This window comes from Theobroma cacao, chromosome 2, assembly GCF_053813885.1.
Source record: "Theobroma cacao isolate CCN51 chromosome 2, ASM5381388v1, whole genome shotgun sequence".
NCBI lineage: Eukaryota > Viridiplantae > Streptophyta > Magnoliopsida > Malvales > Malvaceae > Theobroma > Theobroma cacao.
Genome location: NC_142640.1, coordinates 38,797,824 through 38,869,912, shown reverse-complemented (window position 1 = coordinate 38,869,912; position 72,089 = coordinate 38,797,824). Strand labels below are relative to the sequence as shown.

The window sequence follows — 72,089 nt, the reverse complement described above, 5'->3', positions numbered from 1 at the left end:
AGTCGACTAAGAGCTCTTTGTCTGCAATTTGAACCAGAGCATTAGAAGATAGATTAACGGTTAGAACTAACTCTCAACTATTTTTAACGACCATAAGCTGCCAAATTGCCATCAAAGCTGTTTCTCCAAGCATAAAAGGGTCTTCCAACGATTAGAAATAAGTTCTTTGGAAGTTTTGGAAGAGATTTGAGTCATATAGAGTTGAAAAACCATAAAATCTCCTATACACCTTTCTACACTTAAACGTCAATATTTTGTATTTGTATTTTGCACTTAACCTCGTACTGTTTATATAAACCTTATGATCGTAGGTACTTTATTATACTTTTCTTCTTGCATTCTTAGAGTGAATGAGTCACTCTAAGTGGTTGTTTCAAGCTAGGTTTACTTGAATATGTTAAGGTTCTAACTTAGCCTCGAAAAGTTAAGTGTTGGGTTTTAGTTTAGCCCGTACAAAACTATTGTGAAAGGTTTTGGCTAAGCCTAGTAAAAGCGATTGTAAAGCTTGGTGAAAGCTTGTGAATTTCACCGATTCTTAGTGGGATTGTTTAGAAAATCCTTGGTTGGATAATCAAGGTAGTGGACGTAGGTCTTGGACCTAACCACTCTAAATCCCTACGCATTTTCTACTCTATTTTTATTTTCTTTGTTCTGTAAATTAGTTCCTCATCTTGTCAAGAGTCGAATTGTGTTATTCACCCCCTCTTTAACACATATAATTGGGACCAACAAGTGGTATTAGAGCTAGTTCCCCATTCTTAAGGTCTAACACTTTTTGGGAGGATCCAAATGGCTCTACAAAAATCTATAGTTGCTGAAGGACAATCAACAAACAGACCACCTCTATTTGATGGCTCTAACTATCCTTATTGGAGCACTAGGATGTCAATTTACATTAGAGTTATAGATTATGAAATGTGGCACATCATAACTAATGGACCCTTTATTCCCTCAACTTTGAATGTAGTAACCAATGAGTTGATGCCTAAGCCAAGGTCTGAATGGACTGAGGCTGAAACTAAGAGAGTCCAAACAAAATTTAAGGCCATCAATACATTGCATTGTGCCTTGACCCCCACTGAATTCAACAAAGTCTCAAGCTGTACAACAGCTAAACAAGTGTGGGATAAACTTAGAATAATCCATGAAGGGACTTCTCAAGTCAAGGAGTCCAAAATAGCCCTTTTGACACATAATTATGAAATGTTCAAAATGGATCCTGGTGAAGACATCACTAGCATACTAGATAGATTCACAAACATCATAAATAAATTAAGTCAGCTAGGCAAACCAATACCCGAGCATGAAATAGTTAAAAGACTTCTTAAAAGCCTACCAAAAAATTAAAAGCCTAAAGTGACTGCAATTCGAGAGGCCAAGGACCTAAATGTTATTACCTTAAATGAGATTTGTGGTTCTCTCCTTACTCATGAGCTAGAGCTTAAAGAGGAAGAAGAAGAAGATAGGAGGGAAGCAAAGGAAAAGAAAAAAAGCATTGCACTTAGAGCCAACATTCTTGAAGAAAAACTTAAAGAGTTGTCATGTGATGATGATGAAAAGTTAGCTCTGGTTGCAAGAAAATTCAGAAAGCGTATGGGCAGAAAAAATTGGAGACTAGCTAGAAGAGGGTTTAGAAAAGATCAAGGTGCTTCATGGAAAATTAGAAACAAAAATGACTCCAACAAAAAGGAGGAGCTGCTTAGCTACGAGTGCAAGAAACCTGGCCATTTCAAGCTCGAATGTCCATTGCTGAAAGATGAGACTCTAAAGAAAAACAAGAAATCCAAGTAATGGTGGCAGCTGCATGGTCGAAGAGTGACACATCAAGCTCTGAAGCTGAAGATGAAAAATTTGAGAAAAGAGCAAACCTCTGTCTGATGGCACAAGATGATGAAATCGAGGTATCCTCATCCCCTTGTGATATTTGCATTTATGATTTACAAGATAAGTATGATAGCCTTTATGATAAATTTGAAAAACTTTTTTCAAAATACAAAACATTAAAGGAAAAGGTTGTGTCTCTTGAAAATGATTTTGAAAAAGATGAGACAAGAGTTCAAATCTATTTTTTAGCAAAGAAATTTTCTGCAAAATGAGTTAGAACACTCAAAAACAGATTTTGATGTTTTAAAATTAAAGCTGGATAATAAATTTGAAGCTTTAGAAAAAACACTTGATGAAAACATAGCTCTCAAATGTTCAAAAAGGGAAACATCAAGTAGGAACTCATATTTTAGGAAAAATTCCTGTAATGCCTCATCTAGATGTTATAGTTGTGAAAAACATGGACATTTGTCATATGACTGTTTTAAGAAAAATAACCTATAGAAAGTTAGAAAAATTTGGGTTCCAAAAGGATCTTATATTGCAACTAACACTCAAGGACCCATCAAAGTATGGGTACCTATAAAGAAAAACTGAAATTCTATTTTATAGGTTAAGCTGCATTTAAAAAAGACATGCTCAAGAGCTCAACTCAAGAAAAATCAGCCTTGGTATATGGACAATGGCTGCTCACAACACATGACATGAGATGAAATGTTATTTGCTCAACTAGACAAAAGGAAGGGAGGTACCGTATCCTTTGGTGATCACTCAAAAGGTAGAATTCATGGGATAGGTACGGTTGGTAAAAACTCCCAAACTCAAATCAGTCTTGTGTTATTAGTTAAGGGTTTGAAGCATAATTTATTGAGCATTAATCAATTATGTGACAAAGGATTTAAAGTATGCTTTGATTCAAATAAGTGTGAAGTAATAGACATAGGTACAAACAAAGTCTCATTTACAAGAAAGAGATTGAAGAATATGTATGTTGTTTTTCTTGAGGATCTTGAAATAAATAGGGAAATATGTCTTGTTGCAAATGCTGAAAATGATAGTTGGTTATGGCATAGGAGATTAGGACATGTAAGTATGCATACTATGTCAAAATTAATCAAGAAAAATCTAGTTGTTGGACTGCTGGACATAAAATTTGAAAGTGACAAAATATGTGATGCTTGCCAACTAGGAAAACAAGTTAGAACATCCTTTAAGACTCAGAAGATTGTGTCAACATCTAAACCTCTTGAATTGTTACATATTGATCTATTTGGTCCAATAAGCATAACTAGCTTAGGAGGAAAATCTTATGGCTTTGTAATAGTTGATGACTACTTTAGGTATACTTAGGTTTATTTTCTTACTCATAAGAATGATGCTTTACCAGTATTTATAAGTCATTGTAGGAGAGTTGAAAATAAAAAAGGACTAGGCATACTTAATATTAGGAGTGATCATGAAGGAGAGTTTGAAAGTGATGAATTTGAGAAATTTTGCAATGAAAAAGGGTTGAATCATAATTTTTCTGCACCTAGAACACCCCAGCAAAATGGAGTTGTAGAGAAGAAAAATGGAACCTTCAAAGAAATGGGTAGAACTATGCTGTGTAAGAATAACCTACCAAAATATTTTTGGGCTAAGGTAGCAAACACAGCTGCATATATACTTAATAGAGTATCAATTAGAGCCATGATTTCAAAAACTCCATATGAACTTTACAATGGTAGGAAACCAAATATTTCTCACCTTAGGAGTTTTGGTTGTAAATGTTTTGTATTAAATAATGGAAAATAGCTCTTAGGAAAGTTTGATGCAAAAAGTGATGAGGCAATAGTTTTAGGATACGCATTAAACTCAAAGGCTTATAGGATTTTTAATAAAAGGACTTTAACCATTGAAGAATCAATCCATGTAGTTTTTGATTAGTCAAATGCTTTACAAAAGGAAATTCATGTTGATGATGATGATGTAGAAATCCTAGAAAAACAAATGGAAGAAATGAGCTTAGAGAACAATAAGAATAATGAAGAAAGCTCACCTAGAAAAGAAAATGAAACTCCACCTCTAGATAATTTACAAAAAATAGAAAATCAGCACAATGACCTTCCAAGGAGTTGAAGACTTGTAAGAGACCAGCCACAAAATCAAATCATAGGTGCCATTTCTCAAGGAGTTAGAACTAGGAGAGCAACAAGAGAGACTTGTGAGTTTTCAGCTTTCATATCTCAAATTGAGCCAAAGAAGCTTTGAATAAACTAAAAAAGAGGAAAGTTGGATAATGGCCATGTAAAAGGAACTTGACCAATTCAAAAGAAATCGTGTATGGTCATTAGTACCTAGACCTTCAAATCACCCTATTGTTGGCACAAAATGGGTGTTTAGAAATAAGGTAGATGAGCAAGGAAATGTAGTTAGAAATAAAGGTAGGTTAGTAGCGCAAGGATACAATCAAGAGGAAGGAATAGACTATGATGAAACCTTTGCACCAGTTGCTAGGATAAAAGCCATAAGGTTGTTACTTGTTTTTGCATGCTTTATGAATTTTAAATTGTATCAAATGGATATAAATAGTGCATTTTTAAATGGTTTCATTCAAGAGGAAATGTATGTTGAACAACCACCAGGATTTGAAGACTTTGAAAAACCAGATCATGTTTTCAAACTTCATAAAGCCTTGTATGGATTGAAACAAGCTCCTAGAGGTTGGTATGAAAGGCTTTCAAAATTTTCGGTTGAAAAAAGATATATTAGGGGTAGTATTGATACTACATTATTTATCGAAAGATATTTAAATGATTTAATTATTGTTCAAATTTTTATGGATGACATTATATTTGGTGCAACTAATGAGGCTCTATGCAAGAATTTTGCCAAAGAAATGTAGGGTGAATTTGAGATGAGCATGATAAGTGAGTTGAAATACTTTCTTGGCCTCCAAATCAAACAAAGTGAGAAAGGAATCTTCATCAACCAAGAAAGATGCACTCAAGATATGCTCAAAAAGTTTGATATGCTGAAGCTAAAGCTAATCTACACACCAATGAGTCCATCCACCAAACTTGATGCTGATGAGAAAGGAAAAAGTATTGATCAAAAGCTCTATAGAGGTATGATCGGATCACTTCTCTACTTAACAACAAGCATATCAGATATCCAGTTTAGTGTGTGTTTGTGTGCTAGATTTTAGTCACAGCCTAAAGAATCACACCTAACTGCTGTTAAGAGAATTTTTAGATACCTCTTAGAAACACAAACCTTAGGATTATGGCATTCTAGAGAATCATCATTTGATCTTGTAGGCTATTCGGATGCAGACTTTGCAGGAAGCAAAACTGATAGAAAAAGTACTAGTGGAACATGCCAATTTCTAGGAAGTATGCTAGTATCCTGGTCAAGTAAGAAACAAAACTCTGTAAGACTTTCTACAGCTGAAGTAGAGTATATTTCTCTAGGTAGTTGTTGTGCTCAGATTTTGTGGATCAAACAACAACTAAGAGATTTTGGAATTGCAGTCCATAATGTACCAATCTTCTGTGATAACACAAGTGTAATCAATATATCTAAAAATCCTATGCAGCATTCTAGGACTAAACACATTGAGATTAGGCACCATTTTGTTGGAGACCATGTAATGAAAGGAGATGTCAAAATTGAATTTGTGAATACTTTACATCAATTAGCTGACATTTTTACCAAACCTCTAAATGAAGATAGATTCTATGAAATTAGAAGGAATTAAGGAATGATTAGTTTGCAGGAGTTGTGAGAAAATTTTTGGCATATGCACATAAAATGGAATGCATTTAGTAGATTAAGCTGAATCTTAGTCAACTAAGAGTGTTCTATTAGATTAAATAGTAAGACTCAGTCAATAAAATGAAGAAGGAATAAAATAATGAAAAAAAATGTGTTTACCGAGTAATAAAAAAAGGAGAAAAATTGCCTAAGTGAATAACCAAAATTTAGAGAGAATTTTTGAAATTTTAAGAAAATGATATGAGGCAATATTTAAGGGGAAGGTGGACAATTTTCTAAAAGGAAATAAAATTGCTAACAATTTCTCTCTCCCTTGAAAATCGATCATTTGAAAATTGAAACCCATTTCCTCTACATTTTCCCCTCTGAAATTGACTCTCATATAACTGAAACCCTTGCCACTTAGAACCTCAAAACCCCTATCAGAAATATCTCAAATCGAAATGGCAAAAACCTCTTAGAGGAAAGAAATTATTGAAAAGAAAAAAGGAAAAAAGCCACTGGAAGAAGGGTTAGAAGCAGAAATGTAGAAGAAGAAACAGAAAATTGGGTCTGCTTCAATGACTGAGAAATCTGGGAAATCACAGAAAGAAAAGAAGCAAAAATCAGAGAAAAAGAAGGATAAGGATACAACGCCCAAGAAAGGTACTACCTCTTCTTCTAAATTCAACAATAAAATACATGAAGAGAGGTTTAGGAAAATAAAGAATGCTTCTATCACTTACGGGAAATACATTGACTAGGAAAGTTTTAGTGAAAATCCAGAAATTTAGACCAGTCTATCAAATTATTTTGATGAATTGAAACTGAAAGAGTATAGCACATTTAAAAATAGATCCTACATTGCCAACTTAGTGAAAGAATTTTATGCTAGTATAGCATTAGGAGAGGAAGAACTAGATGATTCTAATGACTACATTAACAATGGACTAAATGTATTTTTGAATGGTAAAGAATTTGTGGTTACTGCTGATGATCTTGGTAATTTGCTAAAAGTTGAATGTGAGGAGGGAGAGTTTGAATTCCCAGAGAAATAATACCCATCTTCTTTGTGGGAAATCATTACTAGGAGAAAGGAGAAGCACTCATCAAAGAGCAATGCTGGTTTGATAGCCAGTCCCTAGATAAGAATTCAGCACTACTTTGTTGCAGCAAATATCCATGGCAGAAGTGGGAGTTTAAGCTACATCAGCCTTCAGGATCTTTGGCTGATGGAACATGCTTTTAATGGGGTTGCTCTAAACCTAGGCAGATTCATGATTGAAAGGATGAAAGGTGCATGCAAGCTTGAGAAAATTAATTTGCCTTATGGAAATGTTATCACATCCTTAGAGTAGAAAAAAAGAGTCTGGGCCAAAAGATATGAACTGGACATGGTAAATACCAAAGCCCAAGCCATTTACTTTGTTAGTTTGTCCAAAATGGGGTACAAACTTGATGGAGAAAGATTCATTAAAACCCTCAAGGCTAGTCCAGGAAAAGAATCCACCCTATCTGCTCAACCAGATGGAGTACCATCCTAATTCTGGAATAAGGTAATCTTCAATCTCCTTATGATAATTAATGGAAAGCTCACAGACCAAGGAGCTAGAATGCAAAAAATTAAAGAGAAAATTACTAAACTGGAAAATGAACTGAAGGGAAAAAGAAAAATGTCGTTAAAACCTACTGCTGCAGATAAATCTGTTACACCAAGTATTGCACCAGCACAGCAAGGTGCTGAGGATTTAGTTTTGCAAGCAAAAGGGTCTGCTCCTCATGAAGCAAGTTATGGTGTTCAAGCTGAAGGCTTCACTTAAAAAATTACTAGCCCTGTCTTTCAAACAGAGGACTTTCACCCTAGTGTTGATCAACTAGCTAAGGTCCCCTCACCTGAACACCAAAGCAAAGACAAATCAGAATAAGGAACAAAAGTGCTAAGTTCACCAGATGAAAATGCTCCTTCAGAACTTGAGAAACAGCAGCCCTTCCCTCCAAATTCAGAAGAGGTATCCATTATGGATGTCTTCCACCAAATGGTTAAGGATGAACAGGCTGGAAAAGAAGCTGCCAAGGCAGAAGCTCAGCAAGATACATCTGCACCAACCCCTAAAGTGAAAGAAAAATCTAGAAAAGGGAAAGAAAAAGTCACTGTAGCACCACAAACAAAGACAAAACCACCTGCCAAAGGGAAGAAAACAATGGTAACAAAAATAGCATTCCTCAAAAGAAGAAAGTCCTCCAGATTGGCAGAAAAGTTCAAGCCAGCAACAGCTTCTTCCCCTCAAAATCCAATTGAAGTCTCTAACAAATCCTTACCTGAACTCTTTCCTCCAAAATCACCACCTCAACCATTTCCTCAATCTCTCAATGTCAAGTACTACACTGATGATGATTCCTCTCCTTCATCCTCCTCAGAAGCTGATTAGGAATTGATGATGACAAAAAGGGGGAAAAGTATGGCAGAACCTTAAGGGGAGAAGGAAGGGGAAGGAACTAGAAAATTAATTAAAAAAAATGTTAGGGTGAAGGTACCAGGAATTTAGGAAAGAAAGGAAGCAGAAATAAACCAGGGACAATTTAGGAATATCAGTTGTTACTTTTTGTTTTCCTACTATGTTTGCCCTGTTGACAATTGAACATTTTAGTTAATCTTGTGTTTATGTTTTGTGTGAAAAATGAAATGCTGATATGTTTATATTCTAGATATTGACATATTAATGTTTGAATGCTTAAATTTGTCGATAAATTTCTGTCATTTAAGTTTCTGCTGTTATCTCAATTCACTCGATTATACTAATTTTGGGCTGATGGCATAGCATTGAGAATGAAATATGTCTGTGAATATGTATGGATAATAAGTATGATATATATGATAAACATTGATTGGTATAAGGAAAATCTGATAACAATATGCTGTTGACAGACTCTGCTAAATTTTTTATGATAATCTGTCAACATTCACCTGTTGTAAATCACTTTAAAGTTTTGCATATATATATACTCTGAATGTACAGTGTCATTTTCTATAAGACATGAATAAAATTTGCTGAAATAAATAAGCAAAATATGCACACACTAAGGGAGAGCACATACTTAGGGGGAGCAATCCTCATTTTCTGTAAAAACTAAAAAGAATATAAAGACATTGTGCTGTTAATCAAGGAATGTTTTGTCATCATCAACAAGGGGGAGATTATTGGCTCCATTAGTTTTTGATGATAATAAAACATTCCCATTCATTTGTGTCTAATTTTTCTACTTGAGTGTGCAGGACAAATAATGTATGAAATTAATAAATCAATTTTTCAAAGTGTATATCAAAAGAAAAAAGGGAGATAAAAATAAGGAGACATGATCAATTAACGAGAAGGAAGCTTCTTAGTTGAATAAAGAAGAATGTTGGTTGGCTCAGATTCAAATTGGAGAAATGGCAGGCTGAAGAATATTGAGAAACAAAATCAACTTAGTCGACCAAGAAATAAGTTAGTCGACTAAATGCTCTCTACCAGAATCTGCGACCAAAAGACAGAAGAAAGTTAGTCGACTAAGAAGAAAGTTAGTCGACTAAGAGCTCTCTATCTGCAATTTGAACCAAAGCACTAAAAGACATATTAATGGCTAAAACCAACTCTCAACTATTTTCAATGGCCATAGACTGCCAAACTGCAATCAGAGCTATTTTTCCAAGCATAAAAGGGTCTTTCAATGATAAGAAATCAGTTCTTTGGAAGTTTTGGAAAAGACTTAAGTCATATAGAGCTGAAAAACCAGAAAATCTCCTCTGCACCTTTCTGCACTTAAACGTCAATCTTTTGTATTTGTATTCTACACTCAACCTTGTACCATTTAGATCAACCTTGTGATCACAGGTACTTTCTTTTACTTCTCTTCTTGTATTCTTAGAGTGAGGGAGTCACTCTAAGTGGTTGTTTCAAGCTAGGTTTGCTTGAATGTGTTAAGGTTCTAACTTAGACTCGAAAAGCTAGGTGTTGGGTTTTAGTTTAGCCCGTGAAAAACTATTATGAAAGGTTTTGGCTGAGCCTGGTAAAAGCCATTGTAAAGCTTGGTGAAAGCTTGTGAATTTCATTGGTTCTTAGTAGAATTGTTTAGAAAATCATTGGTTGGATAATCAAGGTAGTGGACGTAGGTCTTGGACCAAACCACTCTAAATCCCTTCCCATTTTCTACTATGTTTTTATTTTCTTTGTTCTGTAAATTAGTTCTTCATCTTATCAAGAGCCAAATTACGCTATTCACCCCCCCTCTAGCACATATAATTGGGACCAATACAATCACAATGCAATATCATTATCATAAGCTCATGTGCATTCCCACACCGCACATAGTTGGGTTATCATCATCTCATGTGCACTCAAAATATTTTAAAATGCAAGTTCACTCACCGTTATTTGTTAAATCTTTACCCAACTCCAACTTCCTCTAATGGTCCGAATGGGGTGGTGGGGCTTCGTTGGAACCTATCATCACAATAGCATCACAATTAACTTAATTCACATAACTATAAATTCTAAACGCTTTGTTCTAACTAGCTTCCAATTGCCATTAAGTGGCTATCTATTTTCACTATCCTAATCACTCTAAAATGAATAAACAACCTCAACTACAAAACACTCACAAGTCTAATCACTAGCCATTCTCAATACTTAAAAATCAACTCACTTCACTACTCACCTTGGTAGCTTTGTAATTGAATTCCTTTCTAAAAATTTTCAAGCTATTATAGAAGCTCCCTCTTTCTCTCTCTAAAACACCTAACTAGTGAGAAGAAGTATGGAAGTAAGACTTTTTTAAGGGTTTTAAAGTGAGAGAGTGAAGGAGCACAAAAGGTTTTATGAAAAAGTGCACAAAAGCATGAAAATTGGAGTTAACTTGAGAGAAGTTATGGAGGTTTCAAAACAAGATTCCATGGAAGATGAAAGAAACGTGAGATGGGAGGAAGAAGAAGAAGAAGCTGCTGGAAAATGATATTTATAGCTAAAGCTTATCTAAACTCCACTAAAATTATGAAAATGCCCTTAACAAGTTGGCTTTGTCTTCCTCAATCCTTTGTGCAATCCTTTTACTCTTTTGACACTGAGACAAAGTCCATAATAGTCTAGAAATACTCAAGTGATGAAAACTTAAAAATTTTAGCTCGAGATGAAAAATGACCATTTTGCCCCTACCTCAAAAATCACCATTATTTCTATTTCCTTCATCATTTTATCCTTATTTTCATCATTCATTTATTCCTTAGGCTTACTTAGGCCTTCATAATGTTTGAAAGCATACTTCTAAAGGCTCACTAAGGAAATAACGAAATTACCCTTAGTCCGTGACATCGTGTCTACTTCTAGCTGCGAGTCTATAAAGATCAAGGTCTCACAATTCTAGCATCCATAGACCTCCCATCTAAGCCAATAACTTTGAGATTAAGCTAACAATCATTCAGATGATTCAGACTTTAGTTCAGTTTGGGGGATTGCAGAATGATGATCCTAATGCAAAAAATTATAAATTTCTTAAAGATTTACGATACATTTAAGACCAATGGCATTTTTGATAATGCCATTAGATTGAGGCTATTCTTGTTTTCACTAAAAGACAAGGCAAAAAGTTGGTTAAATTGGCATCCAGCTTGTTCCATTAGTACTTGGGATGATTTGGTTGAAAAATTCTCGACTAAGTTCTTTCCACTAGCTAAGACAGCAAAAATGTGGAATAATATCACCTCTTTTATGCAATTTGATTCGAAATCAATGTATGAGGCTTGGGAGAGGTATAAGAATTTATTTAGAAGATATCCTCACCATGAGTTACCTAAATGGTTGCAAGTAGAAACTTTCTATAATGGTTTCCTAGGACTAATTAAAACCACCATTGATGCTGCAATAGGAAGAGCACTGATGGCAAAATCTATTGATAAGGCTTATGATTTATTGAAGGAGATGGCTTTCAACAATTAACAATGGCCATCTGAGAGATTGGATCCAAGAAAAGTTGCCAGTATTCATTAGCTTAATGCAATTAAAGCCTTGACTGCACAAATGGTTACTTTCTCTAAGAAAATTGATACATTGGGTGTCCATGCTATTTTGAGTCATTTTGTTATGTGTGAGTTAAGTGGAGATAGGCAGTTTAGTGAATAGTGTTTTAATAATGATGAATCTATACAATTTGTTGGAAACTTTAATAGACAGTAGAATAATCTATACTCCAACAACTATAATCCTAGTTGGAAAAATCATCTTAGTTTCTCGTGGAGTAACAAACAAGAATTTTCATCAACATTTAAGGAACTTCACCATGCAATACATGGTAAAGACTAGTTCTCTCATTTAGAGTAAAACAACATCACTCTAAAATCTAAAGACACAAGTGGGTCAACTTGCCAATGCCATTAATAATAGGCTTCAAGGAACTTCACCAAGTGACATTGAAACAAATCCCAAAATAGATAGAAATGAGAAATGTAATGCAATTACTTTGAAGAGTGGTAAGGAGACTGATGGTGAAGATAGAGTTTATCAAGACGATACTTCTAGCAAACAAGTTCAAGTTGATAAAGTTAAGCAAGAGGAGGAAGTATCCAGACCACCACAAGTCAAGCCAGATGTGCCTCTCATTCCTTTTCCTCAAGCATTGAAGCAAAAGAAAATAGATAAGCAATTTGACAAGTTTTTGAATGTTTTCAAGCAACTTCACATTAACATTCCTTTTGCAGATGCCTTGGCACAAATACTATCTTATGTGAAGTTACTTAAAAAGATCATGTCCAAAAAGAGGGAATTGGAAGATTTTGAGATGGTTCCACTTACTAAGGAGTGTAGTGCTTAATCCAAAACAAGCTTCCACCAAAGCTTAAGGATCCAAGAAGTTTTTCTATTCCTTGTATTATTTGTAAAGTTGAATTTTCTAAAGCTTTGTGTGATTTGGGTGCTAGTATTTCACTTATGCCTTTGTCTATTTCTAGGAAACATGGACTTAAAGAGATATAACCTATTATAGTTACCTTGCAATTAGTAAATATTTTTATCCCTAATATCATCTTTTCTTTGTCAAACACATATTTGTTTACCCTAGCTTATAAATAAATTTTCAATTTTGCATCCTTCACTCTTAATTATGTTAATCATTTTAGGAAGTCCATTAAGCTAGTCGTTGAATAAGGTAGAAAGGGTGGAGTTGATGAAAAAACTTCAATTGTGCTAGTATTCACCCCACTATTTATATTAAAAAGAAATAAGTTTTTAAGGTTAAAATTGTGATAAAAAAAAGAAAAAAGAGAAAAGAAAAATAATAAAGTGTTGGACAAAAGAAAAGTTTGAAGTAAAAAAAAAAAAGGGTGTTACTTTGAATATGATTAGGGCTTTATATAGGTCCTAAAATAATTGATGTGCTTAGGATGATTTGAGCCTTATAATAATATCCTTTATCCTACCTTTACCCTATAATACTGCAACAACTCAGAGTGTCACAACAAGATGTCAACGACATTTTTGGAGCACGATGTGTCACCCTATACTGCTGTAACGATGTGGCAGCATGTCATGACAAGATGTCAACGACATATAACAATTGGAGCTTGGCATGCCACCCTATAATACTACAATGACCCAATGTGTCACGACAAGATGTCAACGACATCTTTGGAGCATGGCGTGTCACCCTATAATACTGCAACGACAAGGCGGTATGTCACGACCAAATGTTAATGACATCTAACAATTGGAGTGTGGCGTGTCACCTTATAATTACTATAATGACTCAAGTGTGTCACAACAAGATGTCTACGACATCTAACAATTGGAGAGTGGCGTGTCACCTTACAATACTGTAATGACTCATGCATGCCACAACAAGATGTCAACAACATCTAACAATTGGAGCATGGCATGTCACCTTATAATACTACAATGACTCATGTGTGTCATGAAAAGATGTCAACTACATCTTTGGAGAGTGACGCGTCACCTTATAATACTACAATGACATGGCAGAGTGTCATAACAAGATGTCAACGACATCTAACAATTGGAGCATGGCATGTCATCCTAAAATACTATAACGACTTATGTGTGTCATGACAAGATGTCAACGACATCTTTGGAGAGTGACGTGTCACCTTATAATACTGCAATTCATGCATGTCACGACAAGATGTCAACGGCATCTAACAATTGGAGAGTGGTGTGTCACCTTATAATACTACAATAACATGGCGATGTGTCATGACAAGATGTCAATGACATCTAACATTTTTAGTGTGGTGTGTCACCCGATAATACTGCAACGACATCTTTGGAGTGTGGCATGTCACCTTATAACGCTACAACGACTCAGCCTGTCTCGATAAGATGTTAACCGACGTAGGTGAAATTGTAGCATGGCATGTCACCCTATAATATTGCAACAACTCAATGTGTCACGACAAGATGCCAACGACATCTAACAATTGAAACATGTAACAATATAATATGACAATTAGTAGAATGTTATTATTGCCCAAAATCTGAGCCTTGTGAGATCATTTTTTTGTAAGGTATATTTCCATGACTTATTTATCTAAAATTATAAAACTTGTTAAAAATTCTACTCATCAACATAAATTAAAATATTAGAAAGACTCATAACATATCTACACCATTCATTCCAAAGTGGTTTGCCCATGGATACAATGACGACATTTTCTCAGTCCATTATTAAACCCTAAACACAAAATATGAATGTACGAAACTTTAAGGTATTGGACATGGCTCGCACATTTAGTTAGGTTGACAAGCTGTCTTCATCTACAAGACACCTTATGTTCTAAGACATTGTCCTTCGTATTGGACAAGCATTGCGTGTGTGACCGGTTTCTCTGCAAGTTGAACATGCTTTCAGTCGTTGTCCTCGTGGAGGCACCGATTGACTTGGATATGGTACTAGATTTGTGGATGGAATTACAAACAGGGATAAATAGTTCTACCTATTATGCCTGTACCTTTTGCATTGTGAACATCTCTGTGGTCGATTGCCTTCACCAGCCGACGAAATCCCTTTCCTCCTAGGTCTTCTCATTTGGCCTCTCCAAGGTGGTGGCAAAACAACGTTTTTTTTTTTAGATGAGAGGGAATGTCTTAGTCACTAGGATGCCCTACCGAGCAAATGGACCCCGCATAACCATCCACTAAAAAGGTTGTCTTGTAGTAGTCAACGTAGAATTCAATGGCTTCACATTTGCATTTATTGAAAAATCTAACGATCTCAATGTTGAAGCACAATGTAAAAGCTACACTAATTAGGGTTCAAATAAGAAATACAAATATTCGTACCTTATTGTCACAATGGCATGGCTGCATGTCAATAGATCTATCTGGAACTCACAACATGAACATGTCTTCCTTGATAGGTTTACAAGTCCGTCCATCTTCCTATCTTTACCTTCAATCCACTCGATTGATAAGCTTAACTACAAAGTAATGTGCATCATTAAACCGTTTGCTTAATTGCCTAGCAGCCCAAGGGCTGAGGGGCATGGTCATTGTTGTTCAATTTTTTACCCAAGCAAGTATACGTATCAGAAGATAATATAATGATGAGTAAAGTATCGCTCCCACGAAGAATTGCTTTAATTTCTATTGTGAAGTATTAAAATTCACACACCTTAATCTTATTCAAACAATTAAAAATATAACTAAAACTAATCAACTAATGAACTAAAAATAAAACTAATCTAAAATCTATTAGCAAATTTACTTTAATAAATTCGAGTGACTACCAGACCTAAGATTATGATGTCCCTCAATACTTCATCTGAATATTGTTTCTCTCTTTTAACTCAGTTTAATGGATTAAGTTGCTAACCTAGAGTCCTAAATTATTTACAAGTCTCTGTCGAGTCTCTGTCTATGCAAATTATATTGAAGAAAGATTCATTAAGTTTGTGCTCTAATTCTGGCTACGTATGGCTTATAGGTGTATGTCTATCCTATATGCAAATCAAACCACCTAATCAACTAAGTGTATTTGATCATACATTATTCTATTCAAAGTCTACCTAAATCTCCCTCGTCAAGGTTTAACCTAGGTTTTCAATTCAATTTAATTGGTGGTCAGTCAACTAGAAGCATTAAGAACAAAATAAAATAAACAATTTAAATCTATCAAACATAACTAAAAGAGATAAATAATTCAAACTACATATTGAGTTCAATCATAATCTTAGATTAAAAAATTAGTTCCCCCATCAAATCATACATCATCATTGAATAAAGTTTAAACATTAAAAATAAAAGTGAGAGAATAAGAGAATAACAAAAAGATAAAAAAAAAAAACAAAGATTATATTCTTGATCTCCAAATCTCCTTGGATCCTTTAAATTCTTCTTAACTTCAATGATTCTGTGGTTTAACCTTCAGCTGCCAATCTAGTGTTTCTTTTCTCTCCCTTAAAAGTCCTCTGAAAGGTTATTTTTATAAGGCTTTGAAGCTAGGCCAAGTTGGGTGGAGAAATAAGTCAATTTCAGCTAGGATTTCCTCATCAGACTATGTGGGTTGCAGACTTGCCCAATTAATTAACAGAAATTATAATTGCTATAGGATTGCTATAGTGCATCAAATTCGACAAGATTTTTGACTATTTTTCAAGCCGAACTGGGCAAAGTGGTAAACATGAAAGTTATATCTTTTTCTCTTAGCTTTCCACTAGTCCAAGAATCACTTCATTTGGAGCTTTATAGAGATAGATATGGCTGAAATACCAAAATATGTGCGATGAAAGTCTGTGCCTTAAAATTGCTCTCCTTCTTTCACTAAAATTCTTCTTTCATCAAATACCTACAAAAACATAAATAAATCAATAACAGCCTATCTTAATCACATTAACACCAATTTAAGCATAAATTTAACTAAGATTAGATTGACTCACCTAAATTAACTAATTTAAAATAATTAAATAAAATCTACTTATTTCTATACATTACTACATGAACTAAGCAAAATTATTATCAAAATTAAGCCTAAATAACTCTATATCATAGAGTTATCAGTCACCTTAATGGCCTCCTCGTACCAATGATGGAACCAACATTGGAACATGTCTTTGATGAACTCGATCAAAATAGTGATTGGCATTGTCTTACATGCTTCAAGCATGAGTGAACACAATCCACAATGTTGGATGTCATGAATTGGTATCGCCTTACCGATGATCATGCACATGCCCATCTCTCAAGGCCTATTCTCATAAGGTCAGAGTGGGCTCCCGCGTTAATTTGCTTGAGCTAGAACATATGTCTGTTGAAATTAGAAACCTTATAGCAATCTAGAGCAAGAGTGAAAATCATTGAAACATCATCGCGCTTGAACTTGTTTTTAAAGTTTTTCTTCAAGTGGTAACCGCATAAACCGTGGTACGCTTCTGGGTATGCATTTTGGATTGCTTTCATAATGCCAAGATCCTAATCAGAAATGAACATAGTGTTTTCAAGACAACCAACTGCATCACGCAGCTTGTTAAGAAACCACGTCCACGAGTCTTCATCCTCAACATGGCCTATGCCAAATGCAACTAGATATACGCACTAGTTTGCATCTTTGCATACAGCGACAAGCAGAAGACCCTTGAACCTACCTTTCAAATGTGTCGCATCAATTGCAACTACAGGACGCATTACATCCCTAAACCCCCAAATACAAGCCCTATATGACCAGAAACAATATTTGAATCATTGTGCCTCATTAGTAGCCACTATAGTGACTATGTCGAGATTTTCTTATTCCAACATATAAAAATACGAGGGTAGTAGTTGAAATGACTCCTCAAGGGGACCAAAAACAAGTTTCTTTGCATACTCCTTCGCTTGCCAGGCCTTACCATACAAGCAATCTAATCTCCACTAAACCCTCATCTTACCAATTATGTCCTTAGGTCTCAATGCTACTCCATTAGCTTGAAGCTTGTGTGACATAAGTTCACTAATTATCTTCGCACTTGTGGTTCGAAATCTCCTTTGCAAACCATCGACAATACATGTGTGTATTTTGCAAAAAATTCAAACTTGCCAATATTCTTCTTCAAGTAACTTCATTGCACGCACACCGATCTTGCATGCCTTACCTTTACAAGCAACCTCAAAATGACTTTTACATGACCTTTTTACTCTTATCTCGAATTATTCTTTTAGAGCCAACATGTTCAAAGCTCGTTTCAACTAGGCCTTTGAGGAAAACATTTTTCCTTTGTATAAACGATCATCGGCACATGTCGACTAATCAATGGTAATTGTTTGGAGGGAGAACTTTTCTGCACTTGGAATTAGCCACGTACGAGATATCCTTGTATTTTTCCTTTCTCGAGAACTGTCATTGAGTAATGTCTTCAACGAACGAATGCAATTATCACCAACGATAGCGTTATTGTATATGAGGTTATCACACAAAACATCTCCTACATCAACACCTCCACATGTTCCATTTCACCTTCCACATTATTGCAATTTGAAATGTTACTGCCATAAAGCCAGTCATCATCTAAACTATCATCATGCCATCAACAAGCCTGTCATCTGAATTGTCATCAAATATATCTTCATCGACAAGGAACAAATCCTCATTTCTCTCATCAAATGTAGCATTATCCTCGAGTATCGTAGTGTCATACTCTAGTGTCATAGTGTTGTCTTCAAGTGTTGCAGTTTTATCTGAAAATGGCATTACAACCTCTACAGTTTCACCTGATCATTGCATTTATTAGACAAAAGTAAGTAATTGGTTCGATGCACATGCTGATCAAAATTGTGCAGCCAACTGTTCTGTGAATGTCGTGTGTCTACCGGGCTGCACAAACTCTTGTGCATACATCTATTACCATTGTTGTGGGTTAGGGACTGAATGCTTTGGTATATGTGAAGCATTGTAAATCTCATTTTGATTGAGGTGATTACCATGTTGTACAGCTTTGTTATGTGACATAACATTTGTATGGCTTTCTTTAATGGTGATGTACACTACCGGAACATTCCTCTAAACTAGTAGAATTAATGCAACATCGTCATTGTCCTTGATAATTGGCATGATAGCTCTCTGGATGTACTGATCAATGCATGTAACTCAATCTTGTAAATTTTTTAATTTACCCTAATAACATCTTCAACCAGCTTCGTCAAGCCTGCAAACGACAAATCACTCTTAACCACCCGCATTCGTGACTAACCACCCTTGTAAATGCCATCCACCCACTAACCATCGTGTCTTATCGTAAGTCACACAATTAGTACGCCACTGAAATTTTGAAAAAAAAAATTTGTCAGTCATGTTACACATTACATGCCATGTTCTAAAATTTTGCTACACGCCCTATTGAAACATGTTGTTACATGTCATGTTGAAAAAATTTTCTTACACATCATGTTCAAAAAATGTTACCCACCATGTTGATAACGTGTTACACACCATTTTCAATAAAAATGTTCATGTACTAAAATGTGTTATTTTAATATATTTTTTACACGCCATGTGCATTAGAGATGTTACATGTATGGCCTATAACAACTTTAGGCAATGTTCTGATGATTTTGCTACATGCCATGTTTACTACACCTCATGTATAGACAAATTTTACTACAAGCCATGTATTAAAACATGTAATTTTTTTGTTTTAATAAATTATTTTTTACAAGCATGCCATGTAACAACTTTAGGCAATGTTCTAATTTACACACAAAGTTTCAAGAATTAATAGGTTGCAGCAATAAACCCAATAACATACCTTGATGTCATCTCTGCTCTAGGGTCTTTATATCGACTACGATATAGCTAAATGTCGAGAGATAGACCACAACACAATGACGATAGTGCTCAACAGAGAGCTAACAGAGCTAAGAGAGTTAAGAAAGTTGATATAGTTCAGAAATGTTGAGGAAGAGTTAATACAATTCAACTAACAGAGTTGAGAGAGCTAAAATAGCTAAGCATTTAATTCCTCTAAGGCGAGAAAGACATATCGAGAGATTAATTTGCTAGAAATGTTTTCAAAGGAATTTTAGTATACTCATGCCAAATTTGGATAAAAACAGATAACTTTTTATAGGTGGCTATTTCTGAAATCACCTTGTGAGAAGGGTTATTTCTCATAATTTCCTCATAAAAAAATTAAGAATAAGATGAAGGTTTCCAGTGTGCAGCATGAACGTAATGACGATACAGTTTTTTCAAGTGATGAAAGTGTTGAAACATTTTATAGTATTATGGCAGAAAACATTAAAGAAGCCATGCTATAGTGGGCTATAGATAAATCAATGAATATTAAAAAGTGTAGAAAACAAAAACAACTTGGGAAAGGAGTGGGTTCTAAGGTGCAGGAAGAGCTTGGAGATCATTCTTCCAAATTTCAGGAGAAGAAAACTAACTCAAGGATTGCAGTTCACATGCAAGTAGTAAATGGGATCACTACCTTCTTACCAAGTGAAAAAACAATGCTAGGAGAGTAAAAAAATAAGTTGGAATCATCTCGAGTTGAAACAGAAAGTCCTTTAATGTCAAGGAGAACTACTGAAAAGGTTGAAGCTAGACAAAAAAATGAAAAGGAAGTTAAGCTGGCAGATTGTGGTACTAACATTCAAAACTTTTCTTTCTCTTCTTCTGTAGATATTTCAAGTCAAAAATTGGAAATTCATCCCTTCAAGGAAAAGTGTAGGAAATCCACCAGTGATATCCCATCAATTCCTCAAGATGTTAAGTCTAATTCTGATGATGATTATAGTGAGCGTAAACAAAGAAGCATAAGGCAAAATGGTAGGTATGCTTCCAAAGAATTTATTTCTTCCTCATATCCATGATTAATAGCCTAATATGGAATGCTCAAGGAATAGCAGGACAAGTTGAGATTAGGCGAATTAAAAAGTTGAAATTAATGCACAACCTGAAATTCACTACAATATTAGAGCTTATGGTAGATTCTTCAAAAATAATTTCTTCAGACATCATTTAGGATTCAAGAAGACGGTTTATAATCTGTCTTCAAAAATATGGGTCTTTTGGGACCATGATATTTCTTGTGAAGTGATGTTATAGATCATGTGCAATGCTTACATATTCGACTATCTTCAACTTGGCTAGCAAAACCTTTCTTTGTTTCATTTGTCTAAGCCAAATGTCTACGAATGAAGAAAATAATGTTATGAGAGTGCCTAAGGTCCATCTTTGATCAATTGCGAACTCTGTGGATTATTGGAGGGAATTTTAATACTTTGTTGAGTTGTAATGAAAGGTTGTATGGTGCTTTACCAAACAATGGTGCAATTGAGGAGTTTGCTTCAATTATTTTAAATTATGGTTTGATGGATGCAGGATATGAAGGAATCCAGTATACTTGGGCTAACTCATGTATGTTTCAAAGCCTTAACCAAGTCTTTTATAATATGTAATGGTCTGAACTATTTTCGATTACAAGGGTATAGCATTTAGCAAGAGATAGGTTAAATCATGCTCCTTTGCTTGTTTCTTGTCTTAATTTGATGTCTTAAAGGCCATCTTTATTCCATTTTTTACATGCTTAGACTAAACATCATAATTTTTTGAGCTATGTGGAAGGGAATTGGAATACTCCTATACATGGTTTTTGCATTAAGGCATTTTGGTTGAAACAACAAAAGCTTAAGTAAGGCCTTCGATATTGGAAGAAAACGATATTTGGAGATATTTTCTCAAATCTTTAGCAAGCATAAAATAGGGCAACAAAATGTGAGATTACATTTCAGCATAATCAGACCACATAGAGAAGTAATGCATCAGGCAAATGCAGACCTAAATGGTACCTTGAGCATAGAGGAATATTTTTTTCAACAAAAATTTAGGGTTAAATGGACTGTTGAAGGAGAACGTAACACTAAATTTTTTCTTATGATGTTGACAAAGAAACAGGTTGGGCAGCATATTTTCCAAATTCAAGATTCTGATGGCAATATGATTAATGGTTCAATATTAGTACAAAATTCAGCAATTGATTTTTTCAACAACCTTATGCAACCTGAAACTTCTGATCTATCAATTTTTAATGATCCTTTAATCCTTAGTGTTATATCAATGGAGGATAATAATGTTTTATCTGTACCTCCAACATTTGAGGAAGTCAGAGAAGTAGTATTTGGCATAGAAAAGAATTGTCTAGTTGGTCGAGATGGCTTTTCTTCATACTTTTACCAATGCTATTAGGATATCATTTATATAGATTTATAGGAAGCAATAAAAGATTTTTTCCATGGTGTGGCACTACCAAGGGGAATTACTTCGACAACAATAATTCTACTAGCCAAAAATATTTCACCAACACATTGGAAGGATTTTAGACCTATCAGCTTATGCACAGTTGTTGTTGAATTTTCTATTCACGCAAGTGTACGTATCGCAAAGATAATATAGAGATAAGTAGAGTGTCGATCCCACAAAGAATTGAATTAATCTTTATAGTTAACTACAAAAATTAACACACCTTAATTTTATCTAAACAATTAAAATTAAAAGAAAATTTTAAATTAATAAACTAATAACGAAAACTAATATATCAGCAAATTTTACTTTACTAAATGTAAATGACTACCAGACCTAAGATTATGATATCCTTCAATACTTTATCTGATTATTGTCTCTCTCTCTCTCTTAACTAAGTTTAATGGATTAAGTTACTAACCTAGAGTCCTAAATTATTAACAAGTCTGTGTCGAGTTTCTTATAAAAATATCTCTCCTAATTAATTTACTATATGTCTATGCAAATTAAATTGAAGAAAGATTCATTAAGTTTGTGCTCTAATCTTGGCTACGTATGGCTTATAAGAGTATGTCTACCCTATATGCAAATCAAACCACCTGATCAACTAAGTGTATTCGATCATACGCTATTTTATTCAAGGTCTACTTAAATCTCCTTTGTCAAGGTTTAACCTAGGTTTTCAATTCAATCAAATTGGTGATTAGGCAATTAGAAGCATTAAGAACAAAATAAAATAAACAACTTAAATCCATCAAGCATAAGTAAAAGAAAGATAAATAATTCATACTATATGTTGAGTTCAATCATAATCTTAGATTAATAATTTAGTTCTCCATCAAGTCACACATCATCATTGAATAAAATATAAACATTAAAACAAAACCAAGAAAATAAGAGAATAAAAAAAAATATAGAAAAACTCAAGAATTGTATTCTTTATCTTCAAATCTCCTTGAATTCTGCAAATTCTTCTTAGCTTTAATGACTTTGTGACTTGACTCTCAGATGTCAATCTGGTGTTTTCTTCTTTTTTTAGTCTTCCAGAAGGTTGTTTTTATAGGTTTTGAAGTTAGGCCAAGTTGAGTGAAGAAAGAAGTCAATTTCAGCTAGGATTTCCTCATCAGACTATGTAAGTTGAAACTTTGCCAAATTAATTAACAAAAATCGTAATTGCTCTAGGATTGCTATAGTATGTCAACTTTGATAAGATTTTTGACCATTTTCTAGACTGAACTAGCAAAGTGGTAAACATGGAAGTTATAGATTTTTCTCTTATCTTTCCAATGGTTCAAGAATCACTTCATTTGAAGCTTTGTACAGAAAGTTATGGCCAAAATACCGAAACATATGCATTGGAAGTCTGTACCTTCAAATTGCTCTCCTTCTTTTACTAAATTCTTCTTTCAAACACCTACAAAAGCACAATTAAATCAATAACAACCTACTTAACCACATTAACACCAAATTAAATATAAAATTAACCAAGATTAGATTGACTCACCTAAAATAATTAATTTAAAATAATTAAATAAAAGTTACTAATTTCTATGCATTACTACAAAAACCTAGCCAAATTATTATCAAAATTAAGCCCAAATAACTCTATATCATAGAGTTATCACACCCCCAAACTTAAGATTTTGCTAGTCCTCAAGCAGAACATAGAAAAGAACCTAACGTACGAATATCAAATTCAATTAATGAACACTAAAATAAATATAATTACTCCTACTACTATTACTATTACTACTACTAAAGATAAAGTGCACCAACTCAACGATTCTTTATAATTTCATCAAAAGTATGTCTATAAATCATTAATCTAGGGAAAAATAAAGGTCCCATTCAAATTCATGTTTCAATTTTAATGCAAGCACATCTCGAATGGATTTTCGTATGTGTGTGAATCTTTTACCAAGAATATCATAATATCCGGATGAGTTTATGCCAACACAAATTTCAAATTATACTAGATTTCCATAGGTTTACTTTTCATCTCTCTCTCTACTAATGTAGACCAATACAAAGCTAGGGATCAATAGGACTTTATAAAGCTTGTAATGTATGGTTAGGGTCAAGGTATGATAAAGGATATTAAGGTGGCTCAAATCACCCTAAGCACATAATTATTGTAGGACCTATATATAGAGCTCTATTTTCCTTTTCCTAGTACACCTTTTCTTCCACATTTGAACTTTTCCTTTCATCCAACACTTTTTTTTTCGCAATTTCACACCCCCTAACTTATTTTCTTTGTATTGTAGGTAGTGGGGTTATTTTTCATATTTTGAACTTTTTTTCTTCTTTTTTTTTTCTTTCACATCAACGTCACCTTTCCACCTTTTTCAACATGTAGCTCAATTTATATTTCCTAAAACAATATACATGCTTAAGAGTGAGGGTTGCAAAATTGGAAATTTAATTTTAAGACTAAGCTCAATTATTATGTAGTTAAACAAAGAAAAGGGAAATTAGGCTCAAAAGGGGTATACTAAAGATAAAATTTAACAAGGTTGGCTTTTTAGGCTCAAACAGTCCAAAGATGGCCTAGATCATCTCCCTAACTAAGTATTGCCTAGGATTTCACCTCGAGAGAAAATCAAGTAAATTCTAGAATTCATGACTTAATCTAAAATTCTCATCAATATAAACCTTCTCTAAATATTCATAATAATTCAAGTAAAAGATATAGTGCTCAAAATTGTGGAAATCACATCCTAACAATAATACTTAACAAAAAAATTTAGCATGAATCCAAACAAAAACCTTATTTACCAAAGGCTAAAACTTCAAGACAACTAATTATCTTCATTGGATAAAAAAATCATTGAAAAAAATTAGCATAACCTGACTCTAGATTCCTAAAATTCAACAAAATTAAATTCTTTTATCAACTAATTCTAAATTATTTATAAATCTAGATAAACATGCACACAAAATTAAATTTAAAACTTCACAAAATATTCACCATCAGAAAAATAAATTCACTCCCCCCCCCCCCCCCCCAAACTTAAACTAAACATTGTCCTCAATGTTAAAAAAAATAAAGAAAAAGTAAAGAATACTCCCCTAATGATTGGATGAATTTTTTGAAAAGCTGTAATTCTCCTCTTTATTGTTATCACCTTCATTGCCACTTGAAGGAATTTTTTTTTACTACAAAAAAAATAATTAATTAATTAATGTAGAGAAATAAAATAAATAATAAAAATAACTAAAAAGAAAATAAATAAAGGAAAAGTTTTTGTTGGGTAATGCGTAAATGGATTAGTGGGTAAAGTGGGTAAATGGGTAATTGGGTAAATGGGTAATGGGTAGTTCAAATAAAAAAAAATTTGGGTTTGGTTAGTGGGCTGCCCAATGTTTGGTAGCCCATAAAAAAAGGGAAAAAAAGGGTTATGGGGAGTGGGTAGCAATTGGTAGCCCACTTAAAAGGGAGGGGGGCTCGCTTATGGGTTTTTTTTTTTAAGAGCGAGCCGCGGCTTTTAGCTTAGTGAGCCACAGCTTGCGTCCTTTTGTGTCTGGGAAGCCGCGGCTTACCACCCCTTTTTTTGAATTTTTTTTTTTTTTTTTTTGTGGAGCCGTGGCTCTGAGCCTGGTGAGTCGTGGCTCATGCTCTTTACACCCCGTGAAGCTGCAGCTTCCCATAATGGGAGCTACGGCTTACCACTTTTCATTTTGAATTTTTTTTGAAATTTTTTTTATGAACCTGCACAAAATAAAAAAAAAGTGTTAATAATTTAATAATTAAATAAATAAAAATAAAATAAAATAAAGTAAGTTAGAGTGCTTAGGTTGCCTCCCAATAAGCACTTCTTTATAGTCACTAGCTTGACTATAGTACCGACTTCTTCATTACTTTATGCAGCTCGAGATTTTCTTTATTGACCTTGACTACTCTGGTAAGTCCACTTTAAATCTTGATAACATCATAAGGATGAATTTTTTTTACATTAAACTTGTTCCCCTAATAAGGTCTAAGATTCCATGGCAAAAGATGGAGTTGTAAATCAGAAAGTACTACTCGCTGTCCAACCACAAAATCAAGATAGCTAGAAAATGGTTGTGGTTTTGTCTTAAGAATTGGTGCTTGCTCTATTAAAGGTGGTGGAATAGGCTTACCTTTACCCTCATTGACTAAATCCACTTTATAGCAACTATCTGTATAGGGATACTAAGTTGCATTGAACAAATTAAATATCACTTCCTCCTCTCCAACTCTAAAAGTTATTTTGCCATTCTTCACGTCAATAAGTGCTCCAGCTGTAGCTAAGAATGGTCTTCCCAAAATAAGAGGAATTTCAACATCATCTTTAATCTCAAGCACAATGAAGTCTACCAGAATGTATAAATGCCCAACTTTATGCAAAACATCCTTTACAACCCCAACTGGGTGCCTAATTGTTATGTCTGGTAATTACAAGGTAACTATAGTAAGTTGTATCTCTTGAAATCCAAGTTTCCTGGCAATAGATAAAGCCATTATTGAAACACTAGCACCTAAATCACATAAAGCTTTTGAAATTTTAAAATTACCAATAATGCATGGAATAGAAAAACTCCCTGGATCTTTAAACTTTGGTGGAAGCTTATTCTGGATTATAGCACTACACTCTTCAGTAAGTGCAATTGTCTCAAACTCTTCCAATTTCCTCTTTTTGGTCAGGATGTCTTTGAAGAATTTAAGATAACTTGGCATATGTTCTAAAGCTTCAGCAAAAGGAATATTAATGTGTAGTTTTTTAAATACCTTAAGAAATCTTTGGAATTGTTTGTCAAGTTTTTGCTTTTGAAAACGTTAAGGAAAATGTGGTGGAGGTGTGGGGGCATATTGTGATTTTTCTTTTGAATTTTTTGTAGATTCTTCAACCACAATTTCTTTTTTAGCATCTTTTTCAATTTCTTTCTCATCAGATTGAATTGAGATCTCAGGATTTAATGCTTGATTACTTACCTCTTTACGTAACTCTTTTCCATTGCAAAGAGTAATTGCCATGCAATGTTCCTTACCTTCTCTTCTTGGGTTGGGTTCAATATCACTTGGTAAAGTACCTTGAGGTCTAGTATTTAAAGCACTGGTAAGTTAGCCTACTTGTATCTCAAGATTTGTAATTAAAGTTGCTTGATTTTGAATGGAGGCATCAGTCCTTATCATAAATGCATCAGTCTTTGTTATGAATGCATCAGTCTTTGTCATGAATTGCATGAACATATCCTCCATTGAAGGCTTTTTTTCTAGCATAGGGGCTCTAGATGGAAATCTAGGGGGGAAGTTTGACTTAGCCGTTGATGAGGACCCCTAGTTGTTATTGCATGAAAAATTAGGATGATTCCTCCAACCAAGATTATAAGTGTTGGAATAGGAATTGTTCTGTTGCGTATTTCCAAGAAATTGACAATACTCAAAATAGATGGGACAATTGTCATTGGAATGTCCTTCCCCACAAAATTCACATGTCATAAAGGAGTTTTGAACAGCATTAACACTCAGCTTATCTATTTTCTTTGTGAGAAAGGCCAATTGTGTGGAAACAGTTTTTATCACATCTAATTCATGAATTCCAGCAATTTTTCTTGTACCCAATCTTTCATATGGCCATTGATAATTATTAGAAGCTATCTCTTCAAGCAAATCATAAGCCTCATCAATGGATTTACTCATAAGTGCACCCCTAGCGGCAACATTAATGGTAGTTCTAAAAGGTCAAAGCAAACCATTATAAAAAGTCTAAACTTGCAGCCACTTAGGTAATCCATGGTGAGGACATCTTCTCATCAAATCCTTATACCTTTCCCACGCCTCATATAGTGATTCAGAATCAAATTGCATGAAAGAAGTAATATCATTCCTCATTTTTGATGACTTTACAAGTGGGAAGAATTTTGCTAAGAATTTTTAAGCCAAATCATCCCAAGTATTAATGGAACCAACAAGAAGCGAATTTAACCAACTCTTTGCTTTATCTCTCAATGAAAAAGGGAAAAGCCTCAATCTTATGGCATCATCAGTAACACCATTAGCCTTGAATGTATCGTAAATTTTCAGAAAATTTATTATATGAGCATTCGGATCATCATTACGCAAACCCCCAAACTGAACAGTAATCTGAATCATCTAAATAATTGATGGCTTAATTTCAAAATATGAGGTCTTTGGATACTAAAGTGGAGATTTTGTACTTGTGAGACTGCATAATTCTTCAAAGGCTTAGTCTCTTCCTCTTGTTGATCAACCATTGTTTTACTTGGAGCAAAAATTTTTTATTTTTCCTCCGAAGTCTATAAAAAGTTTTCTTAATTTCTGGATCAAAAGGAACAATTTTCAAATTTCGAGCTCTTCGCATACAATGACCAAAAGTACATGAAAAATAAAAAAAATTAAAAAAAAAAAGAAAAGTCTAGATTAAAATTAAGAATGCTTGGTATTAATATTAACAAAAAAGAATTAAAAATCAATTCTCCGGTAATGGCGCCAAAAATTTGTTGTTGAATTTTCTACTCACGCAAGTGTACATATCGCAAAGATAATATAGAGATGAGTAGAGTGTTGATCCCATAGAGAATTGAATTAATCCTTATAGTTAACTACTAAAATTAACACACCTTAATTTTATCTAAACAAATAAAATTAAAAGAAAATTTTAAATTAATAAACTAATAACTAAAACTAATATATCAGCAAATTTTACTTTACTAAATGTAAATGACTACCAGACCTAAGATTATGATATCCTTCAATACTTTATTTGATTATTGTCTCTCTCTCTTAACTCAGTTTAATAGATTAAGTTTCAAACCTAGAGTCTTAAACTATTTACAAGTTTGTGTCGAGTTTCTTATAAAAATATCTCTCCCAATTAATTTACTATATGTCTATGCAAATTAAATTGAAGAAAGATTCATTAAGTTTGTGTTCTAATCCTAGGTACGTACGACTTATAAGTGTATGTCTACTCTATATGCAAATCAAACCACCTAATCAACTAAGTGTATTCGATCATACACTATTTTATTCAAGGTCTACCTAAATCTCCTTTGTCAAGGTTTAACCTAGGTTTCCAATTCAATCTAATTGGTGATCAGGCAATTAGAAGCATTAAGAACATAATAAAATAAACAATTTAAATCCATCAAACATGAGTAAAAGAGAGATAAATAATTCAGACTATATATTGAGTTCAATCACAATCTTAGATTAACAATTTAGTTCCCCATCAAGTCACACATCATCACTGAATAAAATATAAACATTAAAACAAAATCAAGAAAATAAGAGAATAAAAAAAAGTTAAGAAAAACTCAAGAATTGTATTCTTGATCTTCAAATCTCCTTGAATTCTGCAAATTCTTCTTAGCTTCATTGACTCTATAGCTTGACTCTCATATGTCAATCTGGTGTTTTCTTCTTTTTTTTAGTCCTCAAAAAGGTTGTTTTTATAGGCTTTAAAGTTAGGCCAAGTTGAGTGAAGAAAGAAGTCAATTTTAGCTAGGATTTCCTCATTAGACAATGTAAGTCGCAGCTTTGCCAAATTAATTAACAGAAATTGTAATTGCTCTAGGACTACTGTAGTACATCAATTTTAACAAGATTTTTGACCATCTTCCAGACCGAACTGGGCAAAGTGTAAACATGAAATTATAGATTTTTCTATTATCTTTCCAATGGTTCAAGAAGCGCTTCATTTGGAGCTTTGTAGAGAAAGTTATGGCCAAAATACAGAAACATATGCATTGAAAGTCTACACCTTGAAATTGCTCTCCTTCTTTTACTAAAATTATTCTTTCAAACACCTGCAAAAGCACAATTAAATCAATAACAACCTATCTTAACTACATTAACACCAAATTAAATATAAAATTAACCAAAATTAGATTGACTCACCTAAAATAACTAATTTAAAATAATTAAATAAAACCTACTAATTTTTATGCATTACTACAAAAACCTAGCCAAATTATTGCCAAAATTAATCCCAAATAACTCTATATCACAGAGTTTATCAACGGTAATGAACAAAATAATTACTAAATGTCTTGCTAACCATTTAGCCAAAAATTTTGCCTACTATTAATTCAGATAATCAAAGTGGCTTCATAGCAGGAAGATTCATCAGTGATAATATTTTATTGGCTCAAGAATTAATTCACCAAATTGATCAAAACGTGCATGGTGGAAATGTGATTTTTAAATTGGATATGGTGAAAGCCTATGACCTGCTTGATTTGAATTTTTTATATAAAATGTTGAGAAAAGTTTGATTTTCTAAACTGTGGGTTAACATCATACAATGATGTGTTGCTAATTGTTGGTTCTCCTTACTAATCAATGGCTCATCGATTGGGTACTTCAAATCTGTAGAGGGCTATGACAAGGTGATCCCATCTCTCATTTACTTTTATATTGGCAGCAGAGTACTTGTCACAGAGGTTAAATGATTTATATGAGAAATATCCATCAGTATGATATTCTTCAAGTTGCCCTATGAATATTAATCATCTGGCATTTATAGATGACATTGTTATCTTTACCAATGGTAGCCGATCAACATTAGGGAGGATTTGGAAGTTTTTGCAAGAATATGAGATAGTGCCTGGTCAACGACTTAGCTAGGAAAAGAGTTGTTTTATTTTGAGCAACAAAACCTCTCATTCCAGGGTCCAAATTATTACATCAGCTTTAGGATTTTCTCATAAAGTACTACCAATTATTTATTTGGGAGCACCATTTTATAAAGGTCCAAAAAAATCATTCTTATTTGACTCTTTGGTATTTAATATTCAAGATAAAATTTCAGGTTGGGAGAACAAGGTGTTATCTCTAAGTGGTCAAATTAATTTGATTCATAGTGTACTTTCTTCTACGTCACTATATTTGTTATTGGTACTCAAACCTCCAATATGTGTGATCAAAAAAATAGAGCAAATTTTCAATAGCTTTTTATGGGGGGATTCGGCATATATTGAGCACTTTCACTGGTTTACTTGGCAAAAAATATGTTATCTTAGTAGGGAAGGTGGCTTAGAGATTAGAAGCTTAATGGATATTTTTGAAGTTTTTAATATAAAGTTTTGGTGGTTACTTCGCTCTTCCAATAGTCTTTGGGCTTGATTCATGAAACAAAAGTATTGTGGTGGACCTATACAAGTGAATACAAAAATCCATGACTCTTCGATTAAGAAAAGGTTAAAACGTGGATGTCGAATTACAGAAGAGGATATACATTGGAAAATTTGCAAAGGAGACTTACTTTTTTGGCATGATTGTTGGATGGGAGACACACCTTTGGTAAATTTTTTCTCTTCCCATTTGCATTCTTCTATTAAAGTTCATTATTTTTATAAGGACGACAAATGGGATGTGGAGAAATTAAAACGCTATTTACCTAATTGCATGGTGGAAAATATTATTGAAATTCGAATAGAAAATGATAGTGATGATGTAGCATACTGGATCTATACTTCTAATGCGGTTTTTTATACTAAAAGTGTATGGGAATCAATTCATCAAAAGCAACTCGAAAATAATGCCTATGATTTAATTTGGCATAAAAGTATTCCTCTAATTATTTCCCTTTTCTTTTAGAGAGTTATACATGACTGGTTGCATGTTGATATAAGATTAAAGGCTAAAGGTTTCAAAATGTAAGTGTTGTACATCTGAAGAGGCACTATTACATGTGCTTTGGGAAAATCTTGTCGCAAGGTATGTGTGGAAATATTTTTCACAATTTTTTCAAGTTTCAATTGAACAACCACGTAATATTTTGTATATCTTATGGGCTTGGTATTACTCAAGCAGCTTTACAAAGTCAAGACATATTCATGTTTTATTACCAATATTTATATATTGGTTTTTATGGGTTGAAAGGAATGATTCTAAGCACAGGTAATTAGGTGTTTATCAATAACAAATTATACAGTGGATCATGAAGTTGTTGATGCAGCTTCATAAAGGAGATCTTATATGCAAGCGACAATGGAAAAGGGACATGTAGATGGAAGTTGTGGAATGTTTCCTTGCAGAATCAACCTGCCCCCATTCCGCCACAAATAATCACATGGTTGACACTAGGTAGGTCTGAAATTAAATTGAATGTAGATGGAAGTTCGAGAGATAATTGTCAAAATGCAGCAAGAGGAGGTGTAGCGAGAGATAATACAGGTAAACTTATTTTTGGCTTCTCTAAAAATTTTGGTGCACAACATCCAATGAAAGCTTAATTACTTGCTCTTCAAAGAGGTCTCTTTCTATGTCAGGATTACAATGTTCACACTTTATGGATTGAAATGGATGCAAAGGTGGTTGTCCATATGATAGCCCAAGGTACTCATGGATCTTATGATATTTGGTACATTTTTGCCTATATTTAAAACTGTTTACAACATTTCAACTACTGAATCACTTATATCCATCGTAAGGGTAATCAAGCAGCGGATTTCTTATCTAACCAAGGCCATTCACATAGCAAACTTAAGGCTTTTCATCATGCCGAAGGTGAGCTATATGGCATCTTAAAATTAGATAAAATGAATTTAGCATATGTTAAGTTCAAATAAATGTAAGGGAATAATGCTTAGTATTTATTGTTTAACATTAGCTTATTGTAAAAGAGTAATTGTCACAACCCGGAACTCCCATCGAGCCTGTGACAATCACCGCGTTATCCCGATCGACACTCATTATCCAGATTATCAACCGAAACCCCGCAAGGCTTTAATATCAGTTTCTCTTTTTCCTAATGAGCAACCGTTACCAATTATCATGTTCTAAAAGAATTTAAGCTATTTCCAACTGTAATCAATAAAAAAATGATTTATGTCTCATAGGGGCATTTTGGTCATTTTTCCTTAAAAGTTTCGAAACTAGTTAAAAATATAGTATGCAAGTATAAAACACATAATTCATAATCAAAAATAAATTTAAACGTCTAAAACTTTCATTTAAAATAAAATTATAACTATTTGAATATAATAAAGTTATAGAATAAAATATTCAATTTTTTCATAAAACAATATTTTTAGAACACTGCGTAAATAATTTTTACAGAGAAAAAGCAAAATAGATTCATATATATTGTAATATAGATAACCAAAGTATAAAATTAAATTTACAGTGACACGTGGGCCCACAAGCGATTAAAAGTGTCAAAAGAATTGAACCTACATATTTTGAGGATGTCAATCCAATTGTAGTCCTCGATGAAATGAGTTATTTACCGACTATCCTGATGCCTGAAATGGGTGGAAATGAGGGTGGTGAGATTATAAAATCCCAATGAGTAAACAAATATCATTTAAAATATCTAAAAGTGAGTAAAATGAGACTATTAAACATTTCATCAAACTGTAATTTATCATTTTTCAACTTATTTCAACCAAATGAAATCAATTTATTTAAATCAAGTAATCAGTATGGCTTATGAATTTCTTAAAAAGCTTGGCTTATGCCAAAAATTATTATCATACTCAGTTATCTGAGATACCTTGGCCGAGGGCTATCCTAACTGAGTCCGCCAAGGCTATTAGAAAGTCATGTACTCATAAAACATGTATTCATTTTGAAAATATAGTCGTTCCTTGGCGTTGGCCGAGCTCACCTTCACGTGGTGGTTTGGTATGAAGTGAACTCTAAAATCATACCTCGGGAGTTACCTTACTCGCCTCTCCAACCAAGGTAAAATATAACGGGGTTTACTGTGCCCCTCTAATAAGCTAGTCCACGGAAACCCACCTACTACAGTAAGCTAAACCCACCATACAATAAAATCTTGACAGCATGACAGGGCTAATATATTACTACCCAGCCTACAAGGGTAAAATAAAACAATTCATACAATTCATAAAACACAGCCCAGCCAGTCATGCGAACACAATAACATAAGCCATCAATTCAATCTTAAATTTACAGTATATCAGTGGTCTCCAATTACTCTATTTTCAAAATCATCATTCAGTTTCCAAAACAATTTATAAAATCTTTTTATTTAAACTCATTTTTGTTTATAAAACCTAAAATTTGTCATTTAACTCATTTCATAAAATTTCACCAAAATCGAATTAAGATGTACTTTAGATAATAAAAATGATAATAAGGTTACTCACAGTACTAGGAGTTCGATATACTCCTATTCTCAGTCTTCGGGCACAATCTCTTTACCCTTGTTTGAAGGCTCACTACCTATACATTATACGTGACACGAATTTCAATAAATTGTGTCAATTTATCATAAACTATTTCAGGCTCTCTAATTCTAAATGAATGCATGCGATGGGATGCAAAATGTCTGATTAATCACTTAAATGTGATATTCAACCTAAGTCACACTATACTCGGCCTAACCGGCTAAAATCTCCAATTTAACTCCAAATCAATTCTTATCACTTTCTATACTCCAATTATACCTAAATTACCTCAGTGACTGTGAATGAGATTCAATTTATCAGTCTCGGGTCAATAATCACACATGTCTATACGTTAAGCAAAAATTCAGATTTTCCCACCAAAATTTCCCATTTAATTTCTAGCCTCACCAAACATCAAATACCACCAAAATATCATAAAATATCATCAATTTCAGCCACAATATCCTCCCTAGAAAATTTGGCCAATGATGGGTAATGGGAGAAAATGAATTTTTCTTGTTGGTTTGTTTCTAGACATGATAAACTAACTAAAAACACTAACATAACTTAGAATCAAATCAATCCAACTTCATTCTCTCTCCATACCCATTCCAACCAGCCATGAATTCACCATAAAAACATGAAATCTAACCATGGAAAATGAAAAAGAAAGCATGGGTAGTGTAAATCACAAGTCAAAATTAAGAAATTTTACCTTTATTAGCTTAATCCCTTGAAATCCCACACTTTTTCTTCAATTTTCTCACCTAGGGTTCTTGTTTTTTTCCTTTCCTCCTTTGTTCTTCTTTGGCTGGCCATATGAATGAGAAATGGGCTGATTTTGTGTAAATTTTAAAGCTAAATATTTAATGGCTATAAATATGCCATGTGTCACCATTTCACAAGTCCATTTTTATTTCTTAACTATTAAGCTTTCTCTCTCCACCATATAAATTCCTTCAATTATTCATGATAATATTGGATAAAATTCATGTGCTGGACAAGTGTCCTGGTGGTGGAAAATTACTGTTTTGCCCCTAGGGTGGCAAAATTACCATTTTACCCCTATGCTTAAAAAAATACCGAGATTACAAATTTTCACTTCTCAACCTTAAATCATACTCCAATAAGTCAAATATGATCAAAATCTTTCAAAAAATTTCCCATTTTGTCCTCGAGTGGCAAAATTACCATTTTACCCCTAGATAGTGATATTTTCGGTTTGACTCCAAATTGATCATCGAACTCCAAATCACCATATTAAACCATTCTGGGACTTTAAAATTCTTAATTTCATCTTAAATTCTCTATTTGATCAAGTTCGAGACTTAAATCAATTTTGTTGTACCTCTAAGTACAATATCGACTTTTGTAAATTTTTTTAGACTCTCCTAGCATGCAAACATGCTATCTATCACATGTATGTCATGACAAATATTTTACAGAGTCAGGCTTGACATCTTCTCCCCCACTTGGATCAGCCATATGATCCTTCTTCATGACTGACTTCGACATTCGGCTAAATATTAATATTTTAATATTATTTCATTAATAAAATATTATGTTATTCTAACAATTTTATCTTGTCTCTTTGGTTCCCAAAGTTCCTTATTATGCCTCAATTCGCATCCGACCAAATTTATTTATCACCATATCAAAGTATGGGGCATTTCAGTAATATTATTTCCCATAGCATTATTAAAATTTGCTAGGAATATAATATCTCTCTTAGCAATTTTATTTTATTTTTGCATATTAGTTCACTTTAAAAGAAATTACATCTCAATGCACAAGGAAATTAAATGCTATAAGAGTAATATTTCTCTTAGGTTTTTTCTTTTTCATTTTATTTTTCGAGGTAAAGTTTATGTCCTTCTCCATAATGTAATTTATTTTTTGATTATTAATAAAAATTTAACAGGGAGCTGGGCTTGAGAGTTATTCCGACTTTAGAAAAATATATGGGAGATCATTGGTTTGGTGCAACTCTTCTTTAGTTAGTTAGTTGTTTTCTTATTTAAATTCTTTTCATTATCTACATGTTTTGTTTTGTTTAAAGTTTTCTTTTATGTTTTTGCTTGATGATTGGCAAATCTTAAGTTTGAGATTCTAATAACGTTATGTTATAGAGGTATTTTGTCATATTTTGAGTATTAATTGGCTAAGTTCTTGAGATTTAGCTTAGAAAATTAGGTATTTTTATTTATTTGTTTAATTTAGTAAATCATGTAAGGTCGATTTAATTTAAGTTTGTTTATTTTAGTTTGATTATAATTTGCTTTTAGTTTAGTTATTATTGATTAGCTTGTTGGTTTTGTAAGTATGTAATGAAAAGAGCTTAAATTGTTAAAGAAAAATGCATAAAAGGTCCATGCTTCTCCTATACATGTTCTAGTTTTTTGAGCATAACTTTCATTATAGAAGTCCAATTAATGTGATTTTTAAGCCAATGGAAAGCTAAGAGATAGGAATATAACTTTCATGTTTACCACTCTGCCTAGTTCAGCCTGAAAAAAGGAGAAAATAATGTCACAATTTCAATAAGTGAAGTAGAACAAAGAAAACAAGATAGAACCTTGGGCATTACGGCCATGGATGCATGGGTGCCACGGCACCATGAAAAAGAAAGTTGCACTAGCCAAGACAAAGAGCTTGGCACCGCAGCACTGAGCGAGTGGCATCGTAGTGCCGACATAGTAGCTTGAGCAGTGACAAATTTGGGAGTTTAATTCGAGTAGGATTTTGAGCCCTATTTAAAGACTCTTTCAGAGCACTTGAAGGGAAAAATTAAGATAGATTTTCTCTGAAGAAAAAGAGACATCAAGCAAGCAAGAAAGCAATGAAAAACTCTTGAAGATTGAAGATTGAAGACTTGACAAATATTAGTTTTCTTTTCTTCTTTAGTTTTTCTATACTTGTTTTGTATTAATGGTTAAACTTTTTGGGATGATGTTTTTAGTAGTTATGGGGAACTAAATTTCTTTATCTACGATTGCAATTGAACCCAACATTTAGTTTGAATTTTTAGTACTCTTTCTTGCTTATGATTGATAGTGTTTAAGTTATTTATTTCAGTCTTGTGATTAATGCATCTAATTAATTGGCCACCAACTAGATAGATAAGGTAACTTCAACAGAACTAGAAGAGGGAGTTTAGTGTAAACCTTGGATGAAATATCATATATTCAATATCAATTAGATAATTGATTAATTTGATTCACGTGTAAGGTAGGAATACACTTACATGCCATATGTAGCCGTAATTAGAGTTTAAGCTTAATTTGTCTTTCTTAATTTCAATTTGCATAGGAATATAATGAATTGGTTGAGAGAGAGATTTTTAGAAGAACACTAGAAGAAACTTATAAATAAATTAGAACTCTAGGTTAACAACTCAACTATCTAGTAAGTAGAGAGAGAGTATAAGAGATTTAACTAAAGTATTGAAGGGAGATTGTAATTCTAGGCTTTTTTTTTATTGATTTATCTAGTTTAAACTATTATTCTTGTTATTAGTTTTAGTTTTCAGTAATTTTGGATTTGGTTGTTTGAATAAGATTAAACTCTATTAATTGTAATAGTTAATAAAAGATTTTGGTGCAATTCCTCATGGGACAATACTTTATTTTTCATTATATTACTTGTTAACAATACGTGCACTTGCGTGGCAAATTGAACAACACTTAGCCAGTAACACCTCAAGTAGTACTACTTTAGATAGTAACACCTTAAATAGTAATGCCTTGGGTTATAACACGTTACTGTTTTGTGTAAGATGTGTTATCATATCTTGTGTAAAATTTGATTGATTATACAATAATAAATTTTCGATATAAAACGAGATTTTCAAGATACAAGTGGTAAAAGGAAAGTTAATCTTTTTCATAAAGCCCTTGATTCTATGTGTCTTATAAATACGAAGCAGCTATGAACAATTTGCTTTATTCAAATTCAAAGCAAAAGAAAATTTAGAGCACAGTTTGTTCTTTTACAAATCTTTTTGAGCAAGTTTTCTTCTTGTGATTTCTTACTTATATTTTTTCTTGGCTTTCAAAAAAATTTTTGCGATTTTTACCTTCTTCCATGCCGAATTAGGCAAAGTGGAAAACATGAAAGTTGTAGCCCTTCCTCTCATATTTCCAATGGTCTAAGAATCAACAAATTATAAGTTTTGTAGGGAGAGCTATGCTCAAAATACTACAATATATTTAGAAAATTCTACATTGAATCATCCTTGCTCGGTTCACCTCCACGAAGTTTTATGTATTTGCACACCTTTAAAACAAGGACTAAATCAATTATGGATCAAATTAGGACTTTTAACATAAATACGAGCTAAAATTACTAAAATTAAATTATTCCAACATGTATTAAACTTAATAATGAAAAGCATAAAAACTACCTAAAATTACTTTAAAACACAAAGACTTAACTATTTTTTATAATCAAAATGTAGCAAAATAACTCTATATCATAGAGTTATCACCGTTACAAAGCTAAGCTCTAATTCTCAATTTGTTCATGGTGGGGATGAGTGGGTAAACAAGGTGTTGAAGAATCCTATTTATGTTAAAATTCTCTCAACTATTGGAATACTTGATGTTGTACGTGTCACCTCTAAGCTCAACATTTGTAGAGAAAAATTGATGGATATGGCATGCTATTCTTGTATGGTGGAGCACTTTTTCTCATACTATGATTACAGCGTAGAGGACTTTACCTTCACTTTTATGAGCTTGATGGGGCTTGACTTTGTCACTATTATGAGCTTATGAGCCAAGAAATAATGTCGAAGCTTCTGACTTGCATACACTAAAGCAAGATAGTACTTCTCTCCATAGGTGGATAATTAAACTCACTTCTGTGTAAGCATCTATTGAGGTAGTACACAAGTTTTTCTTCTCCATCCACTTCCTGCACAAGTAAAGTACCAATTGAATATGGAGTAGAAGTCAAATACAACATCATTGGCTTTCCTTTGATAGACATGGTCATTATTGCAGGAGAAGTGAGAATCTTTTTTGTCTTCTCAAATGCTAGTTGTTACAGTTCATCCCATGTGAATGGAACACATTTTTTAAGTAAAACTTGGAAAGGCACAATAATTTCTCCTAAAGTTGGAATAAGTCTCTTAATACAAGAGACTTTCCCCAACAAGCTTTTGAGTTGTTTTTAATTCACTAGAGACAACATGGATTGACTAGCCTTTATTTTTCATAGGATCAACAACTATGCTTTTTTATGAACCATAAAACACAAGAATTTTCCAATTGTTACTCGAAATGCAAACTTGAAAGGATACATGCGAAAATTATACTTTCTACACTATTCAAATTCTTTTTTGAGGTATTCAAGGTGATTAGAAGCCTTCTTGGACTTCACCACTATATCATCCATATAATATTCCATACAGTCATGCATCATGTCATGGAAGATAGCTTTCATGGCACGTAGGTAGGTTGCACCTACATTTTTTTAACCTCAATGGCATGACAGTGTAGTAGAAATTAACAAATGGAATCTTAAAAGTTGTTTTCTCAACACATTCTCGTGCCCTCCTTATTTGATTGTATCCACTAAACCCATCCATAAAGGAGAACATCTCATGACCAATTGTAGCATCCATTAAAGTATCAACATTAGGATAAGGAAATTTATCTTTTAAGTATGCCTTATTCAAATCTCTGAAATCTACACACACTCGAATTGTTCCATTTTTCATTTGCACAAGAACTACATTTGTTAGCTAAGTTAGATAATGTATGGGTTTGATGAATCCAACCTTGAAAAGTTTGTTAATCTCTTTTTTTATCTAACATTTTATCTCATGGCGGAATACATGAGCATGTTGCTTCACTGGCTTACTTTGTTGAGAAATGTGTAGCTTGTGAGTAAAAAGGTTTTCATTTAGTCTAGGCATCTACTCATAAGTCCAAGCAAACACACCTTGGAATTCTCTCAATAACTCAAGTAGTGCAACCCTTTGCTCATTAGAAAAAATCTTGCTTATAAAAAATAGCTTGGTCATTTCTCCTTCTTTCGACATATTTATTTCCTCTAATTCATCACCTTGAGGCTTGGGTTGATCTTGGAGTTGTTCCTCACAGGTAATACCTTTTGTACTTCTTCTTTTTCTACTTCCACCTAAAGACATGATGGTGATGCATTCGGTGGCTCCCAAAGTTTGAGGTCAAGAGAAAATGTTTCTTTAGATCTCGCATCCCATCATAAGCAGCACACAATTTTTCCATCTTCATGTGCATAGAAGGTTAACCCATTAGATGTTTTTTCCTCCATTACTTCCTTATCTATGGAAGTGTGTCCTGTTCTTCTCTTCCCATTTTGTTTTTATTCTTGCCATTGTTCTCTGCCTTATTCCCAACATACTCTTCCCATCACAGAAGTGGAACACCCATAGGTTTAGCAATGGTTGTTTCCCCATCTTCTGTTGGATCCTTAAAGAAAGAAACCTTTGTATAATTTACCCCATCCCTTTCAAATGACGTTTTAGTGGCTATAATAAAAATATCCTTCTCTTTCCAATGTCCCTTAAAACATTGATGGCGTGAAAAATGAATGATATTTTGCATGTGCAAGAATTTTTTAAATTAGAGCATGATAAGTCACATTTGCATCAATAACATGGAAACATGCCTAATCTCGAATTGGCCCTATCTTGAAGTTCACTGTCACTTGACCTAAAGTCATGATCTCCTTATTATAAAAAAATGATAGTCATAGGATGATGTAAACTCTTCAGATCTATGTTTATAACCTTCAAAATGGATAGACGTATGAGATTCACAAAAGAACTATCATCACTGAATGTTCTCCTAATAGAAAATTCATTTATAGTGCTTTCCATGTAGAGAGGCTTATTATGATAAGGATGGAGTGTACACATGTCTGCTATTATAAACACAATAGCATTTTAATACCCACTAGCCATTTTCCCTATAGGTCATCTTACTAAGTTACACTCGTCATTCTGTTCTCCAACTATCTAAACTAGTGTTATAGTCACATCTTTCCTTGCTTCTTCTAAAATCCTAAGTTGGTCAAAGAAATTCTTGAAGCTATAGGTCTTCATGAATAAGTTAGAAATCGAAGAAGTGACCATAGTAGCTTCCCTTGCATCACTAAATTGAATGTTTGAAGAAGAAGGGTCATCACGATGAGATGAATATTACGCTTACTTGCCTTAAGGATTTGGATGAGTGGGAAAAAGGTTATTCTGGACTCTATTATTTCCAATCAATACATCTCCTGCTTGCACTCGTTGATGGAACATTCTTCAAAGGTTTCTAAATTTAGCAAATGGATGACCAACTGCTCGATGATAATCACAGTACCTTGGGTTGGTTTTCTCTTCCTCTATTGGTGGTCGTAGGCTGTAAGGTAAATTTATCTATCCATTCTTGATCCATTCTTGGAGAAAAGCTCTCACTTTATCTAAAGATTCTAAGAATGGTGGAGAAAAGTCATTAGCCTTCTCCTTAGGACATCCCTTTTAAGATGCAAATTTGCTCAAACTGGACCTTTTCTTTCTCCACCTCTTCCTTGGATGGCATTCACCGTTGAAGTATTCCTTCTACTGAAGCAAGTGAGTCCCTTCCGTCTAAAAACCATATTATTGGTCTTTCACGCAACTTCCACCAAAATAGCAAAGGTTGAAAGAGATAGATTCTCCAAGTGTAGCCTATACTCATCAAACATCCCTTGAATGCACACTTTTACCAACTCCTTTTCATCAGGAGATTATTTATGTCCAACAACCTCTAGCATTAGATGTACTTCGTGAGATCCTCCTTGGACTTTTGGAACTCTTTTCCAAGATCAACGAGAATAACTTTCTCTTAAGTAGAAAAGAATTTTGCCCCAAACATCTTACACATCTGATTCTAAGACTAAACAAAATCAAGGATGAAATTAACATACCACGTATAAGCCATTTCAATAAGAGACTTGGACAACTCCTTCAACTTGAGGTCATGATCCAATTTAGCAACTTCAAGAGTCTCCACAAATTTTCATGACATATTCCCATGCATTTCTAATTTTTTCATTGAATTGTTTGAACTTGGGGCTAGTATAGTCCTTAGGGTATGGTTTTGTAACTACACTAGTTGAGTAAGGCAACTTGAGATAAAACTTAGAAAAATTCAAGCCCTTGCTCTTTTGATCTAACAGCCTTTGAAGCTCTTCCATTGTCACAATTTCCTAGGTAAGTTCAAGGCCAATGTAACTACAATAATAGAGTTAGTTGGATTGGGGTTCGTAGCAACTACTACATCAACTGCACTTTCTCTATTTCCTTTATTCCCCTCAATCTTCGTTACTAAAGGAGTGACTCTGTCAAGTGTATCTCATTAAGGTGCACAGGTTGGGCTTTAGCAAAGATGGCAGTAGAGGACATGAGTTGGGATATAGTCTCCATTATTCTCCTATTATCGTCCTTTAATGTTTGCATCCTTTCTTGAGAAGCTTGGATTGTTCTCATCAGATTCTAAATGTATGAGGGAACAAGTGCATTTTGGTTGCTAATGGAACTCTCCATTTTTTTTTTTGATAACAAAAATTTGTGGTAGTAAGAGTTTTACTTAATGCAATCACTACTCCCAATTTGAGTCACTAAAATGTAAAAAGGGTTCTTGTGATAAGGAGAGGAAGTGTTGTAAATAGTAAAGGATGTACCAAAAGGGACGGAAAGGAAGATTGGAGTAATTCCTGAATTACTCAGTGTCATGGTAAGAGGAAGAGAATAAGTAAAAAATAATTAGAGAATTAAAGGGTAAAAGACATTAGAGAGAAGTTTTGAGTAAGAATAAGGTAGTTCTGAAAAAGTCCCCTTAATAAATTGTGAAGCCTCTATATAGTGACAAAATTTGTGGTTATTCGAGAGTAGGCTTTAATGTACGTAATAAATAAAGATTTTAATATTGGACGACTATTATTGAGTTTTTAATGTTGAGTAACAATTAGAAATCTATTATGTGACTATTAAAGTAATGGATTTTGTGATCGTTAATTATATAATGAGATTTATTCTTGAGTGGAGATATATAGGAAAAGTTATACGACAATATGTTAAAAGAATAAGATGTTTGTGAACAAGTACATGAGAACAAAGTAAGAGGAAAAAACACTTATATTTCAGGAAAGATTAAGAGGAAGACCTTTTAATTACTTCCATATTTGAGTTATCAAGCTAAACTCTCTGAAACATCTCAAGATGAAAGTAACTTGCAAATTTTGTCGCTTATTCCAAGTTGCTTTCACTACTCTCCTTATGAAATGACTATTCTATAAGAAGCAGTAGTTTTACTTGTATTAGTTGTTTCGCATGGACCATTGCTCCACTTATTCTAATTGTTCCAATGAAGTAGTATTTCACTTGTAATAATTGTTCTCATTATTCCTTGTACAATGTCATGTTATAAAATAATTCTTTAAAAAATAAATATTAACCAAAACAAAGTATCTACAATAAACAAAGAAGTTTATTGAAAAACAGCCCTAGGATAATTAGTTGAGATTGTACCCATTTTAATGGCTAATCTGTCAACAATTAAGATTTGTTTTGTCTAAAACAGTAATTAATTTGTAATTTGTAGTAGCATTAAATGAGTTTGTAGTACATCCAACAAAATCAATGGAATAAAATAATTCCCTCAAAGGAGCCGAATTAAGTTGGATCAAAGAAAATGAAAATTGTGTGATGAATTTTATAAACAGGAATTCCCTTCCAAGCTTTGCATGTGGACCTAGGAGGCACTGTTGCCAGTTGCCATCTCAGGCCCCTAAACAAGCAGACTGAGACAAGTGACAATTACCCACGTTGGCCTTTTAAGGGCCGTTTAGGATCTCTATCAAACATAATAGGACTTTTGTCTACTAGTTTTCCCCTGGCCTTATAATCTTTTCCAACTCCGGTTTTGGATTCCCCGACGCACTTCCGAGCATCACCCACGCTACCATCACTATTTTCATTCCTTGTTAAATATTCTCTTCTCTTCTCTTCTCTTCTCTCCTGTTTCTGTTTCGTTTTGTTTTTTCTCGCAATAATGGAAGGAGTGAAATTCGATAAGTCGGGTTATGAAGTCAAAACCTCTTCTGATTCTTGCATATTTGCAATCAACGCTTACTATCACCAGGTCTTCAATCTTCTCCCTCTCTTTTCAAATTTTTTTCTTTGTTTAGAGTTTCTTGATTGTACTCTGTGCGTGCAACTGTCACAGGTGCTTAGTTATGGCAGAGATAGGAGAGTGATCTTAGAAGCGCCTGTTCATGACAAGGACTGCGTTTTGGCCAACATTTTGGCCGCTCATTTTCTCTTCTCCTCTGACCCTTCTGAGGCTTCTCTCCATATAGAAGCTGCCAAGTCTAGACTTGTAATTTTTTTCTCCTTATATTTGGTTTTCCCTTGGAAGGTGCAAGGAATCCTGACGAGAATCTTGATATTGAATTGCTGCAATTTTCCATTTCTTTGTTTTGAGCAGGAGCAAGCCACCTTTTATGAGAAGGCTGTTTTTGATGTTGTCAATTATTTGATTTCTGAGAATAGAGATGATGATGTAGCCGTGGAATTGCACTCTAAGGTAGATTAGCCTCTAACATTCCTTTTATTCTTTAGCTAAACGCAGTATTTTCTGTTCTCAATGAGATTGGTCTTTACATGACTGATCCCTATTCTTGTTCGTAAAACTAATTCCTACTGTACTACAAGATTTAGTTGTTGCTGCTGCCGCTCATAGAATTTAATCTAGAGCCATTAGTTCGTTATAAGTTTAATGTTAGATGACTTGAGAAAACCTTGTCCTTGCGTTTTCTTGTTATGCCTTAAAAAATATTTGTATGTAAATTAATCTTTCTACTATATTATTGTTATTAGTTACCAGAATTTCGGATAATTTAGCAGGTGTTGTCATGCTTGTCTTGCAACAAGGCATTCCATGATATGATACGAAATTTAAGGGTTTAAATACTAAGACATGGAAAACAGCACAAAGGCTGTGCGTTTCATAAGTGTTTTGCCATATTACCTTGTGTTCTTATTATAGAAGCAGATCATGAATGTCTTGTGGTTGTTAACATGGTTTACATGTTGAATAATTTTAGCAATTTGTAACATGATAGGGGTGGTGTGCAACATTATTAACAATTTTATAGAAGCTTTTCCTTAAAATTTAGGCTTGAGTGTTTGTGCAAATTTTGTTTGTTGTATTTGATTCCCATACATTTATTGCAGCTCTTAAGAGATTTTCCAAGAGATCTTGTTTCATTGAAGAGGGTGCAAGTGCTGTGCTTTTATATGGGTCGACCTGATTTGTCTTTGGGTCTTGTCCAGCAGGTGACTTTTTATCCAGTAAAGAATTATTATTCCTGATTTTTAAATAAAGTGGGGAAATTGTTAGTTTCCAGTAACCATTTTCTTGCAAGTGTCTGTTGCACTTGTGGATTAATGTGTACAACATCTAGCAATATTATGGTTTGCCATATTATGTTGTAATTATTTGTGATTCAAACAACTTTCAGTTTTTCCATGAGCTCTTTTCAGTTGTTACTGATTTGTATATTCAATAGGTTCTACCCCAAAATCAACAAGAAAATTACATATATGGCATGCTTGCATTCCCGCTATTAGAGCTTGGACGAATGGCAGATGCAGAGAGTGCTGCAGAAAAGGGATTTGAGATCAACAAGCAAGACTTTTGGGCACAACATGCTGTAAGTTCTAATTGTTGTGATATGCTTTGAAAAATAGACACTGAATTTATTTCCCGTAGTTTGTATTTGAGGTTTTTGTTTACAATCATAGAATTTATATGCTGAATGAATTTATCTTTGACCATATGCATTTGAAATAGCATCTTCAACTGATTTATTGTTAAGTATACACTAAAAGCACTCCATTGTAATTTGTTTGAAAGCTGTTTCCACTACATTTGTAAAACAAACCAGGGAAAGTTTGGTCATTTCATTCACATCCTGTTTATGACAAAATGAAAGTAATTGTGGTATTAATATTTATTATGTATGCATATAGTATTGCCAGAGGCAGTTAATTCTTCAGCCAATTCTCAGTGTCTGTTTTCTTTTGCAGTTATGCCATGTTCTTCAGTATGAATGTCGTTACAAAGAAGCAGTGCAGTTCATGGAAGAATGCTCATCTTCATGGGGTTCTTGTTCATCATTCATGTATGCCTTTTAGGTCATTTAATGAGTTTTAAGGATACTTTTATTTCTTGTCTTCTCTCAGTTTTAATGAGTTTGAAAAGAAATATCTAGGTTGACCCACAATTGGTGGCATGTGGCTCTTTGTTATTTGGAAGGTCATTCTCCAATTATAAAGGTCAGAGAAATTTACGACCATTGTATATGGAAGGAGTTGGAAAGAAGTGATGCAATCTGTGCAGAGGTACTTTCTTCTCTCTGGCTTTTACCATATTTTCAACTAGACTTGGCAATTTTGTGTTGCATATTGTGTTTAGGTATGATATTAACAATTATCTGGTAAACACGGATATGACTCAATTAATTAAATAGGTCAAGATTCTAAACATATACATGGATACATTTATTACACATGTTACACAACACAACATGATTGATACTTATACTAAAGAAATCGAATTAAATTTTATATGACATGACATGACAAACCCATTTAAACACTATTAACACAATTAATTTATTTAAGTGGGTATCATAAACGGGTTAAACATATCATATTATATGAATTAACACGATAACATGATTAATTAAACAGGTCAAACATGTTTTATGCAGGTTAAGTGGATTTAACCCATTCAAGACACAAAGGATAATAATCTTAAATCCAAACCCGCTTAACTCCATTTCTTTCTTGTGTTGTGTTTATGGGATGAATTCAAAATTGCTAGATCTATTTTCAAAATCACCAAAATTTCGAATTACAAGTTCTGACTTCTCCTGCACATTTAGGTATACCTAAATGCTCTGGGCCTGTTGTTGCGGGTGCATGTGCGGGGAGAGCTAGATTTCTTTGAGGATCGCTTGAAAATATTGGCAGCACATCTAACAGATCAAGTGAGTTGACTCTCATGTACAAGTTTATTTATGTATTGTACTTTTTCATGCTTGTATCAGTTTATAATTGAAATTTTGAGGTTGCAATGTCCTGTGAAATTCTTGAAAACTCTTGTCAAATTTTCTGATAAGTGCCTCTCCTTTCATGTTTGCCTTCTACTGCATCATAAAAGATTTGTTGGCAAATCTAATGAACAATAATTTATATGCATGCTTGGAATTTGGAATAATTGATATGGGTTGCTAAATTTCCATTACCTTGGTTCTGGGTTGCCTCTTGACTGAACCTGAAATTACATTTGAGTTCTTTGTAATTTATGAATTTTTAGTGCATGTGTAGGCATCATAGAACATTGGTATATGATACTGTGGTTGACTGGCTGTCTTCCATAGTGAAGTGGAAGTTTGGACATGTTCTGGAATACATGGTTTATTCATATACCCAGTTTTCTATATGATTTGGTTCTGATTATGTGTATCAGCTCTGGATTAATATCAGCTTCTATTTCTTTGGCAAAGATTTATGCTGGAAAAAACTCAAAACATTTGGAAAGAGTTTGGGGGAAGGATTAACAATATATAAAATTATAATGTACCTTTTCTAGATCCTTAGGTCTTTATCCCCCCTTCACTTAATGCAAATTTGATAGCAGTGTTTTACTGACATATATTAAGCAGTTTCTATGTTCTAGACAGACACAAAATGTCCTAGATGTGATTCTAGCTACTCTCACTTTTGTTACTGTTATTTAATTTGCTGAGTGAAGTCACTTTCTCTTACAGAGACCAAAAAGTGTGAGGATCTAAAGTACTGTATCACATTTATACAACAAGAGGGAGACATTACTATTACTTAAAAACTAAAATGGTACTTCAGGTGTAAACTTCCTTAGGTCATGTTTATTCCTTGTTTTAATGGAAGGCCCAAAGTAAATGCTCTTTCCTTTTGACCCCATACTGTTATGTCATGACCTTGTTGTTTTGTGATGTCTGTGGTCACTGCATTGTTTAGGCTAACTGGTTCATGGAGTGGCACTTTGATGTGTTGATATTATGGGCCTTAGCTTTTACTGGGGAAGTTGCCAAAGCAGAAGATTTATTGAAGGGCTTGAAATCCAGGTTAGAAAGATTTTTCTGTTTCCTTTGTGACATTTTTAAGTGTGGTTGCTTCATTGCTGTTATATTACTCTGTGTAGATTTTCCATGATGAGCAAGAAGAAGCAACAAGTAATGCAAAGAGCAATGCTGGTCTGTTCTGATTGGTTCTTCCTTTGCCATTTATAATAAATTTTTCCAATCGCTGTATTTATACTTTTATGTTTTTACTTTATAAGCAACCTTCAGAGGTGTCTCACTTCTCCCATATAGCTTTAGTTGAACTTTGTAGAGAACCAGAGGTCTTGATATGTGTTTTAAATGGTTAAGATTTTTGTTATTACCTTCACAAAACTCTCTTTATTTTCTCCTTTTTCTCAATGTTTTTAGATGGATTAGAAAATTTTATGATGGGTTTAGGATTTGCAACTATCATCTTATGCAGCCTTAGTTGTGTGAAGTGTCATTCTTATTTCTTCAAGACTCAGCTGTTTTATCGAGATCTAGTTTATTTATCATGCTTCCGCCTATCCTTTTTCCAAGTAATTATCCTTACCTCTCTCTCTTTAAATTTTGTTGTTAGCTTGCGGAAGCCATATACGAGTATGGACAAGGTAATGAAAAACAAGCACTAGAAATACTTGGTCCAGATTTTGATGCTTATAATTGTAAGGTACCATTATCAACTATTAATTTGTTTGTTGGTAATTCGGTTGCATTGTCAAATATCTGGTAAAAAATATTGATTTTTGTTTCTTCATGTCAGATTATTGGGGCTTCTGATGAACAGCTTGATGTATTTAGTGAAGTCTGGTACAGTATGTTGCTGAATACTGGACAAGTTACCAAAGGTAGGACACCTAATCTTGTTGATAGTTATATTTAGTTATTTATGGTGTTTGGTTGCTGACTCACTATCTGAATTATAGCAATTGAATCAATTGAGAAACAGATCCAGAAGAGGGAAGGAGCTCCTTTCCTGTGGCGTCTGCTGGTATATATAACTCTACCTTGACATATATAAGCTGTTTGCTATGCTCATTTAAACATGACATTATGCATATTAATGCATGTGTATATTCTTTTATCTAATGTCCAGGAGACAGGTTATACTCTGAGTGGCAGGCAGGAAGCTGCAACTATTGGTGAGAAAGCCAGAGTATTAGAAGCAGCATATTTCAACTAGCCTCTCTGAGCACAACTTGTCTAGATAAACCATAATCTGGGTGCTTTAGTCTAATAAGAGGTCGAACTATCGTTCACTACCTCAAGGAACCTATCAAAATAACATGTCATGTAAATTACATCATCTGGTTGAATCAACATTTTGACATAACAAGAAAGCACATGAAATGATCTGTAGATTTGCATGAAATCATGAAAACTTCGGCTTTCTGCGGTTCAGTCTGCTCTGCGGTGTCCATGTTTAAGACAACAGTGTGGGTTCGGTAGGGTGATGCAAAGCTTTTTCAGCGCATATGACCGACTTCACACAGGCACCTACCCTGTTTATACAAAGGCCATGCCCTACAGGCTAGAGCTACATGTGGGCAAAAGAGGGCAAGTGAGATTTGAAAAGAAAGTGCATGCCCCGCGAGAAAATTTGAATATGTTTTCCGCCAACTTGGGAACTGGGGCATGGAGGGCAAGCAATAGATTGAAGCTTTCCACGTCAATTAATGGGGTAATGAAAGAGATGAATAATTGTAGCACCCAAGGGAAAAACCAGTTGAGATACAAAGGCTACATCCCATTGCCATTGGCCCCATTTTGCAAGAAAAGTATTATCCTACCAAAATCAGAATGATTCACGCCACTATTAGCTTTGGAATTTTAGTTGGGACGTAGCATTGCACAAAGCTTATTATTACTGCTACTTGACTTGTTCCATGTATGCTTACATTGATTACAATCTCGTGGGGTCTCAAAATTAAATTCCCCCCCAACCACTCCACTGTACATTCCCAAAATTTACTACTTAAGACTTGAACAAACAAAGTAGCTACAGGCGCGGAAAAGAACGTGTAAAACCACAGTAAATATGAAAAAGAAACACCTCTGACACATGATCAGGTCAAATTCCCCACATGTGGACGTGGACCCCTACCTAACCCCCCCCACGTCACGTCAACTCCAAATCAACCCTTTGACACGTCAGTATTACTCCCATTCGAATACGACACTCTAAGCACACGTGTACGGCTCCTGATCCGTTTCAGTTCCTCCACAATCTCCCTCGCATCCGGTCTATCATCCTTATCAGCCGCCACGCACCGGAACGCCAGTTCCGCCACCGCATCAACACCGTCCATCGCTTCCCCATCATGCACCAGAACGGGGTCCACCAGCTGATGCAACAATCCCATCTGGATCTTCGAAACAGCCAAATCAGCCAACGCCATTTCCCTCTTTTCCCTCGTTTGATCCACCGCTTTTAACCCGGAAATCAACTCCAATAGAACGACTCCGAAGCTGTAAACGTCGCTCTTTTCTGTTAACCGGAACGACCGGTGATAATCCGGATCCAAATACCCGGGCGTCCCCTGAGGCCCAGTCCAAACAAAATCCGACTCGGAAGACGAATTTTCAGGGAAAGCCAAAAGCCTGGAAAGCCCAAAATCCCCAACTTTAATTCTCATATCTTTTTCCACAAAAATGTTTGATGACGTAATATCGCGATGAACAATCGGCGTCACGACGGAGAAATGCAAATACTCCATAGCTAGAGCAGTTTGCAAAGCGATTTCAAGCCTCACTTGCCACGTCAGCGAGGTTTTTGAACGGCCGTGAAGGTGGTCAGCTAGGGTTCCATTTGGTACATAATCGTAAACCAAAAGTAACCCTCTAGGGTCGCTGCAATACCCGTGAAGTTTAACGAGATTCGGGTGGTTAATAGAAGAAAGTATTAAGATTTCGTTACAGAAAAATTTGGATGATAAGGCTTTGCCTGACTGGTTGTTTTTGTGGAGGTATTTAACGGCTACGATTCGATTGTCGTAGAGTTGGCCTAAGTAGACGGACCCGAAGCCACCGTCGCCGATTTTGCGTTTTGTGTCGAATTTGTTGGTTGAAGATTCGAGTTCTTCGTAGGTGAAAACGGGCGGGAGGAGACTAGCGGAACGGTGAAGGCGGAGGAATAAAGTTGTTGGGTCTTCTATGGATTGAGATTTGAGTTTATTGGATCGAAAAATAGCTATTATTACTGAAATAATAACGAAAATGCATGTCAAAGTGAAGACAGAGGATAAGATTGCGATTCTGTGAGGGTGATCTACGTGAATCCAAGGTGGGGAAATGGTGGTTTTGGATTGGAAACAAAGGAATTGTTTGTTGGGGTCTGAGGAATTGAAGCCGCAAATACCATTCTTTGATAAACAGTTTTTGCAGCTTGAAAAGTAAGAGTCTTGTGCTTCGTCCCATTCTACTTGAAAACCCATTGTGAACAAGAAATTTTCAAGGTAACCCAAGACATCAGGTTGGCAGCCTTGTTCCGGAAGAGGGCGGGTGGATCCGCAGCCATGGAGGAGTTTGACTGGGTTTTTTATGAGCCCGCATTCCCAGGGGCATTGGCTACAGTTTGGGAGATTTGGAGGGGAACAAGAGTGGAGAACGGATAGTCTTGAACAAGAACCGTCGGAGATTCGAAATGGGGAACCTGAAAGATCGATGGAGTGAGTGGAAATGGAAAGGAAATGGAAAGAAGAGCAATTGGAACGGGGCTTTGTTGGGGGTTGGGGGGAGAGAGTGAGGGAAGTGGAGTTGGGTTCATATCTGAGTAAAGCAAAAGAGAAGTTGTTAATGGAGATAGTAGAGTAAGGAGTGGAGCATTTGATGTGGAAAGAGGGGTGGCCACAGCCCGGTGAGAGAGAGAAAGGGAAAGGGGGAGTAGAAGTGAAGGGTGGACATGGGGATCTAGAGAAGGTTTCTGGATGAGAGGAACATGAGTGATGAGTTACAGTAGCTTCAGCGACCAGCTGATGAAGAGAGATGAAGAGGATGGCGGTTAATACAGAGGAGATTGATGGTGGTGGAGGCATGAAGGAAGATGGGAGACTTTGCAAGTGATAGAGGTCATCAAAGGGTCAAAGGTAGGGATCTGAATCTGAATTGTTGAGCGCTATCTATGTTTGCCTTGCGTGGTTGCCTAGGTCCTTGGAGTCTTGGAGTGGAGAGGGAGAGGGAGAGGAAGACTTCAATTCGGTATCGTGGTGAGGGAAGCAGGGTGGGGAAGGAGTTGTCACGTGAACTGAGGTGAGGTGAAGACAAGAAAAAGGAAAAAGAATGGGCGCTGGCCCGAGGAAAGCCAAGGGTCAGGGTGAAGGAAAATACTGGCCCTACTTTCCTTGCTTTCTTTATCTTTTTTTCAGAACGGCTTGCTTTTTGAATGTGTGCAATCGCTTTGATTTAGGGTCTAATTTTAAATATATAAAAGAAATGGTAACTTTGGAAATTGCCATTTACTACCATGATAGTCACTTGTAATAAACATATGTAATAAATTGGGATGAGATGGAGTATTCGAAGTGTAAATGTTTGAGGATCTTGAGGAAACCCCCATCTTACAATGGCATCATATCCCATGAAATTCCTTCGGAAATTTCATGTCTTAGTAGTGTCAAGACTGGGAAGGTTCACGCCGTTCACGGGACACTGTTTTTATTTTTATATTTTCGTTTTCTGGGAAACTAATAATAATAATAATAAAGAAAAAACGAAACTACTCTGCATAGCTTAGGTGTAAACCCTTTCTTCAAACTAGAGTATTAAACATTTGTTGGGTTCACACATAGATAAAAAGCATAAGCTAAAAGACTTAAACAAATCCACTGACCAGAGCACCACGCCCCCTATTTAGCTGGGGTCTTTCAGTGGAATCTGGAACTGTGCGTGGTGGTCTAATTCCCCAGAGCCTACACCCTACAGTACTTAACACTAATCTAAATTGCTGCCTCTGCCTCTGCGTCTTGTTAAAATTTTAGTAAGGTTGAAATTTTAAGTATTTGTATTGACACCAACACTGGGCTTGATTACTTTTTTGGGAATTATGCAGGCGTGGAGCTTGTTGCATATAAACAATATTTTGGGCTTTAAACAGTATGCCATTTCAATAGTTTTGGAGCTGGCCATTAAAGAACAGGAATTTGAAATTATGTATGTAATGTCACCCTGTGATTTGGGATAAAAGGCCCTTTTCCTCTCTCAATGTGTAGATTGAATCTTCCATTATTGCGGGAAGGTTTGCGCCCTTCTTGAAAACCCAAGTATAACATTTTCCTGGAAGATTTGTAGGCAATGACGAATATAGATCTTGACTTACTGTACGTTTCATGATCATTTTTCTTTTCTTGGGTGAGGTTAAAAAGGGTAAAAATAGAAGGGGCATCAGCCGTGCCATCATTCTTAAAAATTTGTATGCAGTAAAATAATGTTTCCTTCAATATTCAAACTTGAGTAGGGCAGCGGCTGATGATGTTTCCCCAAACCTTTTCATGTATGAACGCTGCCGCTGATCTATATAGATTTTAGAAATGAAGTCATGGTCTAAAGCTGAGCTTCTAGAGGTAGGGGGAACTGGGAATACAAGACCTTCCTCCAAATGGCCAGACCCACGCGTCATACAACGAAATACTTGCACCCTCGTCGCCCCATAAATTGGATGCCGCGTTCTTTAGTCTGCCACATCATCATCCTATCCGAGCGCGTGGGTAATTGACCATTTGCGTTGTAAAAAACGATGGCATGTACCCGGAACTTTCGTCGTCAACCCCAAGATTTAGACTCCTCTTTGGTCATTTCCCCTTCATCTTCTTCGGGCCCTGCTTTCGCATCCTTGCTAACTAAGAAACTAAATAATTCCTACTAGTTTAATCCTTACAAGAAATATCAAACAAATCATTCCTTTATCATTTACCCACAGAATCTGGATTAATTAATCCCATGCATCTCCTGGCCCCTCTCCACTCTTTCTAGGCAAAAGAACACCCTTTTTTCTGCCTCTGTGTACATAAGAATATTTCTTCACTTATAAAACGCCCTTTTCCATTAAATTCTTTTTCTATAACTTCTAAGCTTGGTCTTGTTCGTACATGGAGATCTTTACAAAAACAAAGGCTGTGAAACTCAGAAGCCACCTGGAGAAGTACCTAGTGGCCGACGATGATCAAGCAACCGTCCGTCAAAGCCGCAACGGCTCAGGAAAAAGAGCTAGGTGGTTCGTCGAGCTTGTCCAAGATAAACCCAACGTTATCCGCCTCAAAAGCTGTCATGGCAAGTACCTCACAGCCACCGATTTACCCTTTCTTTTGGGCATGACAGGTAAAAAAGTGCTGCAAACGGTACCCTATAGGATGGATTGGAAACTCCAGTGGGAGCCTATAAGAGACGGGTTCCAGATCAAGCTGAAAACCTGGTGCGGTAAATTTTTACGTGCCAACGGAGGGACACCTCCATGGAGGAACTCCATCACTCACGACGAACCTCATACTGGCGCTACGCAGAAATGGATATTATGGGATATGGAGGCAGTGCAGGTGCCAGAGTCCGGGTCGTTCATGGAGTATTTGTCGTCAGTTTCGAGCTTTTCGTCAGTGTCTGATGAAGTTTTGGAGGCTTTGAGCGATGATATTTTAGGGTCAGGTGCTCACTCGCCTATTTCGGTCGTGTCATCGGTGAATTCTCCAAGGTTTTCAATCGTTTCAACAGGGTCGCCGAAATTGTCAGCCAAACAGGTACTTTTTTTTCCCTGAATAAACTTGTTAATTTAAGTTTTCTTACTTGATTGGTATCAAGGTTTAATTAAAAGGAAGTTGATTCAATTATTGATCGTAGAAGAAAAGACAGAAAGCTATATCAGGTTATTACTTTTGACGATCTATCTACACCAAATAAAACCAAAGTTACTTTCAATCCATAGGGATGAAATCGTAGTGAATGCATATCGTGGGTAGAGCTAAATTTTGACTGACTGGGTTCAGCAAAACAGACTTTTTCTTGTTTGCCTAATGCAAACACATTATCATCTATAGTACTAAAACATGCACGAAAGGGACACAAACTATATTTGTATTATTGTTAGAATCAGACGTTTAATATGTAATTGTGAATAGAGAGAGTTCACACACTGTTTATCAACGTTTCCTTTAAGCAAAGAAGGATAATAGGTGCAATACACCATTCCAGAAGTTCTTAGGGGATGTCCATGGCTTGCGTTGAGTCTTCCATATTGCAAGTGTATTGGATGGTTTCGGGGTTCTATAAAAGATAGGGAGCACTCACTAATTAGTGGGCTAATCTCTTGGATTGCGATGCAAATCCAATATGACTAGTGTTTTTCAATGCTGATGAGGATAATCATTTTAGTTTAGATAATGGATCAAATTTGTTATTTGGTGTAATTTTATCACTATCCTTTTTCATTTGGTTAAAAGATTGTCAAAAATTAAATGATAAAAGAATATTTCATGAACTAATAGATGAATATTCTAACTTTCAACAATTTTCAAACAGAATTAAAAAAAATTCAATTATAAACTTACACTTGTTTAAAAATAAAATGGTAAATTTAATCAATTACCCTAAAATATAATTCGTAATTTTAAATTTAATCTCAAAATATTATAATGTAAAAAACTTAGGAGCAATATATTATGGCGTCAGATCATCCATATACAGAGGTGTGAATCCCTTGAAAAGGTGTGAGGATTGATGAAGACATTTGTTAGTGATAGTTACATGTGCAATAAGTTTCATACTATGTATATGTTTTTATATACAGACGAAATATACGTAACAAATTCATGTAATATAAGTATGAACACACCAAAAAGAAACAATAATAAAAATAATGTGTGTAAGTATGCTAGTTCATTAACAATTTAATCAAATTTCTTTACCAAATCTACTCCTTTAAACAAACTACAAAATCAACAAACAAGCACATGAACAGGAGTAAAATATAGGGTGTAATATAGCAACAAGAGAGAGATACATATATAAACTCGAGTTGGAAATCAGTATTTTCATATAGGGCAATGACTACAAGTCAAGTAGTAGTAATCTTAGACTAGGACATGAGAGTCCCTATAGATATGTGTTTATTCCTCTGGGCGTTAAACCATTAGTTAAAATAGTAAAAAAAATGAATTAATAATTAGTCAGAGCATGCTGAATGGTGGCAGGATTAATCACACTCCACTTCACCAACCCTCCCGCACTAGCTTTGTTAAACAAAAAACAAAAAAACTTTGAGTTTGAGGTCCATAATCATGCCTTTTTGCTCGTGAATCCTGCACCTTGGCGGGTATAAGTCTCTTTCTTTCACGGTTGATATAAATTAAGGCAATCGTAGACCCTTTTCTCTCTATGTATATACTATTATTATTATTATTATTATGTAGAAAAAGTAAAATAAAACATTCCTTGAGCAATTTACAAAAAGAAAGAAAAGATTGTGAGATATTGTATAGGCCCAATTGTGGTGAATCTCCGCCTACCATCCTTAAAACAACCGACCGGTTAAGTAATGGCGTCACAGTAGCTGAAAAATGAAAGCCTATCCCGAGTGGGGTTCACCTTCGAAAGATTGCTGAGTCATGGACAATGAATGATTCCTTGAATCACCTTTCCTTTGTTGTTTTGTCCGTATGAAAACTGAATATGTACAAACCTTCTTGTCTTTAGCCACATGATTTAAGAAGTGGGCAAAGACGTGAAGCATACGCTAATTGATTTTCTCATTATAAATAATTTCAAATGTCTCTTAGTTTTTTCTTTTTTTTGAAAAATAAGATTAGATTGAGCTCTTATAGATACAATCAACTGATCGGAGCCGACAGTGATCAGTCACACGGTTTAATTGGTCGACATCTGTTATTTGAGTGATAGTTATAATTGAGGGAGTAGGTCGATAGTCGAGGTTAGAAGTCTTTAGATAAAAAAATGGATTTTCTATCCTATTTTAAAATATTGAAAATTGACTAGTTGAAAACAGGTAAAACTTAGTTTTTGGGACTTAAACTATCTTAATGTTTATTATTAATCAATTTAGAATTCAATTAAAGACTTTTGTAATAACTCTACTGTTAGATACCATGACAATCAAGTTTTATTTTTTAATATTTCTTTTTTCTTTCGCTCGCCCCTGAGCGGCATCGGCAGGGCTGTAGATCTGGCCGCCCGGGGAATGGGTCGGAAAAAAATAAAAAAAAAACCTTTAATTAGCTACATATGACATATGATAAAATTTGTCCACATGGATAAGGACACATAGTAACTTTGTAAATATCAAGGACATCCGTTAAACATATTGATAGTAAAGTTAAGAATCCTTGATTTAATTAACTTTTAAACCTTTAAAAGTGATTTTATTTAAAGAAAACTGAAGAAAAGGTGAGATAATGCTTCCCTTCAATCCAATATGGCCCAAGTATACTCACACGAAACTTGGGCGAAATCTTTAACCTTAAATGAAGGAAATCTGCCACGTAATTGCCGCGTGTGCATGATTCGTTCCACAGTGGCTGGCGCTGACTGGCACCCATCTACCCACCCTCACTTTCCCTCGTATTTTAAAGACTTCATCTCCAGTAAATAAAAAAATAATAATTAGGATAATAATAGGAGAAAAGTCTGGTCTTTGTTTAATCACTTCCTCTTCCTTCTTCTTCCATTTTTTTCAACAGGTCAATTCCAACAATTACCGGACGGGAATGGATTTGTTCCTCAACGCCAAAGCGGTGCGTCTCCGCAGCCACCACGACAAGTATCTCCTCGCCGAGGAAGACGAGGATTCCGTTACTCAAGACCGAAACGGATCCTCCAAAAACGCCCGATGGACCGTCGAGTTCGTCCCCGGATCCCAAAACATCATCCGCCTGAAAAGCTCTTACAACAAGTATCTCACTGCCTCGAACCAACCCTTTTTACTTGGGATGACCGGTCGAAAGGTGATTCAGTCACTCCCTAGGAGGCTCGACTCATCGGTCGAGTGGGAACCCATTAGAGAAGGGTCTCAGGTTAAGCTCAAGACTCGGTACGGTAACTTCTTGAGAGCAAATGGAGGGTTACCGCCTTGGAGGAACTCGGTGACGCACGATATTCCTCATAGGACTGCTACACAAGATTGGGTGTTGTGGGATGTGGATATTGTGGAGATTCAAGTCAAGTCTCCAGGGAGTGGCCATCAGCCCTCGTTTCCTCCTGCTATTCGTCACGCTGATTCATTGGACTTTGAATTTACTTCGCCTTCTGCAGTTTCAGGCAAATCTGGAAACTTTTCTAGACAAGAGGTTGAAAGATCTAAACTTGTCTTTAACCTTTTGTTAGTATTTCTTAATCATCAATTACGGTATTTGATACACATTGGTTGTACATTCATTTAGCTTGCAATCTAGTATCAGAGTTAGGGCAGGGCCAAAGTTATTTCTTGAAATCTATTCTTTTAATAATTTAACTTTTGGGTTAATTGTTTTTTCATTTCATTTGTTTGATATGTAGCCAAGTGATTCTTATGTGGGTTTTTTACTCAAATTTTTATTTTTTTTATTTGTAGTCAAGTGATTCATACGTGGGTTCACCGCCAAAATCGGAAGGTCGGACAATATACTACCATGTAGCAGATGATAATGGGGAGGTTGATGATGAGGCAGTGGAGGGTTACTCTTTTAGTTTTAAGGGTAATAGTGTGGATGAATTGACTCACAAATTGAAGGAAGAGTCAGGCCTTGAGGATGTTGTGGTGTGTACTCGCAGTCCGTTAAATGGGAAGCTTTTTCCTCTTCGCTTGCAGCTTCCTCCCAACAATGCAGATATGCATGTTGTTCTAGTTCCATTAGCATCAAAAGGTGAGACTTCTCGTTGAGTTGCTATGATTTTTCTATCAACTCTTTTCAATACATGTTATGCTTAATGCATATGCATAGTAAATTCTCTCTTCCATTTGTGATAGAAGTTGAATTTCTTATCATGAAGTTGAGAGCTTAATAAAGTCGATGCGATAAATAATATTGATGTGTATTGCCATTTTGCTTGCCTTTCTTATGTGTTCATACTTCGATTATCTATTAGTCATGTTCTGCTTGGTGGACTAGTTGCAACTTGCAAAGAACAATTGCAATATGTTAAGTATTTGCAAATGTAATTCTTGTATAGGTCCAAATACGCTGCCTTCACAATCTTAACACCAAATATGTGTATTAAGGGATGTGGTCTATTTGTTGTGACAGAAAATTTATTGAAAGAAAGAAGTTCCTTTTCTTTTCTTTGCTTGCAGAAGTAAAATGAAATGAGAGAAAAGAATTATAACTGGTTTAATTTACCAGTATGCTGCTTACAAGTGAAGATAGAGAAGGAAAATTTTGAAAAAGAACAAATTGGAAAATATATAAATTTGACTTACGACACTATCATTTTCTCTGATCTTTCCAACTTGGTTTAGTTTTTGCGAGGCCAACAAAATACCGGGCATCTTTCTATTTCTCCACCTAACTTTTGCCATTTCCCCACTCTCTCCTAACAGGCATAGCCTTGGGGAAATGTTTTGGAACAGTTTAATGTTAACTGCATCTGATTCGATAAATTCTTTTAACATAATATTGAGACGTTTCTTTTTCACTATATCATCTGTATAGCTCCATTGGTTATGGTGGCCTTGTAATACCTTATATTTTCTTGGCCCTTTCTTTCTGCTTCATATGACATGGTTTCTCTTTATCTATGTGCCTTATCATTTACTTTCTTTTCTTTGGGTGTTGCAGTGGCGAGAGATTTTGCAAAACAAGGAATTAATTTGTGAGCTGCTTTGAAGGAACTTCATAGTTTTGTTCACGACACAGATTCAAAAATACATGCTCTGTACATTCTACTTAAGTCTCTTCTTATGCTAGCTAAAAGCATTCAGTGAGTAACCTTCATCCCGTTGCATTTTCACTGCGATAAAGTTGGGTAAAATCCAGTAGAGAGTAATGTTCTTGCTTTAGCAGAGGATAATTATAGCACACTGCCAACAAATTTATCCTTTGTAAAATATTAATTTTGATACTTGCGTCCTTATGTGCTTCATTAATTGGTTTTTGATGTAGAATTTTTTGGCCAAACATATTTCAAATTCAAGATATGGATGACTGATTGCTTGTTATCTCCAACTTCCTGCAGTTTCTATGTTTGACCAATAAGGTATTATGGAGCTTATGTTGTTACAAAATTGGCTCATGGTTAATCAATGAAATTATTGCAGTTGATTTTAGTTGCTGTGCTATGAACTTGTCTTATTTTATGTTACCATTAGCACATAAAACGTTTGCAGCAGACTGCAAAATCAAGTGGCTTTAAGCTTCAAGCGTTGTACTTGAAAACATGATGTTGTCATAAACATTAAAGGGGGATTATGGTTTGGTTATTTCTTCACAGGAAAGTAGCAACTAATTTTCAAGAGAAAATAATTTAGCTGTAGAAGGGCAGTAAATTTCCAATTTTCACGGTTGTTAAACAACTTGGAGCAGTTTTATTCGCAAATGGTGGTTAAATGATTTTTGGGAGCAATCTAAAATCTGATGACTTTGGACGCATGACAGGCTGGAGTGGGAACCGGGAAGTCAAGATTTGCCAATGCAAGCAGAAGCAAGTGGTTCAAACAATGGAACTAAAATTGATAAATGGGAGTGGCTGTCGTAAGCCATTATCTATTTATTTATTTAATGATAAAGTTAAACTCAATATATTGACCTTGAGCTGAAGCCAACTTAAAAGCAGGAAAACCATCTTAAAAGCAGGAAAACCATCTTTCTTCTCCTGCTAGCCATCCTGGCAGAATGAGATCTATTCAATGTGAGGGAGAGGGAGGCACATGAGAAAGCATTTTCTTAGCTGTACAGCTCTCATCTATCCTTGTCCGAATCCCAGAACTGCATCCTATTATACCGATTGCCCATTTTCATCTTAAGATGATGATGAAACCATGTCCAGTTGACCTCGGATAAGGCACTTCCAGTAAGTTCATTGGAGTCAATTGTTACACAGTTATACGCATACATGATTGCAATACAAGTATTATAATTGAGCTTCAGCAACAGAATTAGGTATGTATATAGACTTCTTCAAGAGGCAAAAAGAAGATGTTGAGATCTCAGCTTGTTGCAACAGATTGGCTGTCCTGTCCGTATCACGGATGTCATATGTTAGCAAGCAATGAATGCATCCAAAGGAAAAAAAAAAATTATTTCATAACCTCTTCCTGTTGTGATTTCAGTTACATGATACAGCAGCACGACACAACCGTCTAACTGTATCTTAGCTTCAATAGATATTCTAAAATTTATGTCATGTACATTGTGCAACTTACACATTGCTTTACACTTCAAACAATCATCACCAATAATCCAAGCATGAGCAGGAGCCATCCTTAAAGTGATGAAATCTGGCACGATCACGTACAAAAATCTCAACCTTGAAAATTCTAGAGATCAATTTAGTTACCTCATGGCAGTCATTGCATACCCGAAGATTTTTAAAAATACGTATTGGCATGCCTGGTTGCAACTTCAAAAGGCCCAAAGCAATGGCAATTCTTTCACTGTGCAGCCTAAGAGAATGTTGTCTAGTCTCATCAAGCTCATCAACCATAGGTGCTTGTGAATGGTCAGGTGAATACCCTACCGACGCTAGTTTTTCATCAATCACATTTAGCATCTGGTATATTTCTTTAGTTTGAGGATGAGATGTGTCCCCTGCGAAAAGTTCATGAGCAACACCATCTATCTCAAGTGAGCTACAACCAGGCTCTTTTGTTACACCTTTATCAGTCATCAATTTCCTTACCAATCCAACATCATCCCACCTGCTAGCTGAAGCGTAAACTCTTGATAACAGCACAAAGACACCACTGCCAATGTCTCCTTCTGATTCAAGGACTTGGTTGGCCAACTCTTCACTTAGCTCAACACTTCCATTCTTCTTACAACAAGCATCAAGAAGACTTCTCCAGATAACAGCATCAGGTCTCATAGGCATCGTTGATACAATGTCAAGAGCGTCATCAATAAACCCAGCACGGGCCAGAAGATCAACCAAACACCCATAATGCTCTAATCCAGGTTTAATCTCGTAATCATTAATCATCAAATCAAAAAACTCACGACCCTTAAAAACCATGCCTTTGTGATTACAAGCACTCAAAACACCAACAAATGTAATAGAATTCGGCCTGAAACTCTCCGTCCTAATCATTTTATCAAAACATCCTATTGCCTCATCAGCTTGGCCGTGCATTGCAAATCCTAGGATCATATGATTCCATGAAGTTAAATCACGTCTCGGCATCCTCTCAAAAACCTGCTGAGCTAATTCCAAAGATCCACATTTGCAATACATATCCACCAACGAATTGTTGATCAAAACATCGCTACATAAATCAAAATCACACTTATTCAACAAATAAGCGTGAGCCCACGCGCCCAAAGACAAAGCCCCAAGACCAGCACAAGCGCTTATAACACTTTGCAGTGTGTACCCATCAGGATCGAACCTATTTTGCATTTCACGGAACAGTTCTAAAGCAGTATTAAACTTACCAAACTGAGCAAAACCTTCAATCAAAACATTCCAAGAAACCAAACTTCTTCCAGACATTTTAACAAACACTTTTTCAGCTAAGTCCAAACACCCACAACTTGCATATAAATGAATCAAACTGTTATTCACATAAACATCGGAACCAAACCTATGTTTCAAAGCATGGGCATGAACTTGTTTCCCTTCAGAAAAAGCGAACAAGTAAGCGCAACCTTTCAAAACAAACGGAAATGTATGCTTGTCAGGGAAAACCAGAGCTTGCTCTAGCATTTCCTGATAAAGTCTAATGGCTTGTTCTTTGTTGTTAACATTAAGGGCACAAGCTCTTATAAGAGTGTTCCACATGAAGGAATTGGGGTTTTCAACTTGATTGAAAAGCAGAAGGGCGTAGTTGAAGTCAAGGGAGGAAGACAGAAGGAGAATTTGAGAGTATAAAAAGAGGGTTTTTGGATGGTGAGGTGAGGCGGAACGGAGGGTTTGGGCGTGGATTTGTTTGAGTGAAGACATGTTCGTGCATTGTTTCAAGGCTAAGAGGATGCGGCCGTGGTGGTCGAATGAAGAAGCATTTTGGGTGTTGATGGTTTTAGATGGAAGAAGTTGAGGAGGTGAGCTTGGCGCGGTTGCCAGCGCCATGGGGAGTTCAGTTGGAACTAGGGAGTTAAGAGCAGAGGATTTGATTGGTTGTTCCAATCACGGAGCCAAGATGACACGTTCAAAGTTGGGAGATTTTTCCATGGAATGGATTTGTTTGGCTGGAGTTGCGAGCCAGGCATGCCATGGTGATAATCATGAGCCTTATGGGCCGCCTAGGTCCAACGTTTGACAGATCATACTGTTTACATAACAAAATGAAGTTTTAAGTTTAATGTAGGTTTGCTTGATAATTGGAAATTGTTTTTTCTTATCATAAAGTTTTTCAGTGTTATAACACTATAAGAATTTCAAATTTCAAAAATATTATATATCATAAACTTGAAAAATAACTAAAAACATATCCATAATAAAATTAAATATCTTATAAATTTTCCACATAATTATACTCGTAATCTTAAACGATAACATCCTTGGCTTTTAAAGTTAGAGACCTCCATTAACATTTATAGAGCACAGGATTTTTGCTTAACAAATAAAAGCATCCGTTAACCAGACACTATATGATAAATTAAAAAATGTCTTTAAAGTAGTTGTTGAAATAACTCGTCTTAAAAAGAGATAAATTTGTCAAAATATTTCTGAGACAAAGGTTGGAATAATGTGAACTCACCTTCAAAATTTATGATCAAGTGTTTTATGACCTATGAGTTATGATTCATAATTGTTGTCATATAGCTCCAAGCTTGTGTCCCAAGAACATTTCAGTATTATGTAAACTATACTCCATGAGAAAAGTACATAAGATTTAATTAATCCAAAGTTGTTGACAATTTTATAAAGTTAAAATTCAAATAATTTGTTGATAACTTTGTACCTCTTTAGGTAGCAATCTTATCGTCTCATTTGTGTTGTATATATTCATCCAACAACAATATGCGTTTAACTTTTCTCTGCATATCAAACTATCTAATCCCAATTTTCACCTTACAGGAACCATCAAACGGTTCCCAAACCATCATGGAACAAAATCCATCAAACCATTACCACATTCTTGTCTTTCTTTTCCCCCTTTTCACCAATTTTTTGTATTTAAACTTGATGATGGGCTCAAATACATCCACCTCACTCAGTACCTTGTCATTTTTCGATAATATTTTGCCTTCTTCACCAGCCGAATCCGACACTTCCACCACCATAGCACTTCCAACTTCAACCATCCCTTTCTTAACTTGGGATGGTTTGGGTAGAGGTATGTTGGGTTGGTATATTGTGTCACTACCCAAATTTAATCCAATCATGTCGGGCTCACCATGGGCAAGATGAAGGTCCCGTTCTAGTACTCTTGTGGTAAAGGATCTGTCCATGAGGGAAATCCTACGTAGCTGTTGGAACATTAATTAAAGGTCTTTGATAGCTTCTATCCTTAGTTAAACCATTTAGGTTCCCGTAACAGAATGAAATAGAATAAAATAGATATTTTATGAGAATAGATCAGAGGAATAAAATGAAAATATTATTATATAATTTAGTTGATAAAAAAAATAAGGTAGGAATTGTTATTATGATTTATTACAATATTTGGTTGAAAAAAATAATTTTGGAACAATAAAAGAATAGATGGTAAAAAGATAAAAATACTCCTTATTATAATATATGATTATTTATTTTTATTTTATTTTTTAAATATTAATAATTTATAATTTATTTAAAATATTAAAGATTAATAATTTAAATATTAATATTTTATTTATAGTTTAAATATTATTATGATTAAAATATTAATAATTTTTATTGATTTTTTCAATTTAAAATATTATTTTTATAATATATAATTAAAAACTTAACCTTTTTATTTTAAATTTTTTTTTCTTTTTCTTTATTTTCCTTTTTCTCCTTTGGTTGGCCACCAAAGATGTGGCTGACGAAATGGTGCGTCAATTTGGCTCTCATTGTGGTTGAATCTGACCATTGAGGCACCAAATCGACATTCCCCGTGGCTAGATCTGGCAGTGGAATGCTAGATCCGTCCATGGGGATCTAGTCTGGAAACGTTAGATCCGATGCTTCTTGCGACTAGATTTAGCCGCAGATGCCATATTTAGCGTTTTCTTGATAAGATCTGGATGAATAGCTCTAGATTTGACCATAAAATTACCTTTATCGTTGCCTCTGTCGTCGCCCCCTTCAGTGGTGGGTGAAAGATTAGAGAGAGAAGGAGAAAGGCAGAAGTTGAAATGGAGGGAGAAGAGGAAGAGAGAGAGAGAAAAAAAGAACGTTTTTATATAGATAGGGTTATAATTTTTCAAACTTGTAAGGGATATTTTGGTCTTATCATTTTTAAAGGCTATTCCTTAGCCATGAAATAACAAATACCATGGGGGGAGGGTTGGTATTAGCTTTTCTTTGGTTTTAGTTGATTTTGGGGAATAGAGATTCCAGAAGAATGGTTGTTCCTTGCAATATTTGACAACCAAACAAAGGAACAAATGTTCCTTAGGAATAGAGAGGGAATGGCTACTCCAATTCATGATTGACACAAACATCTTGGTCATCCCTTTCACATAACATTCTCCATCATATTTTAAGGACTAATTCTCTTCTATATTCCTCTCAATCTTACTTTCTATATGTAACTCTTGTCATTTGGGATGTGAAGTTTAGTTAGCAATCGTCCTTTCCAACTTATTTTGCTTTGATGCTCGAGTTCTAGCACTAATAAAATTTTATTAATGGTTATTCTTATTATGTTATTTTTTTAGATCATTATTCTAAATATATTTGATTTATTTTTTGGTCTTTTACCCTATAAAGAAAAAATATGATGCATTCTCTAATTTCCTAAATTTAAAAAAATTAGCTGATAATTTCTTTAACATTTTTATTATTTCAGTTTATTCCAATGGAGATGGTAATTATGCTAAGTTACAAGTATATATTTAGTTGTTTATGTTATCCTTGGTTGCGGTTCTTATACTAAGCATAAACTAGAGGCTTCACTTGTACTTTTTTTATACGAAAATAAAATAGTACATTTATGTCAAAGTAATGTAAAGGAATGAAATTCTCATAACATAATTTAATAAAATTGAAGCACTACTTTAGGAGGATCCTTGAGAAGCGTCATACAAATAAGATATTGAAAAGCCATATTCGCAAGAAAATCCGCCAAATAATAGATTTGCGATAAAGATGAATGATAATGAGTTGCCATTCATCCCATCAAAATGTCTATAAACATTTGAATCCTTAAGCAAAGAAAGTTTATATATCTAGGCATGTTGTCTTTGATGAAACTTTGACCTCTACTACTTTTTTTTAGTTCCACTTTAATTCAATTTAATTTAGTTTCAACAATCATTGGCACTAACTTATTTTCTCTTGCAACTTCCACAATCTCATTTAGAAAGTAACTCTACAGACACCTTGACTAGTGGGTCATCATTTTTGTCCCATTGAACTATTTACCATATAGCAATTTCACAACCTTAATTCACCATTTAAACATACTTATTCTAGGTCAAAAGGTAAAAAAACCAAAATTTTAAAACCATGAAAAATTTAATTATACAGTGACTAAACATTCTGTTGGTGCAAATGGGGTTTAGTTAGAATTCAAAGAGAATCAAAAGAATTGACTTCAAGTCGTGCCTTTAATAAACGCTATTTAGAAGACTTATTTTACCCTCACTATTCGGCATGTAAAGGGGAATTATGCGAATAGCTTTAGGCATACAATGAAGTTAATGTCTAACTTTATCTTGCATTTTATGAGAGTGATCACTAGACACACCTGAGGTTTGCAAAGTTGTTTAGACTTTGAGCCTACTTTTTACAACAAGTAGATTATAATGAATTCAGACTCGTTTGACAGATGATGGGAACTTAAAATGTTTATGTTTATTTTCTAAATTTTTATTCAGAACATAACGCTTTTTTTGCTCTTGATTTTTCAATTTTTGTCTTGTTTGTTTGGTGTGTCAAAATGGTTGATAGCAAGTCCTTTTTATGAACTTGCTAGTGTTTTTTCTTTAAGGACAACTTTTTTATCAAGGCACCTCTACCTGTTTGCAAGACACAACCTTTGTTGACTCCATACGTTTTTTATGATAACAAACATTCCTCATTCTTTGATGTCTAACTACATTATTGAAGTGTGTAGGACAAAGTTTAAAACCCTTAATAGAATTATTGTTTGAAAGCAAGTCAAGAAGCTTATTGTGTTACAGGAATGGTTAACTAGTTAAAAGAGCTATAAACAAAAGGCTAAATAAAGTTAGAAAAACGTTAACTGGTTAACATGAAGCCTTAATTAGTTAACGCTATACAGGGCGCTACATCAAAGGAAGGAAGAAAAACCTTAATCAGTTAGCATAAGGCATAACTGATTAAGAATATATTGAATGCAAAATAAAAGCTTTTTAATTAGTTAACCAAAGGAATTAATTGGTTAAAGGTCAAGCTTGAAGTATCAAGTAGCGCCAAATCCAAGTTTAAAATGTTGATGACCATTAAAAGGTGTTAAACCAAGAGATTCAAAGTTGAAGAATTCTTAATTGATTGGAGCCCATTTTATTTAGTTAAGAATGAAAGGAAAGAGGCCTTAATCAGTTACTAAGAGCTCTAATAAGTTGAAGAACGATTGATGAAAAATAGTGTTTAACTGTGCTTGAAAATAGAAAGTTTTTAATCAGTTAAAGTTGTCATTAATCGATTAACACAGAGAAGTAGTTTGCAAGTTAGAGAAGACTTAATTGGTTAAAGTTTATCTTTAACTGATTAATGAAACATTGTCTGTTGATTTGAATTTAAGCACTAAAGGACAAAATAACGACTAGAAATTGTTTGTAATGGCTAGTTTCTATCTCAATGGCCAGATGTGATCTTTCAAGTATTTAAAGCCTCTCCAACAGTCAAAAATGATAAAGTGAAATTTCAAAAAGTTTAAAAGAGCTTAGAAGAGCAAAAACCTTCTCTTTTACACTTGTATTCCCTTCCTATCTTTGTGAAAGTGTTTGAGTTGAAGCTTGTACAACTTAGATCAGTTAGGTGATCATTTTTACCTCCTTTTATCTTCTATTTCTTGTTTATTTAGAGTGTACGAGACATTCTAAGGGGTAGGCTAAGCTAAGGTAAACTTAAGACTTGTTGTGAATGGGTTGGAGCTTAAGTTAGAAGTTCACCTTGTAATAGCTTGGTGGAGCTACTAATTCCACTAGTTCTAGTAAAATTAGGTTGAAAATCCTTGATTGGGAAGATCAAGGTAGTGGATGTAGGTTAAGTGGACAGAACCATTATAAATATTATGTTTTATCCATTTCTTTTAACCTCTTTTTACTTGGTGATTGCTAACCTCAACAAGTTTTCAAACCATCCATCTTAAATCTTCTAAACGAATTTTAAATATCAATAACTACCCTAAAAAATATTTTTAAGTGTTATTCACTTCCCCTCTAGCACTCGTTTTGGGACCAACAACCTTTTGGATAAAAGTATTGTTCCAATAATTACCTTATGAAAGGACAATCATTAATACCATAAGGCATAACCTTTGAGTTACCATATGAAAAGATAACTTTTCATATCCAAACTTTTGAGTATTGATGTTTTTCAATTGTCTCATAACCTTTGGATTTAAAGGTGCTTTTCTAATATGTCACTTTACTAAGAGACATAACTTTTGATATGAAAAAGCCACCTATAATCTAATAGTGACACGGTAGGGTGAAAATATGTGACACGATAGGGTGAGAGTATGTGACACGCCATGGAAGGAATATGTGAGACAATATGGATGGAATATGTGACACGACATTGTAAGAATATGTGAGACACGGTAGGGTGAGAATATGCGACACGATAGGGTGAGAGTATGTGACACGCCATGAAGGGAATATGTGAGACAATATGGATAGAATATGTGACACGACATGGTAAGAATATGTGAGACGACATGGTGAGAATATGTGACATGGTAAGGTTTAGGGTTTGTGACATTAAAGTTTTTCTTCAAATGGTAACCGCATAAACCGTGGTATGCTTCTGCGTATGCATTTTGGATTGCTTTCTTAATGCCCAAATGCTGATCCGAAATGAACATAGTATTTTTAGGACAACCAACCGCATCATGCAGCTTGCTAAGAAACCACGTCCACGAGTCTTCATCCTTAACATGGCCTATGCCAAATGCAACTGGATATGCACTCGTTCCCATCTTTGCATACAGCAACAAACAAAATACCCATGAACCTGCTTTTCAGATGTGTCACATCAATTACAACTATAAGATGCATTACATCCCTAAACCCTCATATACAAGCCTCGTATGACCAAAAACAATATTTGAATTGTTGTGCCTCATCAATAACCACTGTAATGACTGTACTGAGATTTTCTCGTTCCAACATATAAAAATACAAGGGTAGTAGTTGAAATGACTCTTTTGAGGGATCGAAAACAAGCCTCTCCGCATACTTCTTCACTTGCTAGGCCTTACCATACAAGCATTCCAATCCCCACTGAACCTTCATTTCACCAATTATGTACTTAGGTCTCAATGTTATTCCATTAGCCTGAAGCTTGTGAGACATAAGTTCACCAATTATCTTTGCACTCACAGTTCGAAATCACATTTTCAAACCATCGACAATACACATGTGTACTTTGTGGAATGTCCAAACTTGCCAATATTGTCTTTTAGGTAACTTCATTGCATGCACACCAAACTTGCATGCCTTGTCTTTACAAGCAACCTCAAAACGACCTTTACAAGACCTTTTTACTCTTATCTCAAATTACTCTTTTAGTGCCAACATGTTCAAAGCTTGTTTCAACTCAGCCTTGGAGGAATATTCTTCCTTTGTATAAGCAATCATCAGCACATGTCGACTCCTCAATGGTAATTGTTTGGAAGGAGAACCTTTCTACACCTGGAATAAGTCACGTACGAGATATCCCTACTTTTTCCCTTTTTTGATAACTGTCATGGAGTTATGTCTCAGGTGAATCAATCCCGTTGCCACCAGCGATGGGATTATTGTTTATGGGGTCATCACATTGAACATCTCCTACATCAACACCTCCAACATGTTCTATTTCACCTTTAACATTATTGCAATTTGGAATGTCACTATCATAAAGTCAATCATCATCTAAACTATCATCATGCCATTCATAAGGCCCGTCATCTGAATTGTCATCAAATCTATCTTCACCGGCAGCGAACCAATCCTCATTTCCTTGATCAGATGCAGTATCACTTCGAGCATTGTAGTGTCATCATCTAGTGTCGCAGTGTCATCCTCAAGTGTTGTAGTCTCATTTGAAAATGGCATTACACCCTCTACAGTTTCACCCGATGGTTGCATTTGTTAGACAAAAGCAAGTAATTGGTTCGATGCACCTACTGATCGAAATTGTGCAGCCAACTGTTCTATGAATGTCATGTATCTACCAAGCTGCACAAACTCATGTGCATACGTCAATTGCCATTGTTGTGAGTTAGGGACCGAATGTTGTGGTATATGTGAAACACTGTAAATTTCATTTTGATTGAGGTGATTTATGAGATCTTGATCTTTATAGACTCGTAGCTAGAAGTAGACACGATATCACTGACTAGGGGTAATTTTGTCATTTCTCATAGTGAGCTCTTGAAAGTAGCTTTCTAATGTTATTAAGGCCTAAGTAGGCCTAAGAAATAAATAAATGATGAAAATAAGGATAAAATGATGAAGGATATAGAAATAATGATGATTTCTAAGGTAGGGGCAAAATAGTCATTTTTCATCTCAGGTCGAAATTTTTAAGTTTTCGTGTACCCGAGTATTTCTAGACTATTATGGACTTTATTTTAGTGTCAAAAGAGTAAAAAGATTGCATAAACGATTGGAGGAAGACAAATCTAACTTGTTAAGAGCATTTTCATAATTTAAGTGAAGTTTGGATAAGCTTAGGCTATAAACATCTCATTTCTCAAGCAGCTTCTTCTTCTTCTTCTTCCTCCCATCTCACGTTTCTTCATCTTCCATGGAAGCCTCCCTTAAAGCTTCCATAACTCTCTCTCTCTAGCTTCAATTTTCATGCTTTTGAGCACACTTTCATATAACTTTTTTGCTCTTTCACTCTCTCACCTTAAAACCCTCAAAAGTCTTTCTTCAACACTTTCTCTCACTAGTCGAACATTTTAGAGAGAGAAAGAGAGAGAGACTTTCCATGATAGCTTGAGTATTCTTGAGAAGGAATTCAACTACAAATCCACCAAGGTGAGTAATAAATGAGGATTGATTTTAGCTCGTTGATAAAGGCTAGTAATTGGAGTTGTGAGGTGTTTTATTGTTGAGGTTTGTTTATTTATTTCTAGTGTTACTAGAGTAGAGAGAATAGATAGAAAGTCAAATGGTAATTGAAAGCTAGTTGGGAATAACTAGTGGGGCTTGATTTAAGAAATAGCTTTTAGAATTATATTTATGCAAATTGAGTTGGTTGTGATGTTGGTGTGTGATAGGTTCCAACAATACCTCACATTTTCATTTGGAGCAATAGTCGAAGTTGGAATCGAGTAATGATTCAACAAATATCAGTGAGTGAACTTGCATCAAAGTGTTTTTGGGAAATACATATGTGTTGGGATGAAACATTTAAATGATTTTACTTGGCTTTTCATTAAATTATGCATGGGAACAAGCCCTTGATAAATTGTTTCTATGTTGTGACATGTGGCTGTTATGGATTCAAGTACTACTACATTATGTTGGTATATATATATATATATGTTGTGCATTGATAGTTGATATTATGTGATAATTATAACCTCGCATGTGCTCGATGTG

At 34.7% G+C, this 72,089-nt stretch overlaps 4 protein-coding genes and 1 non-coding gene across 6 annotated transcripts; 3 read left to right on the top strand and 2 right to left on the bottom strand.

Annotated features, from left to right (window-relative positions):
- The first annotated feature begins 27,566 nt into the window (after positions 1-27,566).
- Positions 27,567-27,673, top strand: LOC148764250 (small nucleolar RNA R71). The gene has a single exon (XR_016024995.1). It is a non-coding gene; the product is annotated as a small nucleolar RNA R71 (small nucleolar RNA).
- A 16,144-nt stretch (positions 27,674-43,817) lies between these two features.
- LOC18609300 (Tetratricopeptide repeat (TPR)-like superfamily protein) lies at positions 43,818-49,506 on the top strand. Of its 2 annotated transcripts, XM_007044335.3 has the most exons (14): positions 43,819-44,093; positions 44,178-44,330; positions 44,439-44,537; positions 45,188-45,289; positions 45,523-45,666; positions 46,043-46,137; positions 46,228-46,357; positions 46,903-47,007; positions 48,020-48,126; positions 48,204-48,255; positions 48,686-48,775; positions 48,869-48,953; positions 49,032-49,096; positions 49,202-49,506. In XM_007044335.3, exons 1-14 carry the CDS (start codon positions 44,004-44,006, stop codon positions 49,286-49,288), a joined length of 1,404 nt encoding a protein of 467 aa, XP_007044397.1. In that variant the 5' UTR covers positions 43,819-44,003; the 3' UTR covers positions 49,289-49,506. The 2 variants fall into 2 exon arrangements, with proteins under 2 accessions (XP_088659596.1, XP_007044397.1); XM_088803470.1 differs by lacking the exons at positions 49,032-49,096; positions 49,202-49,506 and having other exon boundaries at positions 43,818-44,093; positions 48,686-48,770.
- A 457-nt stretch (positions 49,507-49,963) lies between these two features.
- LOC18609299 (Protein kinase superfamily protein) lies at positions 49,964-52,469 on the bottom strand. Its single transcript, XM_018115863.2, has one exon. The coding sequence runs from the start codon at positions 52,137-52,139 to the stop codon at positions 50,241-50,243; it is 1,899 nt and encodes a 632-aa protein (XP_017971352.2). The 5' UTR covers positions 52,140-52,469; the 3' UTR covers positions 49,964-50,240.
- Positions 52,470-53,862: 1,393 nt separating this feature from the next.
- On the top strand, positions 53,863-60,242 carry LOC18609298 (uncharacterized). Its single transcript, XM_018115615.2, has 4 exons — positions 53,863-54,830; positions 57,783-58,388; positions 58,652-58,943; positions 59,856-60,242. Exons 1-4 carry the CDS (start codon positions 54,189-54,191, stop codon positions 59,891-59,893), a joined length of 1,578 nt encoding a protein of 525 aa, XP_017971104.1. The 5' UTR covers positions 53,863-54,188; the 3' UTR covers positions 59,894-60,242.
- A 902-nt stretch (positions 60,243-61,144) lies between these two features.
- Positions 61,145-63,442, bottom strand: CRR28 (Tetratricopeptide repeat (TPR)-like superfamily protein). The gene has a single exon (XM_007044332.3). It carries the CDS (start codon positions 63,298-63,300, stop codon positions 61,465-61,467), a length of 1,836 nt encoding a protein of 611 aa, XP_007044394.3. The 5' UTR covers positions 63,301-63,442; the 3' UTR covers positions 61,145-61,464.
- Positions 63,443-72,089: the final 8,647 nt, after the last annotated feature.

Excerpts from the sequence above, each read along its gene's own strand:
- LOC18609300 (XM_007044335.3), top strand. The coding sequence starts at position 44,004 with ATGGAAGGAGTGAAATTCGATAAGTCGGGTTATGAAGTCAAAACCTCT. Across the intron at positions 45,290-45,522 it reads CTTTGGGTCTTGTCCAGCAG|GTTCTACCCCAAAATCAACA; the intron begins GTGACTTTTTAT and ends TATATTCAATAG. Across the intron at positions 48,776-48,868 it reads TTGATGCTTATAATTGTAAG|ATTATTGGGGCTTCTGATGA; the intron begins GTACCATTATCA and ends TCTTCATGTCAG.
- LOC18609299 (XM_018115863.2), bottom strand. The coding sequence starts at position 52,139 with ATGCCTCCACCACCATCAATCTCCTCTGTATTAACCGCCATCCTCTTC.
- LOC18609298 (XM_018115615.2), top strand. The coding sequence starts at position 54,189 with ATGGAGATCTTTACAAAAACAAAGGCTGTGAAACTCAGAAGCCACCTG. Across the intron at positions 54,831-57,782 it reads CGAAATTGTCAGCCAAACAG|GTCAATTCCAACAATTACCG; the intron begins GTACTTTTTTTT and ends TTTTTTCAACAG. Across the intron at positions 58,389-58,651 it reads GAAACTTTTCTAGACAAGAG|TCAAGTGATTCATACGTGGG; the intron begins GTTGAAAGATCT and ends TTTTATTTGTAG.
- CRR28 (XM_007044332.3), bottom strand. The coding sequence starts at position 63,300 with ATGGCGCTGGCAACCGCGCCAAGCTCACCTCCTCAACTTCTTCCATCT.